At 45.0% G+C, this 60,948-nt stretch overlaps 5 protein-coding genes across 5 annotated transcripts in view; 4 read left to right on the top strand and 1 right to left on the bottom strand.

Annotated features, from left to right (window-relative positions):
- Positions 1-224: 224 nt before the first annotated feature.
- Positions 225-3,597, bottom strand: LOC129082422 (zinc finger protein 416-like). The gene is given in 3 exon segments (XM_054588128.1): positions 225-483; positions 653-1,014; positions 3,529-3,597. Coding segments are annotated over 3 exon segments (690 nt in total).
- A 7,003-nt stretch (positions 3,598-10,600) lies between these two features.
- LOC129082553 (zinc finger and SCAN domain-containing protein 4-like) lies at positions 10,601-12,488 on the top strand. The gene is made up of 3 exons (XM_054588255.1): positions 10,601-10,996; positions 11,486-11,651; positions 11,743-12,488. Exons 1-3 carry the CDS (start codon positions 10,601-10,603, stop codon positions 12,486-12,488), a joined length of 1,308 nt encoding a protein of 435 aa, XP_054444230.1.
- A 17,495-nt stretch (positions 12,489-29,983) lies between these two features.
- LOC129082421 (zinc finger protein 419-like) lies at positions 29,984-32,989 on the top strand. Its single transcript, XM_054588127.1, has 3 exons — positions 29,984-30,104; positions 31,876-31,960; positions 32,041-32,989. The coding sequence occupies exons 1-3, from the start codon at positions 29,984-29,986 to the stop codon at positions 32,987-32,989; spliced, it is 1,155 nt and encodes a 384-aa protein (XP_054444102.1).
- Positions 32,990-48,439: 15,450 nt separating this feature from the next.
- Positions 48,440-49,936, top strand: LOC129082420 (zinc finger protein 418-like). Its single transcript, XM_054588126.1, has 2 exons — positions 48,440-48,450; positions 48,617-49,936. The coding sequence occupies exons 1-2, from the start codon at positions 48,440-48,442 to the stop codon at positions 49,767-49,769; spliced, it is 1,164 nt and encodes a 387-aa protein (XP_054444101.1). The 3' UTR covers positions 49,770-49,936.
- An 8,432-nt stretch (positions 49,937-58,368) lies between these two features.
- Positions 58,369-60,948, top strand: part of LOC129082419 (zinc finger protein OZF-like) — a 3,204-nt gene continuing 624 nt past the window's right edge. Inside the window, exons 1-2 of the mRNA XM_054588125.1 lie at positions 58,369-58,489; positions 59,817-60,948. The exon at positions 59,817-60,948 is cut by the window's right edge and continues 624 nt beyond it. Coding sequence (XP_054444100.1) covers positions 58,369-58,489; positions 59,817-60,948 — 1,253 coding nt within the window. The remainder of the gene's footprint in view (positions 58,490-59,816) is intronic.

Genomic DNA, 60,948 nt, shown 5'->3' with positions numbered 1-60,948 from the left:
TGGTGCTAAACAACATTAGATGTTAGAGTGAAGGATTTTCCATATTTCTTATCTTTATGAGGTCTCTCCATGGTGTGAAATTTTTGGTGGAGACTGAGGCTGAAGCATTGACTAAAGGCTTTGTCACATTTGCTGCATTTGTAGGGCCTTTCTCCAGTGTGAACTACCTGGTGCTGAATGAGAACAGACTTTTGCCTAAAGGATTTCCCACATTGACCACACTTCTAAGGCCTTGTACCAGTGTGAATACTGCAGTGCTTAATGAGGCTGGTGCTTTGACTAAAGCATTTGCCACAATCACCACACTTATATGGCCTTTCTCCAGTGTGAATTCTCTGGTGTTTAGTGAAGATGGCTCTTCTGCTAAAGGACTTCCCACACTGGCCACACTCAGAAGGCCTTGTTCTACTGTGAACCCGCTGGTGTTCAACAAGGCTGTAGTTCTGTCTGAAAGATTTCCCACATTCAGAACACTCTTAAGGCCTTTCTCCCGTGTGACTTCTGTTGTGCCTTTCAAGTCTGGATTTGGATCCAAAGGTTTTCCTCACATTCCCTGCACTCATAAAGCCTTTTGCTAGTGTGAACACTCTGGTGTCGAACAAGAGTGGCTCTTTGGTTAAAGGATTTCCCACACTGGACACACACATAGGACCTTGTTGTGGTGTGAATTCTCTGATGCTGAACGAGGGTGGGGCTTTGTCTAAAGAATTTCCGACATTCACTGCACTCATAAGGTCTTTCTCCAATGTGGGTCCTCTGGTGCCGAACCAGAATGGATTTGCACTCAAAGGATTTCCCACATTCGTCACACTCAAAAGGCCTTTCTCCACTGTGAATTCTGTAGTGTTCAATAAGGTTGGAGCATTGACTAAAGTATTTCCTACACTCACCACACTTAAAAGGTCTTTCTCCAGTGTGAACTCTCTGGTGTATGATGAAAGTGGCTCTTTGCTGAAAAGATTTCCCGCATTCACCACACTCAAAAGGCCTTTCTCCATTGTGAACTCTCTGAAGCTGAACAAGCGAGTATTTACAACGGAAGGCTTTTCCATATTTGCAAGATTCAGAATCCCTTTTTCTAGTGGAGACTCTTGGGTGGTAAACAAGACTGTGTTTGTGGCCAGAAGCTTTCCCACATTCACACAACTTGTAATGACATTTTCTGCCATGAAGTAACTCCCCACACTTGGAGATTTTGTTTGGCTTCTCACTATTGGAAATGACCTGGTGCTGGAGAAGGTCCAATGTGGCCAAGAACTCTTTTCCAACCTTCCTACACATGAATGGATTCCCAGGCACATGGAATGTGCAGCTCTTTACAAGTGATGCTCTATCCATGTGTCTTTTTTCTGCACTGAAGTGCTTCTGAAGCTGCTGTAGGTTTGCACATGCCCCAACCAAATATGGTTTGTGCCCAGGTAGATCAGCCAGGTGCAAAATTTCTTTCAGGATTGGGACACAGTTCTCACAGGGATGAGTCTTTTGGGTGGATGGACCCATCCTTGACAAAACTTCTACAGAAACACCCTGCTCAGAAGGTGTCTCTTCATTCTCCATTGTATGCCAACAAACTGAAAGAAGAGAAATGCTGATGGGTCATGCTGACTCTGGTGGGAGAGTATTAATCATGTTTTTTTTAACTTTCTGTATAATAGGATGTTTTGATATCTTATAAAGCCTCGATGGCTGGGAAGACAGCAGAATTGAACAACAGTACAGACCAAAGGGACCTAACACACATACCCACACCATGCCAAGTAGCTTTTCAGACCAAAATTTGATAAAAGTAAAAATTAATAACAGGAGAATTAGAAAACTCACAAAAATTATGTGAAAGCTAAACAACACACTCTTGAACAAACAATGAATGAAAGATGAAATAAAAAAGGGTGCATATGGGAGACAACCAAATGATGTTTCTCACATTGATGTTTTTCTCTCTCTCAAAAATCAATAATAAAAAATACCTTTGGGTGAAGATTAAAAAAATATTTTTAAAATACTTAAAAAAAAAAAAAGAATGGTCTTAAATAAACACCCTGCCTTCCCACCTCAAGGAAGTAGAAAAAAAGAACAAACCAAGCCCAATGTTAGCAGAAGGAAGGAAAAAAAAGATCAAAGTGAAAATAAATAAAAGAATAGAAAAACAACAGAAAAAATCAAAACTAAGAGATTTTTGCTAGGAGGGTAAATCTTATGTTAAGTATTTTTACTGCCCAAGTACACAAAATAAATAAATTATAATAATAACGAAGGGATGGGAGGAAACTATGGGAAGTAATGGATTAATGGATACGTTTATGGCCTTGATGGTGGTGACAGATTGAAGAGTATATACTTAACCCAAACCCATCTGGTTGTATCTATAGAATAGTTACAGCTTTTTACATGTCAACCATTCCTCAATAATGTGGTTCGAAAAATAAATTAAATAAATAAATAAATAAATAACTTACTAAAAAGCACCAATGGCCAAATTTCATAAATGTAATCATTACTGGGGCTCAAATTATACCTGCGAGTAAAAGTACTCACTGTATTCCTATACTGTTAGGAAAGTAACTAAATAGAAACCAAAGAAAAATAGATATGCCTCACTTAAACTGTAGCCTTTTCTAAATTTCCCAAAGCCATAGCCTCCATAACCTGACAATATCCCATACTGGGTACAGATGATCTAACATGATGAATAATACATTTAAATTAACATAAGTTGTTGAAACAAACTGGTTTAATAAAATGGTACCCCACAGTTCACCCAGTTAAAATAGTTACTATGGCCTAATGTAAATGAAAGCAGAGCCTTCAAGAATTAACACTTACTATATAATATCTAGTAAATAAAGGGGTTATCCTCACAGCTTCTCCATCCTACAGCCCAACTGCGCCTGTTCTTAAATCTGGAAAAATTAAAGGGTGCCTCTGGTGGATCCTATACACAATATCAATGTTATTAAAAATACAGACTCGCCCTGGCCAGGTGGCTCACTAAATCAGAGCATCGTCCCATACACCAAAAAGGCTGCGGGTTCGATTCCAGGTCATGGCATATACTTAGGTTGTGGATTTGATCCCCAGTCAGGGTGTGTAGGAGGGGCAACCAATTGATGTTTCTCTCCCTTCCCCTCTCTAAACATATCCTCAGGTGAGGATTAAAAACAAAAATGATTATAGACTCAGCTAGAACTTGAAACACAAGGTGCCATGGATCTGGACACAGTCGTTCTCCAGTAAGAGGGCAAACAAAGTAAGATGCGTTAGGCTGGCCTCATGACTCCTGAATCCCAGACTCTTCCCTGCAAGCTCGGGACAAAAAGACGGGGCTGCTTGGGGAAGTGCATACACCTCAGCACTGGCAGCCACAGTGCATGTGCCAAGAAAGTGGGAAAGTTAGCAGAGCCCATGTCTGGCTATCGAAAGGGAGGGGCTGCCTCTGGGGGAAAGGAGGACAAACAGGGACCAGGATGCTGGGGTGAGTGTGAGGGCCTTACCCAGCGAGGCTTTAAGTAACAAAGTCTCAAGCATCACATCGAGGTACAGGCGTCTCTGAGCCTCATCGAGGAGCCTCCACTCCTCTTGCGAGAAGACAATGTCCATGTCTTCAAAGGTTACACAGCCCTGCCATCACAGGGACAGATCATTCCATGATCAACCTCTCTCCTAGGACCGCAAGTTCATCCACCCACACACTCATCCCCTGCTCACCCTCCTACCAATGTCCCCACCTTGGAGCAGACACCAGGCCCTGGTGTTGCAGACACCCACTGTCTTCTCTTGGTATCATGATCACCACCTCTGCCCACAGCAGCTACAGGCACAAGGGCAGGGAGAAGCCATCCAAACTCAGCCTGGCGTTAGGACACACGCCCTCATCAGTGTCACGGCCTGACGTCCTGCAGTCCACTCTCCACGTCACTCTTTCTCCCACTCTCCTCTCTCAGTCTCACTCCGGCAACCACTTACACCCTCCGGCCCGCACTGCAGGCCTCCCCGCATGTCCCTCAGCACATGGCACCCAGACTCTCAGTGGTGCCCACTGCCAGAGGGGACAAAACCTGCTCTGAAGGCCTCACTGCCTCATTCTGCCCCTTCATCCCCAGCCACTGAGAACGACATCAGATCTCAGGGACCCACAGCCTCTTCCACCGGTGCTGCATCTGAGGTCCCCTCTCCAGTCACAGCCTTTCTCTCTCCACCTTGTCATCATTCAAAGCCCAGCCCCAGAGATCCTGCACCCCCAGGCCCAGTGACTGTCCCAGATGGTGACTGGTGTTCGGTGCTAATCTGTCAGAGTCACTGAAACACCCGAGATACACCCAGGGTCACAACACAAATCCTGGTGAGTCCAAAGTGTGAATAAGCAATAATGTGGGCTTCGTGGTCGTCTTGTCTCAATTACTCCTCTGCTTTCGCACTCCTCTTCTGTCCACACTTTCCGTGGAAGCCCTATCCACCTGTCCGACATCCACTCTCCCAGACCCACCCCACAGCCACCTGGTGCCCCAGCCAGGGATTGAACCTGCAATCTGGGTAATATGTGCCCTCACCAGGAATCGAACCCACAATCTTTCGGTGTACAGGACGATGCTCCAACCACTGTGCAAGCCAGCCAGGGTGCATCTCAGACTCTTAAGATAGCCAAAAACAGAGTTACTATCTCAATGAACAATTACTCGTACTCTTCTGGTTAATGGAGTTTCCATCTTTCCAGCTGCTAACCCCCAAAACTTTGGAATCACCCCTGACTCCTACCTTTTTCTCTCCGTTCCTTAAAATCTGATATTCTGGGTGGCCCTAATGAAAACGCTGGTCCAGAATCCAACCAGTTCTGCCACCTGTGTGGCCACCACATTGGTACAACCACCACCGCTCACCTGAGGTATTGCAGTCACCTCTTCCCTGCTGCCTCCCCACGCTCAGAGTCTGTTCTCCAGGCCGCAGTCACAGGGAGCCTGACCTCAGTCAGCCAACCCCGCCCCCCTCCCTGCTGCACAGCTTTTTCTTCCAACACCCCCAGAACACACAGCCAACTTCTCGAGGAGCCAGTCCCAGCCTGGCACCATCCCACCTTCTCTCCGTTTCCCTTTCTGTCTCACGGGAGAGGAGAAAGGATACCTGCGGGTGCCTGGACAAGTTCAGCCTCACCTCCCAGCATTAGCACAATCTGGGACCTATGTCTGCAGCAATTTTTTATACCTCATGGCATTGGTTACTAGCAAGAGGGACCACTCCATGTAACCTGGGTTTACAGTCCTGGGTTTCGTCAGGGTCCCCAAGCTCCTAGGACACAATCCTAGAGACAATAGGTGGGATCGGGACCATTGAGGGCCTGGACTATGCCTCCACTCACCTGTGTCCAGTCCATAAGCACGTCTGTAGTCATGGGAATCTGGAGGAAGAGGAAACTCACTAAAGGGATGTAACCATGGCAGGGCTCCATAGGTTCATTATATCCGAGCCTCATTCCTCAATGCTGGCTCTCCAGCTGTGTGACTTTGAACAGGCACTCAGCCTCGCCCTGGCGGGGTGGCTCCGTTGGTTGGAGCATCATCCCACACACTAAAAGGTTCCGGGTTCGATCCCCAGTCGGGTGGGGGAAGGAAGGCAACCCATCGATGTTTCTCTGTCACATCGACGTTTCTCTCCCTCTCTCCAAAATCCATAAACATCTCATCGGGCGGGATGTAGTTACTTCCCTGTGCTTCGGTGTCATCATCCCCTTTCCAGTCTCTTCTAACTCTGGGCGAATTTGGGGGCGGGACCGGGCGGAATGTGTAACTCGCATCAAGTTCTTCTACTCACAACCTTCCAGGGCTACCCGAGATGGAAGGGAAAACTCCTCACCCCGCCGTTTCAGGCGCGAATGCTTCTGCCTCAGCCGCCCCTGCGCCTGTTCCCTCGGCGGCCCCTCAACCCGTCGTCCTCTCCCGCCCTGTCACACCCTGTGTCACCCCGTGGCGCCTCACGGGCCGCACGCCGGGGCGAGGGCTGAGGGGGAAGGGCCGGGGCCGGGCGCCTCGGCGCGGCGGCCGCCGTCGGCCTCCGGGTGAACCCTTCCTGACAGACCGGCCGGTCGGACCGCGCGCAGGGGTCGCCCTTCGCCCAGACACCGAGCCGCCCTGCCTCGGGGCCTTCATGGGCGGCAGGCCGGCTCCGCGGCTCGGGGCGCTCGGGGGCTGCGGTTCCCGCGGCGCCGCTAACGCCCGGCTGCTCTGCGTGTCCTTTGGCCGCCGGGGAGCCTGTGCTGTTCCGCCCGTGAGATTTCCAAATATCGGGAAATGAGCACGCGTTCAGGAGACGCGCTTAGGACACCACGTGACCAGGGTGTCTGTGAGGCGAATGTTGACCTTCAACACGCCCGCGCGGTGGGACCGTCGTCAGAGGGCGCTGCGGAGACGGCGGGGTGCCCGACGGGGCCTCCCGCCCGGGGCCGCGGGGACTGCGCGCGGCGGCGGTAGGTATCCCCGGGCCGGAGCGGGAAGGTGCCGTCCGGGATCCGTCCGCGGCAGGGTTTATCCAATCACGCCTTTAATTGCATTACTGACCCCAGTCCCTTTATGAAAGGGAGGAGCCTCGGGAAGGCACAGCCGAGGAGCCCGTGCAGCCAGGCGGTCGGCCGCTCGGCCTCCGGGCCCGGATTGCCCAGTTGGAGGTCCAGCCTTGTCGCGGAGGTGAGTTTCCGGAAAGAAAGACCACGTTCCAGGGTTGTGCTTGCGTCTCGTGCACGTGCCTGTGGGCGTAATTTTGGGGTGAACATTCCCAGGCACAAAGATATGGGGCTTTTTCCGGACGCGCGTATGGTCTCCTTTGACAGCTGCTGTGGCCTAAAAGGGCTCGACGTGGCGGATTTCACGTCAAGGCCTGGCCTGATAGTTTTTCTGGAAAAGTCTGTTTGTATGGCCATGTGGTCTTGTTAATTGCATGTTTCTAGTAATTCATTTCTATGACGTCTTGGGAAAGTGTTGGCCCATGGCCGACGGCGGTGGGGGTGGGGATGGGGGCTAAAATTCAAAGCTATTAGGCTGAGCCTTATTCATTTATTAACTTATCAAGCTCCAGGGACAACTCTGGGAGCTGGGTGTGTTTAGAGCCCTGTGACACTGATGGCGCCCCCCGGGTAGCTGGTCTGGGTCAAACAGCTGCTTCCGCATTGGAACCCTGGCCTGGTCATTAATGCCAAGATCTTTACTCCAATGTTTCACAGCTGCGTCCCTGTGGGATGTCTGCAGGTCTGACCCACTGGTGGCCTGTGTGCGCCTGGAGTAGTCCTGAAAAGGAGAGTTTGTGGGGAGGGCAAAAAAAGAATAGGGTACGGAAAGATAATAAAGGCCAGTATACCAGATAGAACCAGGCACAACCCCTAAGATGGTGGGTGGAGGGGTGAGAACAGGCCTGGGCAAGGTCTCTGGTATCTGGAAAGGATTTAGTACTTTTCCCTCGGGGCAAGGGAGAGTGAAATAGGAAGGACTTTAGAAGATTATCATGAGATGAACAGCCGCCTGGTAGTTTAAAAGGAAAGACTGTGTTGCATTTTCTCTGGAGTCCTTCTGGATTCATCCTTGCCTGTTATTGATGGGACAAAGGGGGTTAATCGGATCAGACCACCAGATGAACTTAATTAACAATAAATATTAAACAACTAACAGAAATCAGTTGTTTTCTGGGGCCCATGTAAGACTCCCACCATTCCCTCATTCTTTCTGTTTTATGGTGTGAAATTAAAAATAAAAATCCACCCTGGCTGGGTAGCTCATTTGGTTAGAGAGTTGTCCTGATATCCCAAGGTCACAGGTTTGGTCTCCAGTCAGGGCACATACAAGAATCAACCAATGGATCCATAAATAAGTGGAACAACAAACTGATGTTTCTCTCCCTTCCTTTCTCTCCCTAAAATCAGTTTTTAAAAAAATAATAAAAAAAGAAACACAGAAAAATGTGAAGACGTAACTTAAACAAAAGCAGTGAAGCAGAAAGAAACGTTTGTAAGGAAAAGAAACGTTAAGGAGGGAAAAAAACTACAAAAGGTGATGAAGGAAAATTTCCTAAGAGATCACAGGACTAACAGAGCGGTATAGCTGGAGTGGCCAGACACAGGTCTGTGCGAGACTTTTCAGCGTGACTTATTTGCATGGATTCTGGCCCATCTCTTCTATCTTGCTCACTTATCTCTACTTCTAAGACTAGATTTTCTTACATTAATTAAAAGAATGTACCATAGACCAGATCATTGGCTTCATTTAATGGCATCAAGTCAGTGTCATATTTTTCGCAAATCAAATAACTGTCTCTCTTATCCTCTATTGGGACACTATTTTGTTGCTCTATTTGTCAATCTTTGTGCCTTTATGACTTAAGTGTTAGCAGTCGTCACAAAATGAGACTTTATTATCTGGTTGTGTAAACCCTCTAAATTTTTTCTTCAGAAATATTTTGTTTAGCCCTGGCTGGTGTGGCTTGGTAGGCTGAGCACAGGCCTGAAAACCAAAGGGTCCCCGGTTGGATTCCCAGTGTAGGGCACATGCCTGGGTGAGGGGCAGTACCCCAGTGGGGGATGGGCAAGAGGCAACCATACACTGATATTTCTCTACCTCTCTTTCTTCTTCCCTTCCCCTCTGTCTAAAATAAATAAAATTTAAAAATTTAATAAAATATCTCGTTTATTTTTTGGCCTTTCGATACACATGTCATTTTAGAATCACTTTGTCAATTTTCACAGATACATACACATAAATTTTCTGGATGTTCTGTGAAATTGCATTGACTATATAAATCAATTTGGAACAATATTACCTTTTCTATAACATTGAGCCTTTCAATCAATCCATATACATGGCTTTTCTTTCCATATATTAATTTTTTAAAGATTTTATTTCTCTTTACGTAGGAGGGAAGGTTGGAAGAGAGGGAAAGATCGATGTACCAGAGAAACGTCAATTGATTGCCTCTCGTATACCCCCATTTGGGGTCCGGGCCCACAGCCCAGGCATGTGTCCAGACAGGCAATTGAACCGGTGATCTTTTGGTTTCCAGGCCAACACCCAACCCACTGAACCACATCAGTCAGGGCATATATTAATATTTTGTATTATCAGTATAGACATCTTGTTTATCTCTCTTTTTAAAAATTTTTAATTTATTGCCTTGGCTGGTGTGGCTCAATTGGAGCGTTGTACTATAGACCAAAAGGTTTGGGCTTGATTCCTAGTCGGAGCACATACTCAGACTGAGTGTTTGATTCCCAGTTGGGGCGCGAATGAGAAGGCAAACAATCAATGTTTCTATTTCTCTCGCGCACACACACGTGCTCTTTCTCTCTCTCTCTCTCTGTCTCTCCACCTCTAAAAGCAATGAGAATATGTCCTCGGGTGAGGATGCATTCATTGAATGCTTCTCGCATGTGCCCTGACTAGGGATCAAACCTTCAACCTTGGTATATTAGAATGACACTGTAACCAACTGAGCTTCCCGACCAGAGCTTGCATATCTTTTATTAGATTTGTTTGTAGACATGTGGTATTGGTAAAAGAAGTGATACAATTTTTACTTTAACTTTATCTGCTTGTCTTATTGCAGAAATTGATTTTGGCACCTTGAACTGTTTCAGATACCTTGCTATATTTGCCTAGTCTAATATTTGTAAAATATTTTGGATTTTCCTTCAGACAAAATCAGGCCATCTATAAATAAGAGTGACATGTTTTCTGATCTTATTTCACTGGTTTAGATACCAGACAAATGTTGTATAGAGTTGATAATGGGCTTCCATCTTTGAGTCTCAAGGACAAAACGTTTAAGAATAATTTTTTCTGTATGTATTCTGTTTCTAGTTTACAAAATGTCTTTCTCAGCATTGAATAGTGACTTTCTTGAACATATTTAATGTATCTATTAAGATACATTTTGTTCTTTCCATTCTTTTAATGGGATAAATCATATTACTTTTTGAATTTTAACCCAACTTCCATGTAGAAGATAAAACCTATCTATTCATGAGGCATTTTCCTTATATATGACTGGGTTTGATTTTCAGATATTTAGCTTAGGATTTCTATGTCTATGCTCATGAGAATCATTGGCCACTCATGTTACTTTCCATAATGTACTTGTAAGATTTTGTTATCAGGAAGGTTGATTAATTAACTCCACTAATTAAAAGAGGATCATCTCTGCTCTTAGAGAATTTGGGTAAGAATTGACATTATTTCTCTCTGAAATATCTTATAAAAATCACATATGAAATACTGTGTTTTGCCATGTGTAATGCACTCCCATTTATAATGTACATCCCTGTTTTTGTGTGCATTATACATGAGATTATTATACTTAAGGGATGTAATCATTATACCCATGTCTAATATGCATCCTTATTTTTCTCTAAAAAAATAGGGCAAAAATGTGTGCATTATACACAGCAAAATATGGTGATCTGAGCTTGTAATTTATCTTCTATTTTTTAAGTATGCCAGTGACAGAATTAAATATCTCTCTCTCTCATCTCTCTTCTATTTCTAGCTCACGGTCTTTTTAGCATCCAGCACTATCAACACAGGAGTTCAAAAACAGAATCCTGGAAGTTGAGGCTCTGAAAAATATTGCAAGAATGGATTTAGACCTCAGAACCTCATTTCTGTCTGAACCATGCAGGGATGACTGTGGGTCAGAACACATGGACTTTATACCCAGCCAGAGAGCTGCTCTCCAAAAGGCAGAGGGGCACCCTGGGTTCCAGAACACTCAGCTCAGCTCATTTCAAAACAGCAATAACTCGTGCGCGAGGCAGGAACTGCAAAGAATTTATAACGCATTTCACTCATGGCTGCAGCCAGAACAACACAGCAAGGATGAAATTATTTTTCAAGTGGTCCTGGAACAGTTTATGGTCAACAGGCACTACAGTGGCAGATCCATGTTGAAGGAGAAATGGGAAGCAAGTGGCAGAAACCTGGAGACATTCATGGAAGGCCTGAGTGATGACTGCATAGAGCCCCCTGGCCTGGTGAGTGGAGGATTCTGACCCCTGGGGTGAGCGGCAGAAAGGAGACAGAAATAATTACAGTCTGTTGAGGGTGCCCCGAAGTAGAGAAAGAGTTACCGTAGACCCAGTTATTAGTCCTCACCAGGGAATCTACCATCCAAAGTAGGCAACAATAAAGTTTTATAGGCACTAATTCAGTGGGATATCTAAGAGCCAACATTAATTTAGTAAGTGATTTTCATTGGTGAGGTGGTAGGAGGACTCACTGAGAAATTGTCAGTCAGTCAAGGATGAGGAGAAATGGCTGAGCATGAGCTGGTTTTCCCCAGAAAAACTTGGTATTGGTTTGTTCATTAAGAATGAAGAAATTACAAAGAAATATAATGCAAGTAGAGCTCAGAGCAGAACCATGAGGTGTGGGAGCCTGTGGTACAGAGATTTGGGAAGAGTGACTGGGTCAGTTTCCCACATAGTAGCTCTGCTCTTTCCTTTCTTTTTTTTTTTAAACAGGTCCACGTCCACATGCAGGGACAAGAAGCCCTCTTTTCTGAGAATATGCCCTTAAGAGAAGTCATTGTTCATTTAACAAAACAGTTGTCAGCAGGAACCTCAACAGTGACAAATGTGGGGACACACTCCTGGACTCCCCAAGATGCTTCTCTGCAAACAGGACAAGGTGAATTAGGGGAGCCCAGGGACCTGAAGGATATTCCACATAAACTCTTTCTTGGATACAGTTTCACTGAGTCATGTCTTTATTTTCACAGGAGATGAGGATAAAGAAAATGGTGGCAACATTTCTTTGAAAACTACTGAAGTAAATGACAATATTACTGGTCAAGGTCATCAGACACCTTCCCTAATCATTATCCAGGGAGAGACCTTTCCTGCTCCTGAAGGGGGAGATGTTTCTTTGGAGAATCCACTCAGCTCCAGAAGAGCAAGTCTAGGCACCTCCAGGTCCCAGGACGGGTCCCAGAAAGGACCCTCTTATCAAGATGTCCTCAAGAAGGCGGGACCAGCGTTTCCCTCCAGGCTGCACCAAGTCGCCCCTGAGCCCATACCTACCCACCAGAGCAATGCTGGAAGCGCCACTTGTGGGGGACACCAAGGAAGATTCCGCAGAGCCCAAAGATCATACCAATGTGACAAGTGTCCTAAGATCTTTAGGTATTTCTCTCGGTTAAAAGTCCATCAGAGAAGACACAATAATGAGAGGACTTTTATTTGTGCCGTGTGTGACAAAGGCTTTGTCCAGGCCTCAGACCTACACGTGCATCAGAAGATTCATGTGGGAGAGAAGCCTTTCAGGTGCAGCATATGTGCCAAGTCCTTCAGCCACAGAACCAACCTTCAGGCTCATGAGAGAATCCACACGGGAGAGAAGCCCTATGTGTGTTCCGTGTGCCAGAGATGCTTCCGCCAGTCATCCACCTACCACCGCCACCTGAGGACGCACCAGAGAACTGTCTTCAGATGTGTTTCCTCCACGCCCGAAGCTTCCTCTGGGTAATGCATAGGAAAATGTCTGCGAGTGTATATATTTCCATTGTACTTCTCTATTTAGAACATACTTTATAATTTCTTAATCATATATTCCATTCATTGTCTCCCCCTCTAAAATGTAAGTTTAAGGAGGACAGGGAATTTGTTTTGTTTACCAAAGTATCTCGGGTGCCTATAAAGTAGCTGACACATTTTAAATGACCAATAAATACCTGTTGAATAAATGAAAGTGTAATGTTTGTGTTGTTTACTTTTTAAAATCCAGGCATGTGTCCCATGTGAGAAGATAGTGAGCTCCAACGCCAGGACACAAACCTACCTGCTACCCAGTCCCCTGTCCACACCCTTTATTTTTGTGCAGCCACAGGCACCTAAACCCGTGGGGAGGGAAGGTGGGAACACGGGAATAAGCCTTAGTCCATGAAAAGGAACTAATATATTCAAATGATATAATCATTTCTTTAATCCACTGGAAACATCAATAGCTAAATGGGATGTGAATATGACTGGTGACTGAAAGTTGCAGAACGCTATGTTAGGAACAGATACCATAAAAGTCCAATGTTTTCCATTCATTTGTTCCAAAGATGGCAGGTATTGGGGAGGGGGAATGAAGGAACTTATTTACCCAACCAGTTTAAAGAGGTGTTTTGGAGGAAAAAAGGATTCTGTGCAGTGCGGAGGCAAAAGCACACAGGCTGGTTATTCAGAATCCATTTGTGAGCTGGTGTCCACTAGGAACTGGGGCTCAGTCCCACTGAGAAAGTGAAAGGCTCCATGCAGGGATGGCCTGAATCACAAAGGGGGCCATCTGTCACGTAAATTGTGACATTTCTCTGTTTTCCTCTCTGCATTCATACAAGGGAAGACTATGAGATTGCAGATAAGGCTCCACTGTGTGGAGAAGCTGCCCTCCTTCTGGGGCTGTATCTCAGTGTTTTGCTATTATGAACATTCTATTTTTCCATGTTTCTATTATTTCTTTTTATCCAACTTATTGGGATGACATTGGTTAATAAAATTATATAGGTTTCAGGTGTATGATTATATGTATAATACATCATCTATATGTTGTGTGTTCAGCACCCAAAGTAAGTCTGTTTCCATCACCATTTATCCCCCCTTTACCCTCTACTACCTCCCCCAACCCCCTTTACCTCTGGTAATCATACTGTTTTCTGTGTCTTTGAGGGTTTTGGGTTTTTTGTTTGTTTGTTTGTTTGCTTAATCCCTTCACCCTTTTCACCGAGCCCTTCCAACCCCCTCCCCCGACAGTCTCAATCTCTTCTCTGTATCTATGAGTCTGTCTCTATTTTGTCTGTTTCCTTCAATAGATTCCACATATGAGTAAAATCGCATGGTACTTTTCTTTCTCTGAATGAGCTTATTTCTCTTAGAATAATGTTCTCCAGAGCCAGCCATCCTGTCTCAAAATGTAACATTTCTTTCTTTTTTCATGGCAGAGTAGTATTCAGTTGTGTAAATGTACCACTGCCTTTTTTGTTTATTGATTTTAGAAGGAAGGATGAGAGAAACATTGACTGGCTGCTTCTCATACCCACCCTCACTGAGGATTGAACCCATAACCTAGGTATGTGCCCTGACTGGGAATCGAACCCCCGACCTTTCGATGTAGGCGACAATGCTCCAACCACCTGAGCCACAGTGGCCAGGGTGTCCACTGCTTTTTGATCTACTCATCTACTGATGGGCCCTAGGGCTACTTCTAAATCTTGACTACTGTAAATAACGCTGCAATGGACATAGAGATGCATATATTTTTTTAAAATTTGTGTTTTGGGTTTCTCCAAATATATTTGAGAAGTGGAGTCACTGGGTCATGAGGCAGTTCCATTTTTAATTTTTTGAGGTAATTCCATACCGCTTTCCACAGGGGCTGCACCAATCTACCTTTCTACCAACAGTGCACAATGGTTCCCTTTTCTCCACATTCTCACTAGCACTTGTGTGTTTATTGACTGATGATAGCCACTCTGATAGGTGTGAGATAATACCTCATTGCAGTTTAATTTACATTTCTATGATATTTACTGATGGAGCATTTTTCCAAATGTGTGTCAACCAACACTATTTCTAAAATTAGTAAATATAAATTAAATATAACTTTGAAAAAAGAATCTATAAATACAAATTCAATATAAATAAATAAAAAAAGAATCACAATACCAAGATTCAGCTCAGTCTAACTCAGATTTCAGTGTCTCTTCATAAAAATTATCTGAAGTCTTAACTCTTTTTCCCCTCCACTGGTATGTCCTTACAGCTATTTATACCACTGTCTTTGAATAACTACATAATCATTATTAATAGCTCTCTGTAAATCATGTTTCACAAATGTTCTTATTAGTCCTCACCCAAGGATATGTTTATACAGGGTCTGGCAGAACTAACGCCATGCGGTGTGGTTGGTAGGGTTCGTGAATGTCCTGCACAAGATGGACAGCAATTTGAATATTTCACCTAAAATGTCCTGGTGTGCTTGAGTGTGATATTGCTATGTTACAGAATTACATGCTTAGATTTTCTAATAAAAGATTTTTATGAAATAAAAAAGGGGCATTATTTGTGCCAGACCCTGTAGATTTTAGAAAGAAAGACAGGGGGAAAGGAAGAGAGAGACAGAGAAAGACATCGATCGGTTGCCTCCCTTACCCACCCAACTGGGGAATCTAACCCCAGCCTACGTATGTGCCCCGACTGGTAATCCAACCCACAATATTTTGGTGCACAGGACTATGCTCCATCCCACTAAGCACCCTAGCGAGAGCTCACATTTTTTCTGACATATCAATTCCATCCTTGATACTTTGCGGACATGTCATTTCACCTGTGACTTTCCGGCTCCTGGCTCCCTTCACGTTCGTGGCCTCCATGCATCCCCTCTTTCTCTGCACGGCTCCCTCTGCAGTTTCTCCACCACTTAGCTATGCATGGGTGATGAGGTGCCCATACAACTTTAAGCAGTTCTCGAACACCATCTATGCATTTATTGAAGTTTACTGAGAAAAGGACGTAACTAACCTGCACAGCTTGCCCACGTCACCAGCAGACAAGCCCTACCAAACGCTGTTAGCATGACGAGTTGGAGATCCTGCTTCTTTTTCATGTGGTGCTTGCCATTTTTGTGCCTTTTTTCTGGTGAGGTCTCCCCTACTTTGTGATCTTAGAGGTTCAGTACTGCACAGCAGCACCATATTCAACCTGCCTGCAGGTCCCTTTCAGCCAATCCCATGGAACTGGCATATTTTTGACATACCTTTGTAATGGAACTTCCTTCCCCCCCACCAATGTCCACATCCATTTCCTCAGCATTTCTCTGCTTTCAGGTTGTTGGCATAAAAAGGAAGATGAGGAGGCCCCTTCTGAGAAGAGTGCATGTGTAGGAGCAATCACAGGTCAGGTCTTTGAAAATGGCCCCTGCACCCCAGAAGACCCATCCCTGTGGGCAGTGTGTCTCAGTCTTGAAAGCTATTGTGCGCCTGACTGAGTTCCAAGCAGCACACCTTGGGCAGAAAGCATCCTTCAGTGGCACGTGTGTGAGAGGCCTCTGTTTCAGTGCAGACCTTCACCAGCAACAGAGGCCTGTGAATGCAGAGAAGCCCTGGAGAAAGGAGATCCGGACAGAGCCTCGTCTGTGGCCAGATGTAGCTCGTACCTGTCACAACCACCTTTTTTCTGTAGGGAGGATTTGGAAGACTTTCCAGCCATATCAGGCCTTCTCCAGCTCCAGGCCACTCGTGACACTGAGGAGCCACCCAGTGGCAGTGAGAATGGGCAGTCCTTTCATGACGGAAAATGTCACCACCAATGGGATGAATGTGAAAAAGCTGCCAGCCACACCCAGAAACTTGTTCAGCATTGGGGTGTCTGCTCTGGAGAAGAGCTTAATGAGTCTAGGAAATGTGGGAAAGTTTTTAAATCTGTAATATCATTTGACATAGGAGAATTCACACTGGAGCAATGCCCTATGAGCCTAGGGATTATGGCAAGTCTTGCAACCCAAACTCTGCCCTCATTCAATACAAATTGAATTTGTATTGAAGTACCCTCTGGAGAAAGGCCACATGAGTGTAATAAATATGGGGAATACTTTGGACAACACTGACACCTGATTCAACACCTTCGAGTTCTTTCTGGAGAAAAACCTTATACATGTGGCGAATGTGGGAAATCCTTTAATGATAACTCTACCCTGATTCAACACCCAAGAGTTTATACTGGAGAAAAGCCATATGAAGGTGGGAAGTCCTTCAGATCACACTCTCTCCAGGTTGAACGGTGCTGAGCACGTTCTCTTGGACAGCCTGTGAGTGTGGCGAACGAGGGAAAGCTCGTAGCCGGTCCTCCAGCCTCCTTCAACACTGGGGAGTGCTCATGGGTAAAAGACTTTAAGAGTGTAGTGAATGTGGGTCTTTTAGTCTCAAATCTTACCTTTTTTGACACCAGATAATTCACACTGGCAAAAAGCCTTATATATGCTGGGAATGTTTTATTTCCTAATTCCTATAACATTTACTGGAATTAAAAAAAGTTCTTAGTGGAATATACACTGTGCAACATTCTTTGTGTCAGGTACAGGGAGGCTTTAAGGAGCTGCATTGCCTCTCCTCACCTGCCCAGGGCTGTTACCAGATTGATGTCACTTTTTGTGGCCGCTGGTCTGACTGAAGCCACTTCACCTCTACCATCTGGCCCACCCGCACAGTGTGCCTCAATGACAGTCCCAGGGCGGCTCAGAGAAGCTGACCTTTCTTCTTTCATTTGCTTGAGGAAATTATGCATCTGATCCCTGGGTGAGATCCCCATTCCTTTCTCTCTGACTGGGGAACGGCCCTGACCCAGTGTGGGTCCAGAAGACCCCCCTCAGCTAACGAGGGCTGCCTCTTTCAGGGACAGTGTTGTCCGCACATCATGCTGTGATGAATTTTTCCAAGTTCTCATTCACCGACCAGGAAACTGCTTGCTGTACACTGCTCTGGTGTATGATCTTTTTGTAAAGGTCTGTTTGCTGTTGTGCCTTTCATTTTGGTGGTTCTGTTTAGTGCGTGGGATGATTTGAAAGCAGAATTTGATCTGTCAGCAGGTTGAGGTAAATAGGTTTTGTGGGGATCCCAAACTTCCTGTGCTTTGGAAGGGACAGAATGATAAAAGAAAATCGCTTTGTCCAATATTGGCTTATTTTGGGTTGCTGGCCAAGTCCTTGAAAGAAAGACTGCATGACTTTGTGGTCTGAATTTGCAGCCTTGTGCCATGATTATTGGGGAGGTCAAAGGTCACCCAGTAGAGGAGGCCTTTGCTGTGTTTCCATGAACCATGTGAATTCTATTTTTTTGTTCACAGTACTCATATATATTATGTAATTTCAGCAACGTTGAGGGCAAAGGAGCAATGTGCCATGTTGCACGAAATTTTATAGGAGGGTTTATTTGTTGTAAGACTGAGCATTAGGTAGAACCACAATTAGAACAGGAATATTGATACTGTATTAATAATGAGTGGAAGATTCTGCCATCAATTAAATGGAAGTTGCCTCTTCTGAAAGTTTATTCACAAATGTTCCAGGGACTGTGGCTTGTGTGATCTATGTGCACAGACTTTCTCAGGACCCCCGTAACTGTTTCCCAAAGCTGAGGTCTTTCGCAGAGAAAATAATCTAATGGTTTTGTGGATAAAGGAATCTCCCTAGGATGTTCACTTCAAGACTGTTGCTCTACAGATGAGAAAACAAAGCTAGAGGGAAGGATGATCCTCTACCAGGGGTGTCCAGCCTTTTGGTGTCTCTGGGCCACACTGGATGAAGAAGTCTTGGGCCACACAATAAATACACAAACACTAATGAAAACAAAACTGATGAGTAAAAAAGTTTTTAAATAAATTTACGATTTTGTGTTGGCCGTGTTCATAGCCATCCTGGGCCGTATGCAGCCCATGGGCTGTGGGTTAGACACCCCTGCCAGTAGTCAGTCCCAAGATGTGTCTCTTGTGACCCAGTCCTCTTTTTCTTGAGACACTCAAGTCCCAGTTTATCCCAGTTTCTGAGGATGCCTCCCAACGGGCATCCTGGGGGGATGGAGGGTGTATTTCCCATTTGGTCCATAGGGCACCTAGGAAAACAAAGACTAGAACTCCTCGGCTTTCGAGAGGCACCCCGTCTCTGCTCCAGGAGTAGACTAGTGGGATGTAGGGCGTCCCCTGTTTTTCCCAGCGCGAAGCTACCAGATGTCTCTGGCAACATGGGAGAACGGAGACTAGAACTCCTGGGTTCCCAAAAGGTGTGCCCCTTGATTACCCAGGAGCCGACTAGTTGTTCACAGGGCATCCCGTCTCCCCACCGCAAAGCTACCAGACGTGTCTGGCGACACAAAACGTTTTGCACTGGCCAGCGAAAGACCGAGAGCTAAGCTTGCCACGGACTATTTGTGTCCCCTATGCTACTTATGAAGTCGACAACTTTGAACTGGACCCTTTCTGCAGATTGCAGGACTTTTGTAAATTTGGCCCCTTGCCCGTAAGGAATCGCTGGGGGGAGAGAGAATGGCACTTGTCATTTGGTATATTTCCTGCAAGGACTGGAGGCCGATCCAACACTGTTCAATCTAGTAAGAGAGGTCCCTACTGTGGTGAAATATTTGCCACCTAGTTGGGTCTGAGTGGCTCCCGTCTCAGAGGTCTATTGGATTAAAACGCAGAAGGTGCCTAATGAGGAAAGGCAAGCCCATCTCTGTAAAGATATGGGGGTTGGGGGAGTGAGCTGGGAAGTAGGCTGAAATTGCAGGCGCAAGGCCTCAGGCGCAGCTGAAAAAATGCCTGAGTTTAAAGGTGTCAATTTTTTCTTCTTCTTCTACAATGTTGGAGAGGCTGGCACCCTGCTGTTTTGAGTAGTGAGTTAATTACCCTATTGTTCTCAGGACCTAGTAGCTCCTGGGTCTAGAATTTTAGTGTTCCAAAGACTTATATGCCTATGTTTCCTATATTCCTTTTCTACTTCCAATGTCCTTCCTTCCTTTGCCACACATCGATGTGGCAAATATCTCTTTCCTTTACGCCTTCTTACCTTTCTCCTTCCTTCACTGTAATTCATTCTTTCTCCTCTTTCTGAGTTCTGCAGTCTAGGAAGGGGGTGAGATTTTCCCTCTTTGTACCCTTGCCCCTTGTTAATGGCATAGTGGGGCCAAGCCCAATTTGAAGCTGGAGTTGAATGCAAGGCTTGGGTTAGGCAGGCACGAATACTGTCATTTCCCGCTGTACCATTGCGATCAAAGGCATGGTTTCTGGGGATTAGATAGCTGCTTGGCTGGAAAACAAACACAGCAATTACTTTGTAAAGCAGATAGACATGGGAGTGGTAGAGCTGTAAATGGAACAGAGAAAAGAGGGAAAAAGACTTATGAATGAGGCAAATTTGAACGAAAAGGCCTGGTTAGGAGAACAGGGCCTTGCTTTTCTCTCGAGAACTAAACCTAAGCGGGGAATGTGCCACAAGGATGGGGCTGTGGGAGCTTTGACAATGTGCCTCTCGTTGTGTGGACTTCTTCTTGTGGCTGAAGGGAAACCTAGTGTTCGGTCCCGGTCCACGTCCCAGCTTATCCTCTCACTGGTGTCTTTGTTGTGGTGAGTGCTCTTGTGGCTTTTAAATGCTCGATCCGTGCCTGTGGAGTGTGGCAATTTCATTGGGGGAGAAAGCAAGACATTTACCCAGCAGATGTAACATTGCCCCTCTGTACAGTTCCTGCAAGGGATATTCGCACACGAATTGAGTTACTAGAAGCCACCTGGGGTGGGAAGAGTTGCTGCAAACTTACCATAGGCCAATGATTTAAACTGACTTTTCTCCTGGCTGGGTTTGGAGGTACACAAGGCTAAAGAAACCATGAAGCGGGGCTAAAGAAACCATGTAGCGGGTCAAAGTGTGCTATTTGTGAGTAGGGCTCCCAAAGACCATTACCCCTTTGGTCATCTCTAACTCTCTTGTGTGTCTCGGTTTCTCCTCTAACTGTCCAGAACAGCCAGGGGGGCTCAGAGTGCTGGGTGACCAGCTCTTATGTTGTACGTCCCGGACGAGCCCGTTACATTAAGTGATGGGAGTTTCCTGTGAGGTCGCTGCACCTCTTAGGGATTGATCCCAGACACCTCCGCAAGGCCCCCACTCATGTAGGGACATCCAAGAACTCTGGCCAGAGGGAGAAAGTGCCTCTTTAGTCTTTGGAGCCCAGGCAGAACCAAAGCATGCATTTCAGACATTTCTACCTCCAAATGTAGGCCTAGCACGTTTGAATGCCCCACCCCCACAGTGCGGCATCGCCTTTATCCCAAAGGTGAGAAAGGCAAGACAACCTTGTAAGTGAGACCATACTCACTGCAGTCCATTCCAGACGTCCGGAGGCAAAGGATGGGATCCAAGTCTGGTTCCTAGGTTTTGGCACCAAATCTGTTAACAGGAGAGACCTGGTTCTTCATGCTGATGCATGTAAAGAATTACATATCAGCAAATCTATTAGTGTACAATCAGAGTTTCTTAGTGATCCGTTCCCATGGAAGAGAACAGGCCTAGCTGAGATTGAGGGGGACAGGATGTGAAAGGCAGAGGTTCAGGGCAAAGCAGGTGGCAAAAGTAAGAACAGCCTAAGGACAGGTGGGAAGACCCTGGGAGGCCTGAGGCAGGGCGGCCAGAGAGCTAAGAGCGCCCACTGTGCCACGAGCGCTAAGAAAGCAAGTCCTTTGTTCTGAGGACTTATATAGCTGGTGGGATGGGAGTAAAAATGTTACATATTGATTAATGGGCAAATGTGGTGCCAGCTTTCCCAGGGGCACGTGACTACCAACCTTCGGTATGTGTGGAGGTCTGTTAGCCTGAATCCTTATCTTGCTCCAGACCCCATTTGTTCATCTTGTAAAACAGGAGGCTGTTAATTAAAGTTGGGGCTATTGCCGCGACCTGTGCGGAGTGGCGGTCCCTGAGTGGGAGTGACGGGAGATGGAGAAAGGACCACACAACACAAAGACACAAGGCAATTTAGAGAAAAGCCGGGGCCAGGTGGGACACTGTCCTCTGATGGAGAGACAATGATAATGACCACAGTCTCCGCATTTAATTTATAGGGGTTGGTTAGATAAAGCTCAAGGGAGCTTTGCAGACTTAGGGGAACGCTGTGGGCACGGATTGTTCCGTTCCCGGGCTACCTACATGATAAAACTTTCTCCTGCAGAGGTTGCAGTTGTCTTCAGTGGAGCTTGCAGGTATCTGCTCCTTTCTCAACTCCCCTGGGCTCGGGCTGTTGCCAGTTGCCAGCTTGCTCTGCCTCGCAGATAGCAAGCAGTTGAGTGTGGCTTTACCAAGCACTTAACCCGGCTTTTGACGTCAGCCTTCACCGTCCTCCACAGACTACTACCCAAAGTTATTCATGGGCTGCTTCTTTGGGCTCTGTGGACCCTCTTCCGCATGTCAGGCCTTGGGATGAAAGCACAGTTTCAAGGCCTTCTTTCCCAGATGGTGGAAACGCTACGTAGAATTTTAAGGACTTCCCCACTTCCTTGCTAACAGAGTCTTTCTTGTGATGTTGGAATACCTGGCAGTATTATCAGACCAGGCTCAGTACTGCTGAGTGAGCGAGTGAGACATGTCTCCCTCCTCCTCCCTGCCTTGGTTTACTATTCGTTCTGCCTGAGTAATAAAAGGCATTTCCTGGCAAGCAGGGTGGTAGACACTGGCCCGTAACAGCAGTGCAGTCTCAGAGCTCTTCCTAGGCTGTCTCCTGCCTCAATAACATTTCCAAGTTAGAAGGGAATAGGCTCTAATTTAAAAAAAAAAAAAAAGAATTGGATAATTATCTCTACCATTTGTATAAAACTTTACTCTCAGGTAGGTTAACAGTTGCCAGAGGAAAAGGTGGGATTAGGTGAGTACAGTGAGAGGGATTAAGAATTACAGATTGGTAGTCACAAAATAGTTACAAGGACCTAAAGCGCAAGGTAAGGAACATAGTCTATAATGAAATAACTGTATTTTGGCGGCAGTGAGCAGGCAGGTCACACTTCTCTCCTTTGCACGCCCCTCCACCTCCTCAGCAACCATGTCTGATAAACCCGAGATGGCGACATTGAGAAATTCAATAAATTGAACCTGAAGAAGACAGAGATACAAGAAGAAAAATTCACTACCTTCCAAAAAAACAACAGGAGAAGCAAGTAGGTGAATCATGAGGCCCGCACGGCCAATATACACTGTACATTCCACAAGCATTGCCTTCTTATTTTACCTCTTTTAGGTGTTTAACTTTGTAAGATGGAAAAAGGTCACATCAGTTTAAGTGACTGTGCTGCCCCTTTTCACATCAGAACCACTGACAATGAAGGCCGCACCTGCCTCTCCCCTCTGCCTCTGCGGCTGGCAGGGAAGGAAAACAACTTGCATTTTGGTGAAGGAAGAAGCTGGGTAGGTCATCAGTGAAATCTAGAGTAGAAACCAAGTGGGTCCAACATGTCCTCCAGGCTGTAAAATGCAATTTAATCAGAGTGCCATTTTTTTTGTTGTTGTTAAAATGATTTTAATTATTGGAATGCGCGATTTTTAAATATGCAAATAAAAAGTTTGAAAACCTGAAACAAATATATACATAATAACTATGTATGGTGCCAGGTTGGTACTTGAAATATTGAAGAGACTGGTTCACAAAGTATATGACTGTCCAAACACTCTGCTGTATACGACACTAATATAAAATAATACTATAATTGAAAAAAAAAGAACAGATAAACTATGTATATAAGGGCCTTACTACTCCGCCCCCTCCCCCGCCATGATAATTCCAACCTCTCCCAAACCATCAGCAAGGAGAAAAGGAAACACCTTCGAGCAACCCCATCCATGCCTGCCTTCTGATCGCAAATCCCACTTCAGTCTTCTACAGTTCCTCCTAGGTGACCTGGCTTTTTGCAATAGAAACAGACTTTTCCACAAGAGCTTCCCAGCAAACTTTATTTAGTCATCCTGTTGAATTAGACGTTAAGCTCATCAAATGTGGAAGTTGAACCAGACACGAAGCTTGCTTCATCAGAAAGCCATGGCACTTCATCAAGCCTCATTTAGTAGGAAAACACAGCATTTACAGGATTATTCACACACTCCAGGAGGCTGCCCTGTCCTCTGCCCTTGGGAATTGATCCTCCAGGTGGGCAGGAAGCATTTTCCTGGTGCTCAACCAAAGCCAGGCCCCAGGACCATCAGAAGAGGAGGAGTCGGAAAACCCCCTCCACTTAGGTACGTGCCCAGCAGGAAACTAGATGACGTAGCCGAACCCTCGAGGCTCGCACAGCACAGGCCAAAAGAGCAACACAAAGAGGCAGAGCCCAGCTCGGAAAAACCATGGAAAAAGAGCTGACCAGACATGGGGCACGAATCCCCAGCAGGTCCAGGGAGGGCCTATCAGGAAGTGGGCTGCAACCACAGCCTCAACAGCCTGCAGGTCCATTTATGAAAACATCCTGGGGCAGCCACTGCCAGAGCGGGTCCTGAAAAGTGGTCTTTCTGGTTTTCTATTCTAGTGCTAATTGGCTTGTGCTCCTCCTAGGGATTTCTAATTTGCAATTAAGATAAGCTTTCCATTCATTCAATTTAATTTAGAGCCCGCTTTTCCGATTTTTCCAGCAAAGATTACTTGAGGCATTAAAAAGGTACATTTTAATCACCTTAAATTGGTTGCTTCTGGTTAAATCTTCCCATTTCTGTAAGTACTTGCAAGTAAGTGAAGTCTTTCCAGTAAGGGTACTTCCCTATGTATACATCTTAAACCTCCCAGGAGTCTCTGCTTCCACTTCCCCCTCCACAAAGATCCCTAGTCACCTAAGAATGTCTGAGATGAGCCAGAGGGAGTAAGCACCTCTCATCCTCAGAGATGAAGGAGTTTAGACTGTTATTTATCCAGTAAAAGGTTTCGCTAATAACCCCAGTTAGCAACTTCAACTAAAAGCCAAAGTTAAAAATCAGCCATCTGTTTTTCTCCTGTTCTGCCTCAGCATGGTTTCTTCTTAAACTGTAATTTCTAGCTCTAGTTCCAGGATTAAAAAAAAAAAAAAAAAAAAAAAATCAAAGAAATTCAGCCTCTTGGAACAACATGAGGTTCAGAATTCCAAGTGAACTGACCCAAGCTCATCCAATGCAAATCCAGGAAACACTGGGGCAAAAAGAGCCTCTGCGGGTACCTAGCATGGTTGTAGTCTGTAGGGTGGTCTTGGGCGAGCATTGTTACCGAACAAAGGGACCCATGGGGGGGAGGGGATGCCCAGATGCTATTACCGAAACAACGACACCCTCCTTCCCTGGGACCCCTCAGTTGTGGGTCCTTTGCCTGCCGCCCTTGGAATTATGGCTCTGAATGGCAGAGTTTGGTGAAAAGAAAAGGAACTATTTATTCAAAAGTTATACAGGTTTGATTAATGGCTAAATGTCACCCTTAAACCTCAAAATTCCTTCGAAACAATCACCAGCACACACACCATCCTGCCTTCCCCCACTTTGCCCAGTTAGGCCAGTCAGGGGCACTGCCCTTCAGAAAAAAACAAAACAGGAGTCCGGGGCTCGGCTGGGCAGGCCTCTCGCGGGTCTCAGCACCATTCTCTGCGTCGCCGCGATCTCCAGCTCTTAATCCATAACCATGTGGCACCTTCTCCTGGCCTACGAGCAAGAGTCCTTTCTCCCCTCTTTCTTCACGCGGGGTCTTCACACTGTTCCCCAGAGTCTGTGTCCCTTTGTCTCTCCTGCAGGTCCCTGTCTCTCCTCTTTCTTTCTCCCTCACATTCTGTATAAAGTCTTTTAAATGTTCCTGATTAGCTTTGGTGATATGCCAAATAATCCTCTTTGCAAAGGAGGAACGAAGCTATAATTGGCTTTTGTGATATACCAAATAATCCTCTTTGCAAAGGAGGAACGAAGGTATCCTGTTATTGACATGCAAACTGACTTCTCAATGGCCCTGCTCAAGGCTCCCACCCCCATCGCAGCCCGCCCTGGGGTGGGGAATACATTTTTCTTGGACACCCCAATCTCTGGACCCCGTTACAAATACACTTTGGGGGGGGGGCTGGCTGTGCCCTGTTACAGCTTCTCTTTGGAATCCTGCCATTCTACTTACGATGACACAGTCCAAGCCACTGCCAAGTGAGCCAGTAACAAAATCCACTAAGAATTCTGACTCCATGCATTTGAATAGGCAGAAAATAGTTAACACATTCCAGGTAAGAATGGATGCATTTTGTGTTTCAATGAGAATATAGTCAAATTGGATTTGAAATAATATTTTTTGCCTCCTGTAGCATTCTGAGCTTCAGAGGGTCTGAAATGTCTCTAAACAACTGATCGGTTGCAGACAACACTCCCCAGAAACCTGCAAACCGGCCGGTGAAACCTTAAGCTGTGGCTCCCCAGAACCACTCCCAGTGTCGCTACATCTTTACAGAACCCTCAAGGTCAGTGAAGGGCAGCTAAGGCCTCTTACGCAGCTGAAAAAAAATGCATTACCCAGAGGCCAATAAGCACAGAGGTGGCGAAGCCTAGCCAATGAAAGCTCAGAAAAGAGCGTACTAGTACGTGGGCGTCGAGTTAGGGCAGAATTTCCGGTTTTCTGTGGTGGAGATTTTGACCTCGCCCGTCCCTTCTGAGTGAGAGCTTCCATATCGCGGCGTCTCGACGGAGGTGGCGGCACACGACTGGGCCCCTGCTGCGCAGAGGCTGGTCGGAGGCTTTGCCGATTGCTCACGGCCGGATCGGGCCTTCGGATCCCGCAGGCTTCGCTTCTCCCACCGAACAGTTGGCGCGGCCGCGCTGAGGCGCCCGGCTGAGGTGAGTGCGCGCCCCCTGGCCCTCCGCGGTCAGCCCACCGAGCCCGGCAGCCCAGGCTCCGGCGTCCCAGAGCGCGAGGCGCCGGTGGGTGGCACAGGGTGTAACGGGTGGGAGAGGTTGACAGTCTGAGGGGTGCTTGAGCCAGGAGGATTCTGGGAAACTGGGCCCTGTTTTGCGTATAAAGGCTAGAAAGGAACTTTGGCGAAGTTGCGCGTGAGGAGACCACGTGGAGGCCATGGAAGGTCGTGAAGAGAAGAGGCACCTTGATAGATGGGGTTGCGACGTTTTCCAAGGACCGCTCAGAGTGGAACTGGAAAAGCTGGTGTTGGTGCTGCCAAGTCACCACCAGACCCAATAAGCAGAGAAAGGGATTGACTCTCTATATGTGCTTTTTTCGGATCGCAGGTGATCTGAGAAGACTGCGCCTTGCGCCTCCCAAAAGACGGTCTTTCATTCTGTTTCCAACCGACCCTTTTAATAAGGAAAGGATTTTGGGATTCAGGCAAAAGGTAAATGAGGTAAAAGCTGTAGAGTTGTTTTATCTATTGAGCAGTGACTCTTTATCTGCATTCTGTGGAGTGGTCTTTACCGTGTCCTGGATTATTGTCTTTATCTGTGTCCTCATCAATGGATTTCTCTTCCTGGAGCACAATGGCTCAGGCGCCATCTTGATTGCTTGCAGTCCTCCTGGGGCTCAAAGGTGGAATTGCTTGTGGTCTCCTGGAGTCAGGGTGAGTCATACCTTCATTCCTGAAACAGTAGCTTTTTACGGGCATTATTTACTCTAAGCTCATTAATTATTACTTAAAATTAAAAATTTACAACTCTTGAATTCCCCCATCATGAGTAAGAAGAGACTAGACGAGGTGATAGCAGTTAGGGACAGGAAGGTGAATCCTATAAATGATGACTAGACACCCAGAGTCTATACTGAGGACTGAGGTCCTGAGGTGATGCAGTCACCTCGGAGCACTTAGCAAGCTGAACCTGTGGATCCTGGTGGTGGCGGCAGCCAGGCTCTCAGAAGACCTTTCTCTTTCCACAGATTGCCCCAACTCAAGAATCACTTAGGGTACTGGCTTGCAGTGCTTGTTTCAGGGCTTCCCATTCTAACGGTCTTTGAGACTCAGGTGTCCGGGGTCTTTGGTGGCACACTCTCAGCCTTTGGTCCTGGGGACCTCGACCAGACACCAAGCCCAGAGTTCTAGGTCCAGGTTTAGAGTTATGTGAAGTGGTTCCTGTTTTTGGCATCCAGTGGAATGAGATGTGACTGGTCCTCCCAGGCATAGTTATCAGAATGTGCAAAGGCTTGGAGGAGAGGATATGTTGATTCAGAAACCAACAGGTATCCTTTCTTTCTTATGTGCCTGGGACCAATGGGACAGGAGTCATGTCTAGAGCAACTTGGATTCAAATTGGGTGTCTGTCTGTAGGCGATGGGAGCAATGGGATGTTAGGAGCAGTACAGTCAGGTGATCTCACCTAGGTCTCATTGGAGTCCCTGCGGCAGTAGGGATGTAGAACAGTATGGGTGTGATAGAAATGATTGAAAGGTCAGAGAGAGGGCTGATTATATGATTTGGGTGAGTGTGAAGGACCAGGAAAATGGCCGTTGAGGTGGATGAAGTAGTTGGATTCTGGGTGGGGCTTTTATGTGTGGCTGCCGAATTTTTCTAATTTTGACGTTAGAGAGAGGTAAGAGTCAGGAATGACTCAATGGTCTGGTGTTAGCAACAGGCGTTACAGAAGCATTTTCAACTGAGAAGGGGGAAACCACAGTAGAAAAAGTGATTTTCATTGGGGGTATCAGGAATTTTATTTTTGACCTGTTCATGGTGTGAGATGTTTCAGAAAACAATTCATAGGTGTCTGGAACTCTGAGGAAGAGTTCAGGATAAAAACTTCTCTGAAAGGTAGTGGAGAGTCTATGGGCCAGGGAAGAGCTGTAGGTCACTGTGATATGGGGAATCCTGGTCAGGGTGATACTGGTAGTAGTAGCCCAGGAAGACAGTGTAGGGCTGAGGACTGGGTTTCCTGCTGGGGAACCTGGCTGTGGGAAGTGGGTGTCACAACAGCGTATACGGACAGAAGTGATCATGTGGCGGGAGGAGCAGAGAACATGATTTGACAAGTGGCCAGGGCCTTCAAGGCATCGGTGGATGTGAGATGGATTGTAAACTTGAGAGTAATTCGCACAAGAGGAGACTGGGGCTGGTGCATGTTCACTGCTTCTAAAGACTCACCAGGACTTTGTTGTGACCCTTCATGAAAGCTGGGGTATCCCAGTCAGGCTGACAGATTAGTGTAGCGGCATAAGTAATCATCTGTGAGACTAACTGGGCATGGGATGGAGGGCCACTGGGGCTGGTCCTTCACTGAGTGGGAGGTGGACAGGGGAGGGCCGAGACTGGCGGACAGACATCCGGTGCAGCACCCGTGGAGGAGGGCTGTGCACATGTGAGATCTGATGTCGTTCTCTGCAGGTGAAGTTGAAACAAGGAACCGTCAGGGAGAGAGGCCTTCACAGTAGGACTCAAGGCAGCCCCTGTCTGTGGGGACCATCAGAGTCAGGTAGTACTTGATCCTGTCTGAATTTTCCATATATTCTCTGGACCACATATGCTGAGTAATGAGTCGAGAGACTAAGGCGATGACTAGGGTACAGGGCAGGAGGAGGCTGGGGCTGGGGGGGGTGCACTGTAAGAGAGAAGTATGATAGGAAGACTGAGGTACAATTGGAGGGGGACTGTGAATTCATGGCCAGAGGGCCCTGGCCTTGAGGTAAGAGGGAAAGAAGCTGAGCCCCTGTCAGGTGGGTTCTGGAAGAATGCCATGGGTAACCCCATAGGAATTGCCTGAAAAAAGGTGTGTTGTGATTCTACATGCCAGATCCGTAGATTAGAGATTTTATTTGTCTGCCCACGTGCCTACTGTTGTTGAGGGCTGATACAGTGATCAATAGGACCCTGATGAGAGAGTGGCCGTCAGTTGCCACCTGGGGTTGAAAACCTCCATTAGCACAGGGAAGGGAGAAAAGTAAGCAGGAGATAGAGTAGGGTGCTGGTGAAATTAGAATCCTGGTAAATAAGGTAACCAGGGAACAGTCCCTGTCCTGGCAGTAGCAGGGCTGTGCTACCTTTCAAGTGACTCTGAGAAGATAGCTGTGTGAGAGAAGTGCAATTCCAGAATTTATGTACAGAGGTTAAAGTGATAGACTGAGGACCCTGGGGTGGGGCCCAAAGGTTGAAGGGGATGCCCTGTTTTTCATGTCTTGGAGGGACAATCTGGGAGACCACAGCAGTATTGCCTAGCAAGACCCATTTCAAATTACTCACATGATCTTTACAACCAACTTCTATCTGTAAACTAACTTTGTAACGCTCACTGTATTGACAAGAGGCAGCGTGACCTGCATGCCAGGCTCAGAGCTCAGGTATCGTCTATCCGCCCATCAGCATGTTGTGGGAAGACACAGTATCAGTGGGAATATAAGAAGAGAATGACCTAAATGGCACCAAGGCCTGGCATCTGCTTTGATGTGGGAAATCGAGGGAGCAGATGGATGTGGAGGGTTGAGGTGTAGGACAGACTTGAAATTCGAGGAGAGAAGCTGATCATGGAATAAACTGTCCCCATTCTGATAGGATATGAACTTTGCGGACGTGGTCATTGCCTTCTCCCAGGAGGAGTGGGGGCTCCTTGATGAGGCTCAGAGACTTCTGCACCGCCATGTGATGCTGGAGATCTTTGCCCTTGTAGCCTCTGTGGGTAAGACTTTCACACCTGCCACTTTGTCCTGAGGTGATGTCCTGCCTTCCCTGTTTTCTCCAGAGGTAGCGCTGTCTTTCCCACAGCCAGACCGTGGGCTTTGCTGATTTCCCCTACTTTCTTGACCCCTGTGCTGTGGCTGCCAGTGCTGATCTGTGTGGAATGCCCTGACCCATGAACTCCCTGAGTAGTTCTAGCAGATGTTGACTGAAAATGTGCAGGGAAGTGCCTGGGTGTTGGAAGTCTTGCAAACAGCTTAATGGATCACAACTTAGTTGCCCTATTTCTTGCTGGATCACTATGTCCAGATCCATGACCTCCAAGGCTGCCTTTTTTTCTCTAGCTAACACTTACTTACTTACTTACTTATTTATTTTTGGTGACTCCCTGTACCAGGTCATGGTCATTACTTACATTAACCTGGGCTTTTCTTGTGAGACGCTCCTTGAAGGATTTTTTTGGTTTTTAATATTGCCTTCCCTGAATACTACTTTATGCCAAGTTGCTCTGGGCCAATGCTTGCTGAGCGCCTCTGTTGTCTTTTATTAGTACTAGAATCATTGAGATTCTGAATACCACAATAGAGGGTGCAGGGTGAAACCTGGTTCTGTCACAGGGTGGTCTTGACAGGATTGTGTGTCTTGGAGGCCTGACCCTTGTGGGGGCAACTGTGGTAGGTCATTACAATGGGCTGTATTCAGATTGTACCAGAGCCCAACCTGTGTCCATTATTGTTTTTGTGCAAGTGCTGCTGGCCACACCTCATTTCTACCTTTTTTTTCCCCCATACTTGACACTTTGCTGACTTATCATTTGATCTGTTACTTCATGTTTGGGAAAGTAACTCCTCACTGTTACTCCTCACTATGTACACGTATGTGCCCTCTGTGCATCACCAGTTCTTCTTCACGGCTCCTTCGGCAGTATTCTCCAGCACTGACATATGCGTGGGTTATGAGGCATATATACATTCTTAATTAGTCTTCAAGCGCCACCTACTCATTTATTGAATTTTACACAGAAAAGGACATAATCAAGCTCCTGATTAGCTTGCCCATGTCACCTACAGACAAAAGCCATGATGAACGCTGTTAGCAGAAGATCCCTTTGACATCTTGTTTCTTTTCCAAGTGGTGCTTGCCACCTCTGTGTCCTTTTTCTGGTGAGGTCTTTTATATTTTGGGATTCCCAAAGGCCCAGTACTGCAAAGCAGCATTTTATTCAATATGCCCTTAGGTCTCTCCCTTTTAGACAATGTCATGAAACCATCATATTGTGTATAACACACTTCTGTATTGGGACTTGCCCCTCCCTGCAAAATGAACATGCATTTTTCCAGCATTTCTCTGCTTTTAGGTTGTTGGCATAAAAAGGAAGATGAAGAACTTTATGCTGAGCAGAGTGTATCTGTACAAGAAGAGTCACAGGTCGGGGTTTCTAAGACAGCTCCAGCAACACAGAAGACCCATCCCTGTGAGCAGTGTGTTTCAGTCTTGAGAGCTGTTTTATACCTGACCAAGTTCCAAGCAGCGTACCTTGGGCAGAAAGTGTTCTTCAGTGACGCCTATTTGGGAAGATTCGGTTTCAGTGCAAACCCTCACCAACAGAGGCCTGCCATTGGAGAGAAGCCCTGGAAAGGAGATATGGACAAGGCTTCCTTTGTGACCAGGTGCACCTTTTATGTATCAAGGGCACGTTTCACCAGTAGGGAGGTTGTTGAGGAATTTCCAGCCATCTCAAGCTTTCTCCCACACCAGGCCACTCCTAACAGACAGGAACAACCTGATGGGCAGGCCCTTCATGATGAATGTGAAGAAGATTCTGGCCACACTGAGGAACTTGTTCAACATCAGAGTGTCTGCTCTGGAAAAGAGGTTTCTAAGGGTGCTGAATGTGGAAAGGCTTTCTCACAAATTTTGAACCTTGTTCCCCATAGGAGAGTTCACCCTGGAGAAAAGTTGCTTGTTTGTAGTGATTGTGGGAAGTCCTTCAGACATAGTTCTAGCCTTAGTCAACACCAGAGAATTCACAGTGGAGAAAAGCAACATGAGTGCACTGTCTGTGGGAAATGCTTTCACTACAAATTTACCCTTGTTCAACATCAGAGAATTCACTCTGGTGAAAAACCTTATGAGTGTAGTGAATGTGGGAAATTTTTCAGACAAAAGGCTAAACTCATTGATCACCGTAGAGGTCACACTGGTGAGAGGCCTTTTGAGTGTAGTGAATGTGGGAAGTCTTTTAGTCGCAAATATCACCTCCAGAGACATGGCAGAATTCACACCAGAGAGATTCCTTATGAGTGTAGTGAATGTGGGAAATCCTTTAATCATCACCAGTATTTGATTGAACATCGTCGAGTTCATTCTGTAGAAAAATATGAGTGTGATGAATGTGGGAAATGTTTTATCCACAAATGTAAATTGTTTAAGCATAAGAGAATCCACACTGGAGAAAAGCCCTATGAGTGTAACAATTGTGGGAAGTTCTTCAGGCAAACCTCTGGCCTCCTTCAACACCAGAGAGTTCACACTGGAGAAAGACCCTTTGAATGTAGTATTTGTGGGAAGGCCTTCAAACAAAAATCTGCACTCATTCAACACCAGAGAATTCATACTGGAGAAAAGCCCTTTGAGTGTAGTGATTGTTTGAAGTCCTTCAACCAAAAATCTGCCCTTGTTCTACATAAGAGAATTCACACTGGAGAAAAGCCTTTTGAGTGTCATGATTGTGGGAAATTTTTCACACAAAGCAGTACGCTCATTGATCACCGCAGAGGTCACACTGGTGAGAGGCCTTATGAGTGTAGGGAATGTGGGAAGTGTTTTACACAACATGCTAGCCTTTCCCAACACCACAAAGTTCATAGTAGAGAAAAGCCATAAAAGTAAAGTAAATGTGAACAAATTTTTTTCTAAATTCATTTTAGGTAGAGGGAATAGGAAAGGGAGAAGTGGCCTTTATACAATGGACCCTTCTTAGCCTGTCACAAATTCCAATTTATCTCCTAGATTTTATAAAACTAAAACTTTTTTTTAAAAAGAAGGAACCCCTCCCTGACAATCAGAAGCCCTGAGCTGCTTTTCACAATGTATTTGCTTATCAAATTATAACATACAATATAAATATGGGAAAGGTTTGTCAATTATCCCTTACGATGAAAAAAGATTGAAATCACACCCACACAAAGGCATAATATGAGCTAATGTTGAGAAACAGAACTTAATGAAGAAAAAAGTTATTCATCACACAGAATAAAAGTAAACAATATACTTGTTAATTTACTTTCCACTAGAGAGGATGAACTTTGTATTTGTAGAAGCTTAGTTGTTGGGTGTTGCTGTTGTGGACTGATAAAGCACCTTATCAGAAGTCAATATTTTTTGGCACATTGATGTTTCTACTTCCTGTTCTCTTAACTGTATTTCAACCCTTTTTTCTTCATTTTGAAGGATGGCCATTTATTTTTTCATATTAACTTTTTAGAATCAAAATCTGGCATTAACAACTTGGTGATAGGGACTGAGTATAGCATGTGTGTCTTGTACTATTTTGCCATGTCTGCAAATAATAGGGCAGAGTCTGGTATGAGAAGTGAAAGTACTGGACATGTGGGTCTTCCCGTCAGTACTTCAATAGGGATAGCTGCTTTGTCCTTCAGTGAGTGGACTACGTGGCCGTACGGGCTACTGAAATAATACATTTTCCCAAGGGAGCTAAAGGCTTTCTGAACTTTGCTGATTTTAAGAACACAGGCCCTAGCTGCTGTGACTCCATGGATTGAGTACCAGCCTGCAAACCAAAAAGTGGCCAGTTTGATTCCCAGTCCAGACACATGCCTGGATTGTGGGACAGGTCACCAGTTGGGGATGAGTGAGAGGCAAATCAATGTTTCTCCCTTCCCCTCTCTAAAAATAGATTTTTTGAATAGAATGCTTTTTTTTTTCCCCTCTTCATCTTCTATAGAAGGTTGTGGGTAATAGTGTAGTTTTTGAGTGAGAGGTACCACCGTAGAGAGTTACTTTATAGTATTCCCCATAAGTTGGGTGACACTTCATATAAAACATTGGGGTCATTCACAGTTGGAAACAAAATTCACTTTTTCAGCTTTCACAGTTGTGGCTTATTTCATTGGGTGTCCTGCAAAGCCGAAGTCCACCAATTGGGTTCTCATTCAGTGCATATGACTGTTGAGGATTCTGTCCTAGGTCAGGGCTCGCATGAGAGGCAACCCATTGATGTTTCTGTCTCTTCCCCTCTGTAAAATTAAAATTTAAAAAATAAATAATAGAAGTAAATTGCCCTGGCTGGTGTGGCTTAGTGGATTGACTGCCTGCCTGTGAACCAAAGGGTTCCCGGTTCAATTCCCAATCAGGGCACAAATAGGTTGCAGGCCAGGTCCCCAGTTGGGGGCAGGTGAGCATCAACCACACATTGAAGTTTCTCTTCCTCTTTCTCCCTCCCCCTCTCTTTAAAAAGAAATAAAATCTAAAAAAACAAAATTTTTTCCCAGCAACTAAAGACTATAGATTATCAGGAAAGAAATGCTTTAAGTCAGCCTGAAAATATTCAAATCCTAAGGAGGGTAGAAGCTGGATAAGTTTTATTAGGTGTTTAAAGGGCTCTGGATGGATGGCCATTTTTTACTCAAGGTCCCATGGTGGTGGTTGGATGGCTCGACCATGTGGTAACTATTTGTACCTGCCAGGTGGGGGGACCACAGCTTCAGGAAGAGGGAGGTGGGAACCCTGCCAACATGCCTGACCCCACTAGGAGCCTTAGGTATAAATACCCCAACTTTCTCCTTGGGTAGTCCCTCCCCAAATGCACCACTGCCTATCACCAATTCCCCTTACAGCAATATCAGGACTGAAGACGAGCCAACTTCTAGGCACTTGAGGTGTTTATATCCTCCAGCAGCCTCTCAGGGAGTTCTGCTCACTATGGAAAAGTGGACATGGGGTTTGAATTGGAGGGGGGAGTCTCTAGCAACCCCCAGTGAGGGATGGGATCCAGACATTATTCCAAGCCCACAGCCCTGTGTCTCATGAAGCCTGGCCCTCTTTTCTAGCAAAGTTGCACGACGAAAAATTATCTTCCTGGCTCCTACATCTTCAGGGTGGCCTCCAGGCCTTTTTCCCAGATGACAATGGACCCTATATTAGTCTGCTCAGGCTGCGGTAACCAAGTGCTTCGCACTGGGCTGCTTAAACAAGAGACTGACTGCCTCACAAGGACACTAGATATCTGGTCAAGGTGTCAGCAGGGCTGCTTTCTCCTGAGGCCTCTCTCCTTGCCTTGCAGATGGCCTCCTTCTCTGTCCTCACATGGGCAGCTCTCTGTGTGTGGCTGGGCCCTAATCTATTCTTGTAAGGACACCAGTCCAACCTATTATTTTAGCTTTAAATGACTGTTTCCAGATACTGTCTCATCTGAGGCACTGGGGTGAGGATCTCAGCCTATGGATTAATGGCGCGCAGTTCAGCCCATGACAGCTCCCAGGCATCTTTCTATGAAGAGCTAACATTAAGGAGCTCTCCGGAGGACTTTCTCATTTAACACATCCGAAATTATCCAGCAGAGGCATTATTTATTACGTCTACTCAAAGGAGGGAGCCACAGCTCAGAGAGGGTGCCCAGCTGGCAAGTATGTGAGCTGGGAAAATTTAGCAAACAAACTCTGGGCCAGCTCATCTTGGTCCCTTGCATCCTCTCCCTGAGGGAAACAGCAGACTCCAGCCAGACCCCCAGCTTCCTTTCCTGTGAGGTGGGACCATCTAGTAACAACACTCTGACATCACCAGGGGCCCCAGGGCCCCTCCCCCATACGTGCTTCACCTTCTCTGCAAGCTCCTGCCCTCCTGTCATGGAAGGCAGCACCATCGCCCTGGCATCCCAGACAGGGTCATCACTGTCACCCCACCACATCGCTCGTCCTCACTGTTACACAGAGTGCTTTGTGTTTAAACCCTGCTAGCCTTCCTGTTAATATCACTGCAGGGTGCTCCGTCCCATCAGTGCCTCAAGAGTGAGCGCCACCCAGGAATTACTGTCACTTTGTGGACATTGAGAGACATGATGGAGGACTGAAGGAAGCTCAAGTCCTCCCCACCCTTCTTTGAGATAATCTTATAAATGAAGTTAGAGTACCGTGACGGCATACACATCCACAGCATAAAGAAATGGCAGCCAAAGAGAAATTGGGTCAAGAACCAGCTGTGCCTTTTCAGGCATGGTTGGCTGTTTAAGGAATCCAGTTAGGCAGCCAAGAGAAATCAGGAAGGTATGCTCTTCAGCAGAATATCATCAGTCTCCCTGCTCCCTACATCAAGTATCTTGATTATACCCTTGGGGTTTTAATTTGCAAAGGTGATTGCATGGTGACATGGAGTGTTTAATGTGTCTGTAAGAAGCTTTCATTACTTACAGTTCCCAAGAGCAGAGACACGCTGTGCCACACATGGACACATGGCAAAGCAACAATGTTGGTCAGAGGGCAAAAAGGAGTGAGGAGAATATGGGCACAAGTGTTTCTTGTGGTTTTCTTGAGAAAGGCAAGTCAAGGTAGTTTACACCATATAGGATTGTCGATTATGAATAATTCTGCCAAGCTTTGGGAATAGGGGTGGTCACTAGTATTCTGGTACTTAGCCCTGGGTGGTTTAGGGGAAATACTGGCTTGTTGTGTGAGAGTCAGATACAGGAAGTGTATGGGTTATGGCTATGGATTGGTTGGTCTGCATATGAAAGAAAGACAGGTTGTTGGGCAGGTTGTTTATTATCTTTTAGAATTAGCTAGCTCTTGGTGGGGCAGTTCCTTCCAGGTCTGTAGGCTTCCAAGATGTCACCATTATAAAATACAGAAGACTTAAAAATGTCATTAATACACATAGGGATGTACTTCTCACACTAAAAAAGTATCACAATTGTTGTGATGTGCCCACTATTTCCCTGGATCATGCTGAGATGAGTACTAGTTATAGGTTGTTTTGGTGAGTCTTGTGAAGAATTGGGATTTTTTTGCAGGGGACTGCCCCAGGTGATATCCGAAGAGGAAGGGTAGTCTTTCTAGACACCTGATAAGAGAGACTCAGTCACTTAAGGTTTCCCGACTGTCATTTTCTTCTGTATCCAACCAGATGTCCCCATTCTAAGGTTCTAAATTTCACTTCATCAACCAATGTCCTAACTTTTACATGAGAAACATTGTGATATGCATTCAACTCACATTGTTGAATTCACATTGTCAAATCCCACAAGACATTGATATTTTGATTTTTAGCTGTATGATCCCTGGAGATAAAGAATCAGAACTTCTTTTAGGGTTATCATGGAACGTTCTGTTTCTCATACTGGGACTTGAATTTACCATTTTCTTTTTGTAAGCAAGAACATGGCCTCAAATCAGTCCTTCCCTGATCACAGTCCTTGTAGCCACTATGACTGTCTTAATACTACTTGCAATACCTTCTTAACCTCAAGACATATGCTACATTTGCCCCTTCATCGTAATTAGCCCCAGGCAACAAATTATGATACCAGTGTGTACCACAAGTCACTACCATGTTATTTCCCATTGGTGGGCTGTTAAGCACTTTTTTCAAGCCCAAGAACATGGCCAAAATAATCCATAAATTTCATGTTTATAGGTTTACCCATAGCAATTTGAATAGAGAAAGTTTACTAAAAATAATTAACTAAAACATTGGAGTATTTAATAATTGCTAATTATAAGTAAAGATAACTCTAAAAACAATGGGATTATTGTATATATCCTTTTAAAAGGAATTAAATATTGCAACACAGAATAGTAGAATAAATTTGTGAATATCTGACTGAAGATATTTCTATTATTATATACAATAATAGAAATCAATAAAAAGGAAATAAAATAGGCAATATATTTCAGCAGAATTTTTATTAAGAAACACATGATTCCGTTTGTCTTGTTCCATCAAGGAGAATAAGTTCAGTCACCACTGCTCTATTGGAACCATTTGAGAAGATTCTGGAAGGATTCTTATTGTTGCCATGTCTGCTCAGACTGGCACTGTGTAATGCAGAAATATGACCTCAATGTATTCTACCACTGTTTCTATCAGTACGGAAAGGATAAAGGCTTCATTAAGTTGGACTAAGTAAATTTTCATGTATGGGTCATTCAAGAAATCTTTCTTACCACAGGATGAAATTTAAAAAAAAAACAACTTTTAAAAAACCCAACCCAACCCAGCATGTGATTATTAGCCCTAGGAGGGTTTGGCTATTATTTAATTGGCTATTATTATTTGGATTAGTCATTATAAAATTTTAAGTTAAACCTCAGTGAGAAAGCATTGCAAATCCACCAGGATCTGTACAATTAAAGAGTCACAATACCAATATTTGGCTTAGCCTAACTCAGGTTTCAGTATATTTAAAAAATTTATTGCTTATAGAGAGGGAAGAAGGGAGGGAGAGAGAGACACAGAGAGAAACATTGGTTTGTTGTTCCAGTTATAGATGCATTTGATAGAGGAACTCAGGAGTTAAAGATTTAAGGTTAGTGATAGTCACTAGGCTTTTAGTGATTAACCTGTGTGGAAAGCTGTTATTCCAGAAACTAGAATACATAGCCTCCCCACTCCCTGCAGTCAACAAGCAATTCAACCTGTGTGCATCAGGGGATCGGCAAGCTTTGGAGAAGAAATTGTGTTCCAGGGAGGGAAAGTCCCTTAGGCAAATAAAGCATTGTTGATCATCAGATAAAGAAGTGCTAGGAAAATCTTGCTGGATTGCAACTCTTATCTCATTAACCTTTTTTCCCAAACCCCTTTATTACCATTTTCTTCTCCTTAGGTCACACTGAAATAAGATATTAAGCTTTTTAGGCTAGACAATCTTCAGTCTTCTAAAATCACTAGCATCTGAATAAAGTGCCTATAAAGATTCAATCCTTGTATCTAATTATTGGTTCTCATAGTGACAGGCAGCATGAAAGCCTACTTTTCTGGTTTCACATTCACTGGTCAATTATTGTTTATGCTCTGACCAGGGATGAACCCACGACCTTGGCATATCAGGATAATGCTCTAACTGAGCTAATGGGCCAGGACAGACTTCAGTGTTTCTTGATAAAAATGAGGTCTTAACTCTTTTCTTTCTTCACTGTTTCCTCAGAGCTATTTCTGCCACTGTTTTTGAATAACTACATAGTCATTGTTAGCTCTGTAAATTGCATTTCACAACTCCTACACGAGAGTTGCAGCAATCACCAGAGAAAAAATATTTTTGTCATGTTTAATGTGCACTTTTTGTCTAAATTTTTGAGGGAAAAATAAGGATGAGCATTATACATGGGTAGTACTAATTCCATATCTATATAAATGTTTTTATTTTATTTATGCATATGCATTAAAAGTGTAACTCTAGCCCTGGCTGGTGTGGCTCAGTGGACTGAGTGCTGGCCTGTGAACCAAAGGGTCACTGGTTTGATTCCCAGTCAGGGCACATGCCTAGGTTGTGGGTCGGTTCCTCAGTGTGGGGCACAGGAGAGGCAACCACACACTGATGTTTCTCTCCCTCCCTTCCCCTTTCTCTAATAATAAATAAAAAACCTTTAAAAAAATTGTTTTTTAAAAAAAGTGTAACTCTAGAAAAATAGATATATTTTGCATATAGATGTATGCAAAATAATACCCTGGAATATGATAACCGATTTTGTTTCTAAATATAAATAAATAATTTAATTAAAAAATTAAAACGAAAGGTTCCTTCCCCGAAAGTTTGGGCCAAACATGTGAGTGCTCATTATACATGGCAAAATACTGCAATCCCTTCCCTGCAAAATGAGACAAGAGGATGGTGTTCCTATTTTCCCTTTGCATGTGATCTGCCTGAGTACACTGTAGTCGATATCCTATACACAAATGGAATTTGATGAGTTGCTCTTCATTTTAGAAATAGATCAGATTCCTAAGGAAATTGACTATATCCTAGAATATTGAGTAGGAAATACTAAATGGATAAACAGTGTTGTTCTACAGATTTGCACTGTCACTGAGGACAGAGTCAGGAGCGATGTTGTCCGTGGGAACCAGAAGCAGAGATAACTCCCAGTCTTTCTCCTTGAGAGCAGCATAAATCCCTTCTTACCTTCCAGTCATGGCCCAGACTGAAGGTACTGAGTTACAGAATCCACTAAGGCCTCCGACTCCACGCATTTGAATGGCAGAAAATAGTTAACACATTCCAGGTAAGAGTGCATGCATTTCATGTTTCAATGAGAATAGAGTCAAACTGGATTGGAAATAATACTTTCAGCCTCGTCCAGGATACTGAGCCTCAAAGAATCTGAAATAACGTCTCCTAAACAAGTGATCAGTTGCAGACAACACTCCCCAAAAACCTACCACCCGGCCAGTGAAACCTCAAATTGTCATTCCCCAGAGCCGCACGTTTTTTCCTCCAGCTAAGTGATTGGCAGCTAATGCCTCCTGTGGGGCTAGAAATTACTGTCTTACCCAGAGGGCAACACGCACAGCGATGGTGGAATTGAACCAATAGACACCCAGGAGAAAATACATTGGTGCAGTGCGACACCGATTAGGGCGGAACTTCCGGTGTTCTGTGGCGGTCATTTTGACCTATCCTCTAAGTTCACTGAGTCGAGGCTCCTTACCAGTGCGTGTGGACGGAAGGGGCGCCACGGGAGCTGTGCGGAGGCGCGTCCGACGCTCCGCGATTTCCTCCTCTCCGGGATCGGGGCCTCCGGGCCGTGCAGACTCCGCTTCGTCCAAGTCCGCGGGCGGCGGCCGCGCGGGGACTCCCAACTGACGTGAGTGCGGTTCCCGGGGCCCTTCCCCTTCTCCCCGCAGCCCGCCGAGCCCTGCAGCCCCCGGCCCGGCGCCCGTCACGTGCGGCAGCCCAGGCCCGGGCGTCCGGGGCGTGAGGCGCTCGCGGGGGACACGGTGCGACGGGGTGGGAGAGGGTGACGGGCTGAGGGGCCGCCGTGCGGAGACGCGCCGGGTCGGCTGAGCCGGGGGGATTCCGAAAACCCGCGCCCCGTGTTGTGTGTAAAGGCGACGGAGAAGCGGAGGCGACGTTGTGCGTGAGTTTTACTTCCATTCTCCGGACGCGGGGGCCGTGGAGGATTATGAACAAAACAGGGACACTGTCTGAGATCGGGTTGTAACGGTTTCCCAACACCGCTCCGAGGCAGGAGAGACCAGAAGAGGCGACGGCGGGTGGGAACCGGAAGGTGCGTCCTGTGAAAGGTGAGGGCACTGGCAGAGTCTGCACGGGGGGCGGCGGCCCTGAGGTGGCGCGGGCACCTTGAGGGCACCGGGTCCCGGGCCGGGCGAGGGCACTTAGCGGCCTGAGTCGGTGGGTCCTGGCGGAGGTGGCCAGGCTCTCGGCAGACCTTTCTCGTTCCGCAGACTCTGCAGAGTCACTTAGGGTCCTGGTTTGTGGGGCTTGTTTCAGGGCCTCCCACTCTTCTGGTCTGTGAGAGAGAGGAGTCCTGGGACTGTGGTGCCACTGTTCCAGCCTTTGCTCCCGGGGACCCTGAACAGACACCAAGCCCAGGGTTCTAGGTCCAGGTATAGGGTTATGTGAAGTGGTTCCCGTGTTTGGCAACCGTTGGAATGAGATGTGGGAGGTCCTCCTCCCAGGCATAGGTACCAGAATGTGCAAGGGCTGGAAAGGGAGGCTGAGCTGGTTCAGAAACCGGGAGATATCCTTTCTTTCTTACTGGAACTGGGACCAGTGGGACAGGGGTCAGGTCTGGAGCAGCTTTGTGACAAGGTGGCTGTCTGTTCTGCAGGTGGTGGGAGCTATTGGAGACGTGCAGCAGGAGAGACAGATGATGTGACCCAGGTCTCAATGGAATACCTGAGTCTGCAGCATGGAGAAGTGGGTGGGGGTGAGGGCCCTGGTAGTAGGACCAGGCAGGAGGCTGCTTGTAGAGTCTGGTTGGATGTGAAGGACCTGGAAGGTGGCTGTGGAGGTGGTAGAAGTTGGTTTCTGGGTGGGACTTTTAAGTGTGGCTGCTAAAATTTTCTAGTTTTGAGGCTGGGAGAGAGAAAGTGGTAGGAGTCAGGAATGATTCGATGGTTTGGTTTTCTCAGCTTGAAATAGGGAAGCATTATCAGTTGAGAATGGGGAAAACCACAGTAGTAACAGTAATTTTCATTAGGGATATCAGAGTTTTGTATTTGGTCTGTTAACGGTATGAGTTGTTTCAGAGAGCAGTTCATAGATGTCTGTAACTCTGAGATGAAGTTCAGGATGGTGACTTCTCTAAAGGAAGAAGAAAGTGTATGGACCAGGCAGGAGCTGTAGGTCACACTGATAAGGGGATTTGTGGACAGGACCATAATGGTAGTAGTAACCCAGGATCACAGAGTGGGGTAAGGACTGGGTGTCCTACCGGGGATTCTGTTTGTGGGAAGTGGGTGTCACAACAGAGGATATGGTCAGAAGTAGTCATGTAGAGGGATGAGGAAAGATTATGGTTTATCAGGTGGCCAAGACATGAGTAGACGTGAGATGGATTTTAAACTTGAGAGTAATTCACACAAGAGGAGATTGAGACTGGTGGGGGAGTCTAAAGACTCCCCAGGACTTTGTTTTGAACCTTGGTGAAACCTGAGGTATTGCAGTCAGGCTGATAGATTGGGTTAGGGTCAGAATGGTCATTTGTGAGACTTACTGGGCATGGGGCAGAGCGCCACTGGATATGAACCTTCAGTAAGGGCAAGGTGGACAGGGGAAGGCTGAGACTGGTGTCAGGACACCAACTGCAGCACCAGTGGAAGAGGGCTCTACATATCTGAGATCCAATGTGGTTCTGATGAGGTGAGATTGAAGCAAGGAACTGTCAGAGAATAAGGCCTTTAAAGCAGGATTTAAGGCAGCCCCTGTCAGTGGGGACTGTCAGAGTCTGTCCTATAGTTGACACTCTTTGAATTTACCATGTATTCTCTGGACCATGTATTCTCGGTGTACTGAGTACCGAGTAGAGAGGCCAAGGCGATGACTGTGGTGAGGGTGGGAGAAGGCTGGGTCTGTGGGAGTACAGTTGTGAGAGAGCTGTGGTAGAAAGACTGAGATGCACTTGGAGGGGGCGAGGGAATTCATGGCCTCAGGGTCCTGGCATTGACGTAATAGTGAATGTCTGCAATTCTGGAAGAGTGACCCATGTGAATTGGTCTGAAGAAAGGGGCATTGTGGTTTTACATGCCTCGTCCCGAGATTAGATACCATTTGTCTGCCCTCCTGCCTATTGTTGTTGAGGGTTGATAGGATCTCAGTGACACAGCAGACATCATTGCTATCTAAGCTTAAGAACCTGCACTGGCATTGGAAGTAGCTTAGAGAGGTGGTGAAATTAGAATCTGGGAGACCAAAGGGATGTTGCCTGGCAAGACCAGTGTCAAATCACTCATACAATCTCTATGGCCAAGTTCCCTTCCTAACCTATGTTTGTCATACCCACTGTATTGACAAGATGCAGTGTGGCCCACATGGCTGGCTCAGAGCTCAGATATCACATATCTACCCATCTACATATTATTGTTATGGGAAGACACAGTATCCATGGGAATATAAGGGGAGAGTGACTCCAGTGGTATCAAGGTATCTTCTCTGCTGTGGGGAGTTTAAGTGAGCAAATGGATGTGGAGGGTAGTGGGTACGACAAACTTGGTATCGAAGAGAGAAGCTGATCACGGAATGAATGTTTCTCATTCTGACAGGGTATGAACTTTGTGGATGTGGCCATTGCCTTCTCCCAGGAGGAATGGGGACTCCTTGATGAGGCTCAGAGATTTCTGCACTGCAGTGTGATGCTGGAAATCTATTCACTTGTAGCATCTGTGGGTAAGATGTTCACATCATTCCTTCTGTATTGCGGTGATGTCCTGTCTTCCTTATTTTCTCCAGAGGTAGCTATGTCTTTCTCATGGACAGACAATGGGCTCTGCTAATTTCTCCCATTTTTTAAATTCTCTTTATTGATTATACAATTATAGTTATTTCAGTTTTTTCATTTTTTCTCCCCTTCTCCGGCCCTACCTCTACTCCCTCAGGCGATCCTCTCACTGTGGTCCATGTCGATGGGTCATGCATATGTGTTCTTTGGCTACTCTATTCCCTATACTGTACTTTACATCCTCGTGACTATTCTGTAGCCACCGATCTGTCATTCTTAGCTCCTTCACCTCTTTCACCCATATCCCAACTTCCCCCGCAAAATTAACCATCAAAATGTCTATATCTATGATTTTGTTTCTGCTTTGCTTCTTTGTTTTTTAGATTCAGTTTTTGATAGGAATGTATTTGTTGCCATTTTACTGTTCATATTTTTTATCCTTTTCTTCTTAAAGAATACCCTTTAACATTTCATCTAGTGAAGGTTTGGTGGTGATATACTTCTTTGGCTTTTTCTTGTCTGGAAAGCTATTATTTATCTGTCCTTCGATACTAAATGATAGCTTTTTTGGGTAGAGTAATCTTGGTTGTAGGTCCTTGCTTTTCATCATTTTGATATTTTTTGCCAATCCCTTCTAGCCTGCAAAGTTTCTTTTGAGAAATCAGCTGACATTCTATGGGAGCTCACTTGCAGGCAGCTAATGCTTTTCATTTGCTGCTTTTTAAATTCTCTTTGTCTTTGGGCATTTTAATTGAGATATGTCTTGGGGTAGGCCTCTTTGCGTTCACCTTGTTTGGGATTGTCTGTGCTTCTTGGACTTGTATGTCTATTTCCTTCACCATGTTAGGGAAGTTTTCTGTCATTATTTTTTCAAATAGGTTTCCAATTTCTTGCTCTTTCCTCCTTCTGGCATCCCCATGTGTGAATGTTGGTATGCTTCAAATTGTTTCAGAAACTCCCATCTTCATTCTTTTTTGGATTCCTTTTTTTTCTTACTGTTCTGATTGGTTGTTTTTTGCTTCCTTATGTTCCAAACCACTGGTTTGATTCTCAGCTTCATCTACTCTGTTGGTTCCCTGTAAATTGTTCTTTATTTCATTAGTGTCTCTTTCATTTATTACTGGATCTTTTTTATCCTGTTGAGGTCCTCATTAAGTTTGCTGAGCATCCTTATAACCAGTGTTTTGAACTCTGCATCTAGTAGATTGCTTGTCTCCGTTTTGTTTAGTTCTTTTTCTGAGATATTGTTCTGTTCTTTCATTTGTGCCCTGTTTCTTTGTCTCCTCATTTTGGCAGCCTCCTTGTGTTTGTTTCTATGCACTAGGTAGACCTGATACATCTCCCCGGCTTGGTAGAGTGGCCTAATGTAGTAGATATGGTATAGGGTCCAGTGGCACAACATCCTCTTTTACCTAAGGTGGATACTCGTGGTTTACCCACTGTATGGACTGTATATACCCTCCTGTGTAGTTGAGCCTTGATTGTTGTTGGCACATCCAAGGTCAGCCACTGCCTGTGTTTTGTCTGGAGTACACAGCATATGCTACAAAGTGACATGCAGATGGCTGCTACTTTGTTGGGCTTGGAGGTACTAGGGCAAGCCCAACCTGTGAACTGAGGCCAGCGGTTGCTAGTGCTAAGCTTGGGGCAACTTAGAAGTATAAGGCTCAGTATAGCCAGATACTGCTTTTTAGAGGTACTTTAGGAAACTCTGAAGAATGAGCCAAGACAAGCCATGCATATGGAAAAGCCAGTGGAAACAGCTTTGGTGGGTGCAAAAGTTGGGTGGGGCAGGGCCTCAGAGAACCACCAGGGTGGGGCAAACAGTGTGAGCCAGGTTAATGGAGTCTCAGATGTGCCTCCCACCTCCTGACCATGTGGTGATATGGGGGGACGGCTCAGAAAAGGAACAGTGGCCTCTGCCAACTCTTTTATCTGGGAGAAAGCTCTCCCCCAGCTCTTGCCTCGTTGCTGAACAGTTCAGGTCCTCCCCTGAAGTCTCTGATAAGTTTCACTCTACTGCTCTGGCACTGGAGCTCAGAGGGATTGAATCTCAGTAGTTCATGCATGGACCCTGTAAGAGGATCTGTCAGAAGTCCAGCAATTTCCATCTTTCACAGCTTCAATCCCCACTGGTTTTTACAGCAGAAGTTAAGGTGACTTCTCTTCCTGGCATTGGATCCTGGCCCAGGAAGCCTGGTATGGGGCAGGGACACTTTGCTCCTAATATACACCTCTTGATTTTATTTGCCACACATGGGTGTGGGACCAGCCCATTCCACTACCCTGCCCCTCCTACCACTCACATTGTAGTTTCTTCTTTAATTCCATGGTTGTAGGAGTTTCATTCAGCTTGATTTCTGACAGTTCTGAATGATGTTTGTGCTATGGTTTTGTTGTAATTATGATGCAGTTGTGCAAGGAAGCAAGTTGTGTTTACCTGTGACCCCGTCTTGACTGGAAATCAGTTTTTTCCCCCACTTTCACGTCATCTGCATTGTGGCTGCCAGTGCTGAGCTGCGTAGAGTACCCTGAGCTGTGAACTCCCTAAGCAGTTCTAACACCTGTTGCCTCAAATACTGCAGGTAAATGTTTGGGTGTTAGGAATCTTGCCAAACAGCTTAATGGACCCACTTTGCTTGCCCTATTTCTTGGAGGGTGACTTTGTCTAAATCCATCACCTCTAGTTCTGCCCGTCTTTGTCTAATAACGTTCTTTTGTGACTGCCTATACCAGGATGTAATCACTACTTGCATGAACTGTGGGCTTTTCTTAGGAGACCCTTCTTGAAGTATATTTTTTGTAATATCGTCTCCCTTGAATACAACTGTTAGGCTGAGTTTCTCTGAGTCAGTGCTTGCTGATTATATCTGTTGTCTTTCATTAATACTTCAGTCATTCAGTTTCTGATCAGTAATACAATAGAAGAATCAGGGAGAACACTGGTTCTTTCACAGGGTAGACATAGCAAGATGGTCTCAGAGGAGGCCTGGCCCTTCTGGCAAATGTTGCAGGTCGTTACATAAAGGCTGTGTTCAGAACATACAAAGAACCTGTCTTGTGTCCAGTGTTGTTTTTGTGCAACTGCCACTGGCCACACCACATTTCTACCTCTTCTTTTCCATACTTGACACTTTGCTGACGTGTCTTTTCATCTGTGACTTCCCGGCTCCTGGTTACCTACATGTTTGTGGCCTCCATGAATCACCTGTTCCTCTGCACGGCTCCCTCTGCAGTATTGTCCAACAATTACGTACGCAGGGGTAATAGGGATGTGTACATCCATTAGTAGTCTTCAAACACTACCTACTCATTTATTGAATTTTACTCAGAAAAGAACATAACCAAACTCCTGCACATGTTGCCCATGTCACCGGCACACAAGCCCTGATTTATACTGTTAGCAGAAGATGAATGTGACTTCCTGCTTCTTTTCCATGTGGTGCTTGCCATCTTTGTGTCCTTTTTCTGGTGAGGTCTCTTATTTTGTGATCTTCAGATGCCCAGTACTGCTAAGTAGCATTTTATTCAACATGTCCTTGTATCTCCCTTTCAGACAATGTCACGAAACCATCATATTATGTCCAGCACACCTTTGTAATGAGACTTGCCCCCCCACCAAATCAAACATGCATTTTATCCGCATTTCTCTTCTTGCAGGTTGTTGGCATAAAAAGGAAGATGAGGAGGCCCCTTCTGAGCAGAGTATATCTATAGAAGGAGAGTCACAGGTCAGGGCTTCCAAGACAGCTCCAGCAACACAGAAGACCCATCCCTGTGGGCGGTGTGTCTCAGTCTTGAAAGATATTTTGCACCTGACTAAGTTCCAAGCAGCATGCCTTGAGCAGAAAGCATCCTTCAGTGACGTGTGTGTGAGTGGCCTCTGTTTCAGTACAAACCATCACCAGCAACAAAGGCCTGCCAGTGCAGAGAAGCCCTGGGGGGCCGATACAGACAGGGCCTCCTTTGTGACCAGCTGCAGCTTTTATGTATCAGGGGCACCTCTCACCAATGCAGAGGTTGGGGAGAACTTCCCAGTTGTCTCCAGCTTTCTCCAGCACTATGCCACTCCTAACATTGAGGAGCCACAGAGTGGCAATGACACAGTGATACAGAGTGGGCAGGCCTGTCGTGGTGGAAAAAGTCTTCAGCTGTCAGGTAAATGTGAAGAAGCTGCCAGCCACAACCACAAACTTGTTCAGTGTCAGAGTGTCTGCTCTGGAAAAGAGTTTTATGAGGTTAGCAAATGTGGAAAAGCCTTTAGACATCTTCTGAACATCATTCCACATAGGAAAGTTCACAATGGAAAAAAGTTGTTTGATTGTAGTGATTGTGGGAAGTCGTTCAACCAAAGCTCTAGCTTCATTCAACACCAGAGAATTCCGAGTGGAGCAAAGCAGTATGAATGCGCTGTTTGTGGGAAATGCTTTCGCTGTAAGTTGCTCCTCATTCAGCATCAGAGAATTCACAATGGTGAAAAGCCTTATGAGTGTAGTAAATATTGGAAGTCTTTTTTCCATTCCTTGTCTCTATTTGAACACCACAGAGTTCACACTCGTGAAAAACGTTGTGAGTGTAGTGATTGTGGGAAATTTTTCAGAGAAAGGCGTAAACTCATTGATCACTGCAGAGGGCACTCAGGTAAAAGGCCTTATGAATGTAATGAATGTGGGAAATCTTTTAATCGCAAATATTGCCTTGAGAGACACAGTGAAGTTCACACTGGAGAAAAGCCTTATGAGTGTAATGAATGTGGGAAATCTTTTAGTCGCAAGTATCACCTCCAGAGACATGGGAGAGTTCACAGTGGAGAAAAGTTCTATGATTGTAGTGACTGTGGGAAGTCCTTCAACCCAAGCTCTAGCATCATTCAACACCAGAGAATTCAAAGTGGAGAAAAGCAGTATGAGTGCACTTTTTGTGGGAAATGCTTTCGCTACAAATCTGTCCTCATTAAACATGAGAGAATTCACACTGGTGAAAAACCTTATGAATGTAGTGAATGTGGGAAGTCTTTTCGCCTTTCCTTTTCTCTCATTCAACATCGTAAAATTCACACTGGTGAAAAACCTTATGAATGTAGTGATTGTGGGAAATTTTTCAGACAAAAGTCTAAACTCATTGATCACCGCAGAGGTCACACTGGTGAGAGGCCTTATGAGTGTATTCAATGTGGGAAATCTTTTATTCGCAAACATCACCTCCAAACACACAGGAGAGTTCACAGTGGAGAAAAACCTTATGAATGCAGCGAATGTGGGAAAACCTTCGGAAAAAACTTTAACCTCCTTCAACACAGGAAACTTCACACTGGAGAGAGGCCTTTTGAGTGTAGTGATTGTGGGAAGTCTTTCAGCCAAAGATCTAACCTCTTTCATCACAAGAGAATTCACACTGGAGAAAAGCCTTATGAATGTTGTGATTGTGGGAAGTCCTTCAGCCGAAGCTTTACCCTCCTTCAACACCAGAGAGTTCACACTGGAGAAAAACCCTTTGAGTGTAGTGATTGTTTGAAGTCCTTCAACCAAAGGTCTGCCCTCATTCAACACCAGAAACTTCACACTGGAGAAAAGCCCTTTGAGTGTAGTGATTGTGGGAAATCTTTCACACAAAGTAGTATGCTCATTTATCACCGCAGAGGTCACACTGGGGAAAGGCCTTATGAGTGTAATGAATGTGGAAAGTGTTTTAGACAAAGCTCTAGCCTTTCCCGACACCACATAGTTCATAGTAGAGAAAAGCCTTTTGAGTGAAGCAAATATTGGAAAAACTTTGGACAAATCTTTTTTAAAAATTCTATTTTAAATGGATAATAGGAGAGAGAGAGGTAGAAATACTGACCTGTTGTTCACTTAGTTATTCATTTATTAGTCCTGACCAGGGATCGATCCTGCCATCTTCAGGTATTGGAACAATGCTTTAACCAACCCAGCCAGGGCTGGAAAATTTTTAACCTCATCTGATATAAAAAGTTTCACACTTGAGAAATGCCTTTTCAGTGCAGTGATTGTAGGAAAATTTTTTTAATGTTATTTTTTGAAAGATTATGTGTTAATTTTGTTTATAGAGAGGGGAAGGGAGGAAGAGAGATAGAGAAACATCAATTGGCTGCCTCTCATATGCTCACCAACCAGGGACTGGGCCCACAAGGCACGCAGGTGTTCCAATAAAGGATCAAACCACCGACCTTTCACTTTTCAGAATGAAGTTCAACTAACAACCATGCCAGTCAAGCACGGTTGTGGGAATTTTTTGTAGTCAGCTCTCCAATGTTACTCAGTTCTATCTGATTTATTCTAGAAAAAAGCATAACGAGTGTGACAGATTTTGGAAACTTTTTAGGCATTTCTCTAGCCCCATTCAATACCAGAGTATTCACACTGGAGAAAGACTTCATGAGTGTAGTAAATGTAAGGAATCTTTTGACTGCAATTCTTTCCTACTCCAGAAAGTTTCCACTGGAGAGAAGCCAAATGAGCATAGTGATTGTTGGAAATGCTTTGGCTACAAATGTATACTCATTCAACACTTGAGAATTCACACTGGAGAAAAATCATATGAATGTAGTGACTATGGTAAGTTATTCATACAAAGGTCTATCCTCATTCAACATCAGAGAGTTCACAATGTTGAAGTGTTTTAGCAGTTTAGTAAATGTGGGAAACTACCCACAAATCTGACCTCATTCCTCATCAGAGAGTTCACCCTGGAACTAGACCTTATAAGTGTAATGTGAGAAATCTTTCACTTGCAAATCTTACCATAGACACCAGAGATTGGATTCTGGAGAAAAAGCCTTAAATGTATTGGGAATACTCCATTTCTCCACTCTGTATAACAATACTGGAGGAGATGCCTTTAGAGCCACTTGCATGATTTTGTATCTCTCACCAGAAAATTATACGTTTCAGGCACAAGCGAGGCTTTAAGGAGCTGATTGTCCTTTCTAACCTGCTTAGAAATACTACCATTTTGATACCTCTGCTAGTGTTTGTGGATGAAGCCATGTTACCTCTACTACCTGGCTCACCTGCATAGTGTGCATCAGTCATAACCCCTGTGTACTCAAGGAAGCTGGCCTCTGTTCTCCCTTTTCCTTGAGGAAATTAGGAAAACCCTGAGCTCTCAGCAAGATCCTCATTCTTTGAATAGGGAATGGACGTGACCCAGTATTGGTATAGCAGACCTATCCTCAGCTAAGAAGGACTGCCTGTTTCAGGGATGTTGTCTTTCTCACATGCTGTGATGAATTTTTGCAGGTTTTTGTTCACCAAACAGCAACCTGCTTGTTGTACCATACTCTAGTGTATGGTCTTTTTGTGAAGGTTTTTTTGCTTTTGTACCTTTAATTTTGGTGATTCTATTCACTGGTTGATTTGAAAGCAGAATTGTTATCTTTCAGCGTGTAGAGGTGAACAGATTTTGTGGGGATTCCAAACTTTTTGTTTATAATGGACAGCATGATGGTAGAAAATAGCTCTTTGTCCAATATTGGCTTATTTTGCTTTGCTGTCCAAGTCCTTAAAAGAAAGATTGTATAACTTTGTGGTCCTAATGTGTATCCTGCTACCGTTTATTGAGGAGGTCAAAGGTCACCTTGAAGATAAGGCATTTCTTGTGTTTCTGTAAACAGTATAAATTATGTTCCCTCATTCACAGTATACATATTTGCTGCCCTTGAGGCAAGGCTGTCTCTCCCAGGATATGAGAAGAGAGATGGTAGAGTCCATATAGGATTGCCAGCCTAATTTTCTAAGGAAAGAGGTATGTAGGTTTTTATTTGGAACCTGTTTTTAAAACTTTATTCAATTGTATATGTACAATTGACATTAAACAAAGTGCACTTATGTGTACTGTTTGGTGAGCTTTGACATGGATAAAGCTGTGAAATCATTACACATACAATGAACCTAACTGGCACCCATATACAAAGTGAGGCAAAAGCAGTTTTATGGTTGTGAGTATGGAAAAACACTTTATCGTATTTTTATTATTTGCATTTAATTCTTATATTATTTTCCATACAAATAACTGAACCTACTTTTGTCCCACCCTGTAGTTTCCTCTTGCCTGTTTACAGTCTCTCTCCCTGGCTTTCTCAGTCCCCCTGGCAATCATTAATACATCTTCCTGTATAATAAGTTCACACTTTGTATAACTTCATAAACATCATAATGTGTATACTCTAACAAATCTTGGTTTCCTTCATGCTGCACCGTTGTTTTGAGAGTGAACATTAATTCTTATGTGAATAGTTCATTCTTTTTATTATTGAGTAGTACTATGTTTTATTGATAACCACTTTTTTTTACCCATTGTTCTGTCTGTTGTTTGGGTTATTTTCAGATTTGGGGAATTACAAATAATGCTTCTATGAATGTTTCCCTTCAGTTCTTTATATGGCTATTTTTATTTCTCAAACTGTTAGTGCCTGAACATTTTAAATATGATTAAAAAATGAAGAAATGTGCAACTGTCTGAAATATTTGTTCCCTTTGCCTTTTCACCCATCCAAAGCATATGAAAAATCTACTTCTGCAATGTTTTAATCACTTGCTATGGTTAATGCTTTTTAAATATCAGCCCTGGAGAATAGTGTAGTGCTTACTTGCTTTGGTTTTCATGCCATTTCCCTAAAAAATCATAAAGGTGAGCCTTTTTTTTTATGCTTTTATTTATCCTGTCTTTATTTCCTTTGGTAAAATTTCTGCTAAGAGTCTTCCATTCTCTTTTTATAAATCAGTTATTTTAACCAACAGGAACACAGTGCAGCAGCAAAGACTTATGTTGGAATTTCACTCATTCTTCAGTAACCTGACCTGAGTAAGGCCTGTGTTCTATGGAACAACTGTTTTTGAATACTGGAAGGACATTTTTTTCTGCTGAATATTTTATGTAGAATTTAAAGCCCACTTTTATCACCACTTGTTTTATGTGCTTTGTTAACTTTTTTAAAATACTTTCAGCATTCAGTAATACATTAACTCAAGTCTAGGTTTGTAATCTTTATCAGTACTCATGGCATAACTGCCAAAATGGTGTTACTGAATATGGAGATTGTAAAATATTCCAGCAGCATGTGATTATATTTTATTTCCAACATACCAGTACAGTCATGATAAGTAACCTCAAGTGCATTGATAATAAATCAGTGAAATAATTGGGAAGTGGCAAGTTTTAAACATTTTTTTAAATGTGATTTAAATCTAATTGACTTAAAACATATAATTTTTTTACTGTACAGTTTCGATATTTCCATACATGCTTGCATCCCTTAAACCAAACACCTGCTGCCCTTTTCAGTGCTTCCCTCTCAGCATATGAAATTACTGATACAGGAACATACTCTAGCCTTGTAATGGATATTTTCAAATATATCCATAAACAGGAGAGACTGTTATGAAATTCCACAAATCATTATCATGATGGTGGTTCTTTTATCTATCCCAGGCACAGTAGTGGGCTGTTTACTTAAACTTTCATCATTAATGGAATTGCTAATTAAAAGACTTCAACAGCACTGGGTTTATAATAGTTTGGCACAAATAATGCCCTTTTTTATTACAAAATCATAGTATATAACTCTGTAACATAGCAATCACACTTGAGCATACCATATGGCGTTTTAGGTGAAATGTTGAAATTGCTGTTGTTGATAAAAAATAAATAGTAAATAATAAAATCACACTCAAGCCGATGTTACTTTTGCCGGACTCTGTGCATATCGTAAAAATGTAACAGAAAATTATAGGGAAAAGTTGTGAATATCTGAATGAAGAACTTACATGAATAGAAACTGCAGAAATCAATAAGAAAAAAATAAGGTAACATCTTTGAGCAGAATCTTCACATAAGAATATATAATTATTAGGCCTAGAAGTGTTGTTTAACGTTAGTTATTAAGAAACTGTAAGTTAAAACTTCAAAGAGAAAGCACTACAAATCCACTAGGATTGATGTGATTAAAAAGAAACCACAGTACTAAGGTTGGGCTCAGCCTGACTCAGACTTCATTGTTTCTTGATAACAATTATCTGAGGTCTTAAGTCTTTCCTCATCCCTCTGGTATTTCCTCAGAGTTTTTTCTACCATTATTTTTGAATACATCCATAATCATTATGAATAGCTCTCTGTAAGTTATACTTCACAACTTTTTTCCTGATATATCAGTACTCATGAACAAAAGGCCCAGCAATCACCAGAGAGAATAATACCTTCCCGCAAAATGAGATGAGATTATCATGTTAGGATGCTCTGTTTGCGTATGTGCTCTGCCTGAGAACATCGTAGTCACTATTCCATACCCAAACACAATTTGTTAAGTTGCTCTCCATTTGAGAAATATGTCAGATTCCTAAAGGAATTGAATAGATCTTAGAATATTGTATAGGAAATACTAAACGGATTAACAATGTTCTATAGATTGGACACCAGCTAATGAGGTTATATAAATGAAGGGGAAATGTTCTCTGTGGGAACCAGAGGCAGAGATAGCTCCTTGTCCTCCTACTTGAGGGCGGCTTAAATCCTGAGTTATGGTTCAGACTAAATGCAGAGTTACAAAATCCACTGATGCTTCTGACTCCATGTATTTGAATGGCAGAAAACATTTAACACATTGCAGGTAAGAGTGGATGCATTTTGATTCTCAATGAGAATATATTTCAATTTAGATTTGAAATAATACTACTTGTTTCATGTAGCATTCTGAGGTTCACGGCATCTGAAATAACGTCTCTAAGCAAGTTGCAGAAAACACTCTCCAGAAATCTACGGACTGGCTTGTGAAATGTAAAGTCATTCCCCAGTGCTACTCTCTGTGTCTCAATGCCTTTATTCCTTCCTTTATTTTACTGACGGACCGCTACTGCCGCCTCTGCGAAAACTACATTACCCAGGGGGCAATGCGCACAGCAAGGTCGAGCTTCCGCCGGCGAAAAAACCCAAACGGGCGTCCATTGGTCCGTACGATCCGGTTAGGGCGGAACATCCGGGTTTCAGTGGCGGTCATTTTGACCTCTCCTGCCTGTTCTCGCAGTCACACCCCAGAGAGCTGCGTTTGGACGGAGCAGACAAGTGGTCCCTGCTGTGCAGAGGCGGGCCCGGCGCTCTGCAAAGTCCCTCGTGGCCTGACCCGGGCCTCCGAACCTCGCACTCTTTGCTCCACCCACAGAGTCTGATGGCGGGGGCCTCGCTTAGGCGCGCGTTTGAGGTGAGTGCGCTGGCCGGGCCCTCCACCCTCAGCCCAGTTTCAGGGCGCTGATCACCTCCTGCAGCCCAGCGCCGGCGTCCAGCATCGGGCGGCGCTCGTGGGTGACGCACGGCGTGACCGGGTGGGAGAGGGTTACAGGATAAGAGGCCGCCGTGTAAGACGCTCAGGGCTGTCTGAGAAGGAAAAACTCTGGGGAACCCATGCCCAGTTTTGTGTCTAAAGGCGACGGAAAACCTGATGAAAAGTTGTGCGTAATGAATTTACTTTCATCTTGGGACGCGGTGGCCGTGGAGGGTTGAACAAAAGAGGAACATTGGCTGAGATCGGGTTATAACGTTTTCCAAACATTGTTCCGAGGAAAGAGAGACCGGAAGAGGTGATAGCATTTGGGGACCGGCAGATCAATCCTGTAAAAGGTGACGTGACTGGCAGAGTCCGCACTGAGGCCGAAGGGTCTGAGGTGGTGCAGTCACCTCGAGGGCACCTGGTCCCGGGCCGGGCGAGGGCACTTAGTGGCCTGAGTCTGTGGGTCGTGGGGGTGGTGGCCAGGCTCTCGGCAGACCTTTCTCTTTCCACAGATTCCTGCATCTGCAGAATCGGTACTGGTTTGTGGAGTTTATTTCAGGGCCTCCCACTCTAATGGTCTTTGAAATAGAGATGTCCTGGGACTGTGGTGCCCCACATCCAGGTTTAGGGTTATGTGAAGTGGTTCCTGTGTTTGGCAACCAGTGAAATGAGACGTGACAGGACCTCCCAGGCATAGGTACCAGAATGTGCAAAAGCTTGGAGGGAAGGCTGAGCTGGTTCAGAAATCCATTCTTCAGGTATCCATTCTTATGGGAACTGGGACCAGTAGAAAAGGAGTCAGGTCTGGAGCAGCTTTGTGACAAGGTGGCTGTCTGTTCTGCAGGTGATGGGAGGCAGTGAGAGATGTAGAGAAGTGGAGACAGGTGATGTGACCCAGGTCTCATTGGAATATCTGAGGCTGCAGCATGGAGAAGAGTGTAGGTGAGAGGGAGTTGGTAGAAGGACCAGGCAGGAGGCTGCTTATATAATCTAGGTGAGTGTGAAGGAGCTGGAAGGTAGCCGTGGAGGTGGGGAAAGCAATTGGAATCTGCATGGATCTTTTGGTGTGGCCACCAAAGTCTCCTAACTTTGAGGTTGAGAGAAACATAGGAGTCAGAAATGACTTCATGGTTTGATTTTAGCAATGGGAGTTATGGAAGCATTACCACATGAGAAAGGGAAAACCACAGTTGGGGATATCAGAAGTTTATTTTTGGCCTGTTAAGGGTATGAGATGTTTCAGAGAGCAGTTAATGGGTGTCTGGAACTCTGAGAAGAAATTCAGGATGGAGACTTATCCAAAATTTAGTGGAGAGTATATGGACCAGAAGCTGTAGTTCACTTTGATATGGGGTATCATGGCTAGGAATTAAGATAATGGTAGTAGGATCTTAGTAAGAACAGGGTGGGCATGATGACTGGGTCTCAAGCTGGGGCTTCTAGTTGTAGGGTGTTGGTGTCATAACACAGTATATGGACGGAAGTGGTCACGTAGAGGGACAGGGAGAAAGTATAATTTGATGAGTGGTCATTGCTTACAAGGGATGAGTGGACATGAGATGGGTTGTAAGCCTGAGAGCATTTTACACAGGAGACGGGCTGGTACATATTCACTGCTCTAAAGACTCACTAGGACTTTGTTGTGACCTTTGGCGTGGCCTGGGGTATCCCAGTCAGGCTGATGGGTTAGTGTAGGGGCATAAGTGGTCATCTGTGAGACTAACTGGACATGGGACAGAAGGCCACTGGGGCTGGGTATTCAGTGAGTGGAAGGTGGACGAGGGAAGGCAGAGTATGAGGTAGAAGGGGAAGGACACCAGGTGCAGCACCAGTGGAAGAGGACTGTGGATATCTGAGATCTGATGTGGTTCTTTGTTGGTGAGATTGAAGCAAGGAACTGTCAGTGAGGGAGGCCTTCATAGCAGGATCCAAGGTAGCCCCTGTCAGTGGGGATCGTTAGAGTGTGGGTAGTACTTAATCTTGTTTGAATTGATCATGTGTTCTCTGGACCACAAATGCTGAGTAATGATTAGAGAGGCCAAGGCATTAACTGTGGTGCAGGTCAGGAGGAGGCTGGCACTGTCGGTGTGCAGTTGTGACAGAGAAGTGTGGTAGAAAGAATGATGTGCACTTGGAGGCTGAATGTGAATTTATGGCCCCAGGGCCCTGGCCTTGACATAAGAGTGAATGAAGGATGAGCCGATGTCTGGTGGTTATTGGAAGAACTGATATGGGTACGTTAGAGGAATTTCCTGAAAAAAGGGGTGTTGTGATTTTACATGTCCAGGCCAGAGATTAGATTCCATTTGTCAGCCCATCTGCTTGTTGTTATTGAGGGCTGATATATCGTTAGGACCTTGGTGAGGTGGTGACATCAGCATCACTCAGGATGGAAAACCTCCACTCGCATTGGGATGGGAGAAGGGTAAGCAGGAAATAGATAAGGGAGGTGGTGAAATTAGAATCCTAGGAAAGAAGTTGATCAGGGGACACACTGTCCTCGCCATGGCAGGGCATTGCTACCTTTGAAGTTGTGCCCATTGGAATGTAGCTTTGTGAGAGAAGTGTGGTTCAAAGAATTATGTGTACAGGTGAGCAAACCGATGGCCTCAGGGCCCAGCATTGGGGTCATAAGTTGAAGAGTGGCCATAATTTTTTGACTTGGAGGGACAGTCAGGGAGACCATAGGAGTGCTGCCTGACAAGACCAGTGCCAGATCACTCACACGATCTCTATGGCTAACTTCTCTCCCTAACCTACGTTTGTGACACCCACTGTATTGACAAGAGGCAGTATGGGACAAGCGGGGCAGGAGTCAGTATAGAGTGGGTTTGTGACAAGGTGCCAGGCCCAGAGGTATCATCTGTCCACCCAACTGCTTATTGTTGTTGTGGGAAGACACAGTATCAGTGGGAATATAGGGAGAGAGTGATACTGATTGCGCCACGGCCTGGTATCTTCTCTGATATGGGGGGTTGAGTGAGCAGATGAATGTGAAGTGTGAGGTAAGACAAACTTAGGAAACCTAGGAAAGAAGCTGATCATGGAATGAATTGTCCCCATTCTGACAGGATATGAACTTTGCGGATGTGGCCATTGCCTTTTCCCAGGAGGAGTGGAGGCTCCTTGATGAGGCTCAGAGACTTCTGTTCTGTGATATGATGCTGGAAATCTTTGCCCTTGTAGCATCTGTGGGTAAGACCTTTACATCTCTCCTTGTGTCCTGAGGTGATAACCTTCCCTATCTTCTCCAGAGGTAGTTTTGTGTTTCCCACAGCCAGACATTGGGCTCTGCTAATTTTCCCCACTTCCTTGTCATTTGTGCTGTGGCTGACAATGCTGAGCTGTGTGGAGTGTCCTAAACCATGAACTCCCTAAACAGTTATAACACCTGTTGCCTCAGAAAGTTCAAGGAAGTATCTGGGAGCAGGAGTCTTGTAAACAGCTAATGGGTCCTATTTTGCTTGCCTTCTCTGTGGCAGGGTGACTATGTTTAGATCCATGGCCTCCAGTTCTGCCCTCCTTTCTTTAGTTAACATTCCTTTGTGACTGCCTGTGCCTGGTCATGGTCATTACTTACATGAACCATGGGCTGTCCTTAGAAAACTGTCCTTGAAATATATGTTTTTTGTAATACTGTCTTCCGTGAATATTACTGCATGTCAAGTTGTACTGGACCAGTGCTTCTTGATTACATCTGTTGTCTTTCATTAATAGTCGATTCATTCATGTTCTGAGTCTAGTACAAAAGTGGGTGCAAGGAGAACCCTACTTCTTTCACAGCATGGACATGGCAAGATGGTCTTAGAGGAGGCCTGGCTCTGGTGAGTGGCAGCCGGTGGAGATCGGGACATACCAAGAACCTGTCATGTGCCCAGTATTGTTTTGATACAAGTGCCACTGGCCACACCTCATTTCAACCTGTCCTTTCCCATCCTACACTTTGCTGACTTGTTATTTCATCTGTGACTTCCTGGCTTCTAGCTACTTAAACATTTGTGGCCTCCATGCATCACCTGTTCTTCTGCATGACTCCCTATGCAGTATTCTCCAACATTGACCTGTTAGGTATGATAAGTTGCGCATAAACCTTAAGTATTCCTCAAACAGTAGCTACTTATTTATTGAATTTTACTGGAAAGAGGACATTACCAACCTCCTGCATATCTTGCCCATGTCACTGGCAGACAAGCCCTGATGAACGCTGTTAGCAGAACATTGATTGGAGATCTTCTTTTCCATGTGGTGTGTGCCATCTTTGTGTTAGCCCAACATCAGTTGGAGATCTTCTTTTCCATGTGGTGCATGCCATCTTTGTGTCCTTTTTCTGGCGAGGTATTTTCTTTTTGTGATTTTCAGAGGCCCAGCACTGCAAAGCAGCATTTCATTCAATATGCCCTTAGTTCTCTTAGTTTTAGACAATCTCAAGAAACCATCATATTATGCCTACACACCTTTGTAATATGTCTTGCTCCTCCCACCAAAGTCCACATCCATTTCCTCAGCGTTTCTCTGCTTTCAGGTTGTCGGCATAAAACAGAAGATGAGGAGGCCCCTTCTGAGCAATGTGTATCTGTAGGAGAGTCACAGGTGGGGGCTTCTAAGACAGCTCCAACAACTCAGAAGACCCATCCCTGTGAGCAGTGTGTCTCAGTCTTGAAAGATATTTTGCACCTAACTGAGTTCCAAGCAGCATACCTTGAACAGAAAGCATTCTTCAGTGACCTGTGTATGAGAGACTTCTGTTTCAAGGCAGACCTCCACCAGCAACAGAGGCCTGCCAATGGAGAGAAGCCCTGGAAAGGACATATGGACAGGGTCTCCTTTGTGACCAGGTGCAACTTTTACATATCAGGGGCACCTTTTAACAGTAGGGAGATTGGGGAGGACTTCCCAGCCATCTCAAGCTTTCTCCAGCACCAGGCGACTCCTAACACTGAAGAACCACACAGTGTCAGTGAGACTGGGCAGACCTTTTATGGTAGAAAAACTCATTACTCATCAGGTGCATGTGAAGAAGCTGCCAGCCACAGCCAGAAACTTGTTCACCGTCAGAGTGTCTGCTCTGGAGAAGAGCTTTATGAGGGTAGTGAACGTGGGAAGGCCTTCAGACAAATTTTGAACCTCATTCCACATAGGAGAGTTCATACTGGAGAAAAGATGCACAATTGTAGTGATTGTGGAAAGTCCTTTAGCCAAAGCTCTAGCCTTATTCAACACCGGAGAATTCACAATGGACAAAAGCCATATGAATGCACTGTTTGTGGGAAATGCTTTCGCCACAAATTTGTCCTTGTTCAACATCAGAGAATTCACACTGGTGAAAAACCTTATGAGTGTAATGAATGTGGGAAGTCTTTTCGTCTTTCCTTTTTTCTCATCAAACATCAGAGAATTCACACTGGTGAAAAGCCTTTTGAGTGTAGTGATTGTGGGAAGTCTTTCAGACAAAGCGGTAAGCTCATTGAGCACCGCAGAGCTCACACTGGTGAAAGGCCTTATGAGTGTAGTGAATGTGGGAAATCTTTTAGTCGCAAATATCATCTCCTAACTCATGGCAGAGTTCACACTGGAGAAAAACCTTATGAGTGTAATGATTGTGGGAAGTCTTTCAGCCAAAGTACTGGCCTCGTTCGTCACCAAAGGGTTCACAC

This window comes from Pteronotus mesoamericanus, unplaced genomic scaffold, assembly GCF_021234165.1.
Source record: "Pteronotus mesoamericanus isolate MK-2021 breed Mesoamerican mustached bat unplaced genomic scaffold, CSHL_Meso_final scaffold_128, whole genome shotgun sequence".
Classification (NCBI taxonomy): Eukaryota; Metazoa; Chordata; class Mammalia; order Chiroptera; family Mormoopidae; genus Pteronotus; species Pteronotus mesoamericanus.
This window is presented reverse-complemented; position numbering and strand designations above follow the sequence as displayed.

Bases quoted from the DNA above. Each gene is read 5' to 3' on its own strand.
- LOC129082553 (XM_054588255.1), top strand. From the start codon at position 10,601: ATGGATTTAGACCTCAGAACCTCATTTCTGTCTGAACCATGCAGGGAT. The intron at 10,997-11,485 runs GTGAGTGGAGGA...TTTTTTAAACAG, and splicing joins GCATAGAGCCCCCTGGCCTG to GTCCACGTCCACATGCAGGG. The intron at 11,652-11,742 runs GTGAATTAGGGG...TTATTTTCACAG, and splicing joins TTCTCTGCAAACAGGACAAG to GAGATGAGGATAAAGAAAAT.
- LOC129082421 (XM_054588127.1), top strand. From the start codon at position 29,984: ATGAACTTTGCGGACGTGGTCATTGCCTTCTCCCAGGAGGAGTGGGGG. The intron at 30,105-31,875 runs GTAAGACTTTCA...CACTCCTAACAG, and splicing joins TGCCCTTGTAGCCTCTGTGG to ACAGGAACAACCTGATGGGC. The intron at 31,961-32,040 runs GTCTGCTCTGGA...TGTTCCCCATAG, and splicing joins AACTTGTTCAACATCAGAGT to GAGAGTTCACCCTGGAGAAA.